General features: G+C 38.8%; 1 protein-coding gene across 2 annotated transcripts; it reads right to left on the reverse strand.

Annotated features, from left to right (window-relative positions):
- Positions 1-16,000: 16,000 nt before the first annotated feature.
- Positions 16,001-30,828, reverse strand: PLSCR5 (phospholipid scramblase family member 5). 2 transcript variants are annotated; one of them, XM_004598813.2, is made up of 8 exons: positions 30,816-30,828; positions 27,616-27,797; positions 23,068-23,110; positions 21,354-21,574; positions 19,402-19,563; positions 17,385-17,546; positions 16,192-16,274; positions 16,001-16,104 (listed from the first exon to the last, which is right to left on the reverse strand). In XM_004598813.2, the coding sequence occupies exons 1-7, from the start codon at positions 30,826-30,828 to the stop codon at positions 16,236-16,238; spliced, it is 822 nt and encodes a 273-aa protein (XP_004598870.1). In that variant the 3' UTR covers positions 16,001-16,104; positions 16,192-16,235. The 2 variants fall into 2 exon arrangements, with proteins under 2 accessions (XP_004598870.1, XP_058517144.1); XM_058661161.1 differs by lacking the exon at positions 16,001-16,104 and having other exon boundaries at positions 16,236-16,274; positions 27,652-27,797.
- Positions 30,829-72,089: the final 41,261 nt, after the last annotated feature.

Below are 72,089 nucleotides of genomic sequence, written 5' to 3' on the forward strand. Positions count from 1 at the left end.
ATGTTAAAACTGTAGCACAGTGTAATTATATGTCACACATTTACCATAATAATTTTTATACATATGATTAATGGAATAGCTGTGTAATTCATTATAACAGTTATCTGAAAATCGAAGTTAGGGAGAACATTAATGTCCCACAAGGTACATTTTTTTCTACTATATTTTGTAGGATTAGCATTTCCTTCAGAAATAGTAAAATTTATGTTCAAAAAAGCAACCAGTTTGTCAACTGTAGTATATTTTGATGATTCATGTGGATTAAACATTCACAACTTTTTTCATACTGCTATGAAATCAAAGACAAAAAATTTAAGATTTTAAATTTCCAGACGCAGCACAGTAGCCTAGCGGCTAAAGTCCTCGTCTTGAATGCACCGGGATCCCATATGGGCACCGGTTCTAATCCCGCCAGCTCCACTTCCCATCCAGCTCCCTTCCTGTGGCCTGGGAAAACAGTCAAGGATGGCCCGAAACCTTGAGATGCTGTACCCACATGGGAGACCTGGAAAAAGCTCCTGCCTTATGGCTTCGGATAGGCTCAACTCTGACTGTTGTGCTCACTTGGGGAGTGAATCTTCGGACGGAAGATCTTCCCCTCTGTCTCTCCTCCTATCTGTATATCTGACTTTCCAATAAAAATGAGTGAATCTGCCAAAAAAAATTTAATTTTCTTTCTAATGGACTCATCTGCTTCCAAACTCTTGGGCCCAAGTAAACAGCGGGTGCTGCAGTTAGTAAGCAGAGATAAGCCAATCAGCAACTGAGGGCGTATGTGGCTTATGTCTCACTTCTACACGTTTGCTCACATTCTTTGAGTGGTGATATCTTTATCCATGATATTTGCTTTTTTTTTTTTTAAGATTTATTTATTTTTTATTACAGTCAGATATACAGAGAGGAGGAGAGACAGAAAGGAAGACCTTCCGTCCGATGATTCACTCCCCAAGTGAGCCGCCACGGGCCGGTGCGCGCCGATCCGAAGCTGGAAACCTGGAACCTCTTCCCGGTTTCCCACGCGGGTGCAGGGTCCCAATGCATTGGGCCGTCCTCTCCTGCTTTCCCAGGCCACAAGCAGGGAGCTGGATGGGAAGTGGAGCTGCCGGGATTAGAACCGGCGCCCATATGGGATCCCGGGGCTTTCAAGGCGAGGACTTTAGCCGCTGAGCCACGCCGCCGGGCCCATGATATTTGCTTTTGAGAACTACAAGACTTAACATTTAAAAATCTCTAATGATTCTATTTCTTAGATTCACAAATAAAATATTTCCTGAGGCCTAAAGTTGAAAAATACAATTTTCTTAAGTTTACGAAATCGTGGTAGTTTGATGAACATAACGTTTGCTTCAAGAACCTGTTTTCCATTTATTATTGTGCTCATTTTCCAAATTCCTCCATATACAGTCATTTTTTAAAAATTAACTCTCCTGTTGCTTGGCTTATTTCTTTTTGTTTCCTCTTTGGTCTGTTAGTTTGGGTTCTAAGTCTTTACTGACTGCGATTCTGTTCATGCGTGTTTAAGAGTGGAAGGCTCGTGTCTGCTGTCGTCTTGTGTTGCTGTGTGTGTGCAGCTTTCTGTTAGCCCTCTTGCACCAATGGGGCAGGGCCGGGATGTCACACTGGAAAAAACTTGTCACCCCTAGGTTGAGCAGATGGGGCAAGCATTATGTGGAGAACAACATAGATAGAATTTTACTTTGTGGTTCATAAAGTACTGCGACTTCTTCAGAAACCTTAGCGCTCCCCAAGCAATGAATTAACGTTCTCTCAGCATCCCTATTAGCTATAGCCATGGCTACCAAGATGCATGTCCACCCATAAATTGGACTTATTAAAATATTTTCAAAATTGAAAACTACAGAGAGGAATTTACATCTCTGTCTGTACCTACTTTCTTTGATTCTTTCAACTGTTTCATTCATCATCTATCTATCAATCTATCGAATTTTCTATCAGGGCTTATGAAGTGGATTTTTGGTTCACAGTTTTAAAAAATACACTTTTTTTGAAGTGTCCAAAATAAGCAAAGTTTTGTAAATTAGCCCACACAGTTATTCCTGTTTCTACTTTAGAATAATCACCATTAAATTTTCAGTATGTAGTCTCTCAGATTTTTAAATTTAAGACTACAGTACTTACTGTAATTATCATTATTTTGTATCTAAAAAAATATAATTTGCTTTCCCTGAAAAATAGCTTAGTTTCCTTTACTATACTATTATAGATGTTTCCCATTCTTGATTTTCACCTCCTGCCTTTCGTCTATCTCACGACAAATCCAGCTCATTCTAAGACTGTAAAATTCTGGGGGCCTGGCCGGTGGCTCCACAAGTGCCAGCATCCCCTGAGGGACAAGCTCCAGCTCTGGCTGCTCCACTTCCGGTTGAGCTGTCTTCTTATGGACTGACAAAAAGGCAGAAGATGACCCAGGTCCTTGGACTGCTGCACCCACGGGAAAGACTCAGAAGAAGCTCCCATCTCCTGGCGTTGGGTCAGTTCAGCCCTTGACTGCTTTCCCAGGCCACAAGCAGGGAGCTGGATGGGAAGTGGAACTGCCGGGATTAGAACCGGCACCCATATGGGATCCCCGCATTTTCAAGGTGAGAACTTCAGCTGCTAGGCTACCACATTGGGCCCTGTTTTTATATTATATATGTATTACATTTTATTTGTATATTCCATATATGCATAAACATATGTATCTTTGTGCATCTTTGCTATTGTTTTGTTATTATTATTATTGTTCTATTGTAAGAATGAAGTTAATTCATTTAAATGATACCTGTTTTTCTTTTCTTTTTTTTTTTTTTAAAGATTTTATTATTATTGGAAAGCCGGATATACAGAGAGAAGGAGAGACAGAGAGAAAGATCTTCCATCTGATGATTCACTCCCCAAGTGAGCACAACGACCGGTGCTGAGCCGATCTGAAATCAGGAGCCAGGGGCTTCTTTCAGGTCTTCCATGCGGGTGCAGGGTCCCAAGGCTTTGGGCCGTCCTCAACTGCTTTCCCAGGCCACAAGCAGGGAGCTGCATGGGAAGTGGAGCTGCTGGGATTAGAACCGGTGCCCATATAGGATCCCCGGGGCGTTCAAGGGGAGGACTTGAGCAGCTAGGCCACGGCACTGGGCCCGATACATTGTTTTTCATCTGTCACAGTTCATGTCACGTTTAGTGTAAGAAAAATTAGAATCCTCTTCAAACTGAGAGCTTTATTTTTATACCTAAACATTTACTGAATTTGAATACATTTTTCCTAAATGATTTTAGTAGATAGAAATTTTGTCAGCTTTTTTTTTTTTAAGTTTACCAGCGGATTAGTAGTTTAAACAGTAAAACCATTTAGTGATCTTAGCTAATAGGTTTGGGTTTAGGCAATTCAGGACCTGTAGAGCGATGCTATAATGTCATCGGAGATGCACGTGTCTTATAGATTCTTCTGAGCTGCCCTCTTACCAAGGATTGACATGTGGACTCATTGTCAAGCGCCTGCCACTATTGTCACACGGTATTCTGAAGAGGAAGAAGTAGGTAAAATAAATAAATAAATAAATGAAATAAAAAGATTCAGCTGCTGCTTTCCCAAGTTTCTTTCTTTTAGTAAAAGCCAGAACACAGTTAAGATTACGTATTGTTAACAGAGGCTCACTTCCATGGGCTCCCCTATGGACAACGAACCTCAAGTGGTAAGTTTAGCGTAGACTCAGACCTGTTGAGTAGACGTATGTCCTGATTTTTACAACTGTACTTAGGGGTGAGCCTGTGGCACAGTGGCTAAGATACAGTTTGGGGCCCTGCGCCCCATCGGCGTGCCTCGGTTGAAGTCCCGGCTGTACCCCCGATACCCACCTCTTACTACCGTGAACACAGGGAGGAAGCGTATCCCATAGTTGGCCCTGTGCTATATTTGCAGGGGATCTGGACTGAGTTTCCAACTTTCAGCTTCAGTCTGATATAGTCCTGACTGTTCCGGAAATTTGGGGAGTGAATCAGAGGATGAGAGCTCTCCCTCCATCTTTCCCTGCCTTTACAATAAAGAAGCGAAGGAAAAATTTAAAAAGTGAAACTTTAAAATCCATATCAAAAGACACGGCACTTCATCATAAGCAAAGGCTGAGAAGTGATTCAAAAGATATTAAATGCCACGTTTGGATGCCTGCATAGCAAGCTTCTCCTTGAAGGATGGAGAATGCAACCTTGTCATGTTAATTTCCCTCTTTTATTCTGCTACTCACAGGGACCACATATTTAACCTATGTGGCTGATATTGGCACAAGGGGTTTGAAAGAAATTCATTAGCTAACCAAAAGCGTCTACATACTGACTATATTAACAAAGCATTTTGCATACTATTTCACTGCAGTTCTAGAATCGTGTTACTGAGAATCATGAAGAAACAAGGTCCTACTAGTGATTGCATGTCTCCTTTTCAGACTGAGTTTTGTTTACTGGACTCTCAGAAGCTAGAACAGGGCATCATCCCTCCTTAGCTCCATCTAACGAGCTATAGCTCCAGGAGGACAGGTGATAAAAATGTGTCTTGTTTTAATATTCAGCACACTCACAGCTTCCTCAGAGAAACATCTAAGTTTCACATTTTCCTCTAATTTTGAAATCCCACAGTAAATTAGTACATACTTCACAATGCGTGAGCTACAAACTGCACATCTATTACAGCAAGTAGGCTTAAATGCTAAGTGTTACTCTTTTCTTTTTTAAGATTTATTTATTTTTATTACAAAGTCAGATATACAGAGAGGAGGAGAGACAGAGAGAAAGATCTTTCCGTCTGATGATTCACTCCCCAAGTGAGCCGCAACGGCCCGTGCTGCGCTTATCCGAAGCCGGGAACCAGGAACCTCTTCCGGGTCTCCCATGCGGGTGCAGGGTCCCAATACATTGGGCCGTCCTCGACTGCTTTCCCAGGCCACAAGCAGGGAGCTGCATGGGAAGTGGAGCTGCCGGGATTAGAACTGGCGCCCATATGGGATCCCAGCGCATTCAAGGCGAGGACCTTACCGCTAGGCCACGCCGCCGGACCCATAAGTGCTACTCTTTTATCTATACGTGCACTGGTATTTGGTTGTTATGATCACTTTTTAATTTAATATTTGATAAGCCACTACTACTCAATTTGTCTTGAGAAAAGAGGGTTGTACGTATTTACGAAATGAATTGAGATCATGTCTATTGAAAATAGTAATTGGTAAGCTTAGCGTGTGTGCTTGATGTATCGATAAATATTTAAAAATAATTTGTTTCTTGGTTTGTGTGAAAAGCCAGAGCAAAATGTACTCTCCCACACAGAAAATCAGCATGTTTCCTTTCTCAGATTACAGAAACAACAAAGTGAATACTTGATACAAGTTTCTGTTTGGCCGTTTCTTCCAGGGCAGTGAAGCAATGTGCTCAATCCGCGTGTTGCTACTGCCACCTGCAGCACGAAAGGTTTATTAAGGTACAGTTTGTTGCATGCGTATAACTTTTTTTAAAAAATATATTTTTGTTTTGAATTTTGAATTATGTGGTACAATTTCGTATAGGCTGGGATTCCTCTCCCCGCAAACTCCCACCCCCTGACAGATTTTCCCCTTTTTACTTCAAAGGTATAGTCCTTCATAAGGAATCATCAACTAACTTATCTAGCAAAGTAAGGGTTGCTTCATTTGTTAGTCATTGTATGAATTTTGTATCGATGGCCCGCAGCTACTTAATATCTGGTATATTTTACAACACTAAAAATTATTTCAGAATAGCATATAGGCACCAATGAATATCGATATTATATTTATTGCTTATTTGATAATACAATAATTACGTTTAAAGAGTCATGAAATATTTAAGCTTTCCAATTTATCAGCATCATGAAATGATTTCTTTTTTTTTTTTTTTTAAGATTTATTCGTTTTATTACAGCCAGATATACACAGAGGAGGAGAGACATAGAGGAAGATCTTCCGTCTGATGATTCACCCCCCAAGTGAGCTGCAACGGGCCGATGTGCGCCGATCCGAAGCTGGGAACCTGGAACATCTTCCAGGTCTCTTACGCAGGTGCAGTGTCCCAATGCATTGGGCCATCCTCAACTGCTTTCCCAGGCCACAAGCAGGGAGCTGGATGAGAAGTGGAGTTGCCGGGATTAGAACCGGCGCCCATATGGGATCCCGGGGCGTTCAAAGGTGAGGACTTCAGCCGCTAGGCCACGCCGCCGGGCCATGAAATGATTTCTAAGTATTTTATTTGACAAAGCTTTCAGAGAGAATGAAAATTTTGTCTTTGCAAAAACTGATGGACATGGGACCACCACTGAGGCATACTGGGTTAAGCTGCCGGCTAGAATGACAGCATCTCATGAGCGCATCTGCTTGGAGAACCTGCTGCTCCACTTCCTATCCAGCTCGCTGAAAATGCGCTAATGAAAGGGGCAGAGGATAGCCCAAGTGTTCAAACCCCTGCTTTCTCATGGGAGACCCGGAGGAAACGCCTGGCTCCTGACTTTGTCCTGGTTGGCCCACGCTGTTGAGGCCATCTGGGAAGTGAAGTAACAGATGGAAGCTCTCTCTCTCTCTCTCTCTCTCTAACTCTGTCCTTCAAATAAATGAGATAAATATTTAAAAAACAAGACCCTCATGCAGAGGAAAGGTAGGAAGAGAACATGAGGAGGAAGAATAGGGCAGTGTGTTTGTCTTTTTGAGATTGTATCGATGAAGGCTTGAACTTTGCTCGCTTCATATTAATCTATTTAAAATAATATAAAAATGGTAGCAATAATTGCTCTATTTATAAAAGATGTTTATGCAGCGAACAACCCTCATAAATAAGGGGAAAAAAGAAATGAAAGAATTTGGACACAGCTTGTGAATGAAGTCCTTATAATTCTAGAGTCTAATGTGACTTTGTATAATTTACTTACACTTCCCTGGTTTTAGTTTGCAATCTGTAAAATAAATTAATATTTGTCACATATTTTCATGAAAATTATAAACGTTGTGGCATGGAATGCATGCTCTAAAATGTTTGCCAAGCAATTCGATGCGGGCCGTCCTTCGTGTACCCAGCAGAGCCTCAGGACACGGGAGACAGCAAGGGTTTCTGACTTCTAATTTAAGGCCAGTGTAGGGCAACTTAAGGGAAGAAAAGGCGAGGACTGACGATGTGGCACAGCAAAGAAAGCCACCACCTGGGACGTAGACATCTCTTATGGGCACTGGTTCGAGTCCCAGCCCTCCCTGTTCTTATTCAGCTCTCTGCTAAGATGCCTGGGACAGCAGTAGAGGGCAGTGCAAGCATTTGCACCTGCGTAGAAGACCTGAAACAGTCACTCACCTGGCTCTTGGTTTTGACCTGGCTTGACTCCAGATATCTTGGAAGTGAACCAGTGGGTCAAAGATCCCTCCGTCTCTCTCCCTTTGCCTTTAACCTTGCCTTTCAAACAGATAAATGCTTTTTTAAAAAACTAAACAAAACCGTACAATATGAAAGAAAACTCAGCAAGTAGAGCTATTTGTAAAACTTGCTAATTTTGTTATTCATTGAAATTGTTTTGCTTGTATCATAGATTTATTAATTCGTAGAATAGAAGGTGATATAATTTGGAATCTATTCATTAAAAATAGATGTTGTATGTTTTTGTCACTTAAAAAAAAGAAAAATGGGGCCCGGCAGCATGGCCTAGCGGCTAAAATCCTCGCCTTGAACGCGCCGGGATCTCATATGGGTGCTAGTTCTAATCCCGGCAACTCCACTTCCCATCCAGCTCTCTGCTTGTGGCCTGGGAAAGCAGTAAAGGACGGCCCAAAGCTTTGGGATCCTGCACCCGCGTGGGAGACCTGGAAGAGGTTCCAGGTTCCCGGCTTCGGATTGGCGCAGCACCGGCCGTTGTGCTCACTTGGGGAGTGAATCATTGGACAGAAGATTTTCCTCTCTGTCTCCCCTCCTCTCTGTATATCTGACTTTGTAATAAAAATAAATAAATCTTTTAAAAAAAGAAAAATGATATATATATATGCTTATAATATCTACATATAAAAGTAATAATGCCAAATGTTAAAATTGTTAAATATTAAAATTTAAGCAAGTATTTTTGATGTTATCAGGAATAATAAAAAGCAATTTATCTGTTTAAAATTTTTTTTAAAGTAATTTAAACACTTTCTCAAAGAGACTTTCTGATTTAACCATTGGTTGCTTCATCTACTGTATGATATAGAATCTCAGAGAGCCAAAAACTTGACTGCTAGTTACGTTATTTTCTGAATATTAGTGAGAATATTCTTCAAATCTGAAAGGGATGAGAATACCTCTCCCTAATTTTGGAATTTCTTTTCTGGTGCAAGTGTTTAAGTTATCAGTTAAGTAACCTGCTCATCACTCACACTGAGTGTCTGGAATCCATGCTTAGCTCTGGTGCTTGGCTGCAGTCTACCACCAATGCAGACCCTGGGAGGGAGCAGTAAGTGATTAAATAGTGGGGTTCTTGCAACCCATTTGGCAGAGCTGGATTGAAGTCCTGGCTCTCAGCTTTGGGCCAGCCCATCTGCTGTCTTCACAATGATTGGAGCCAGTCAATGCTGAAGGTAAGATCTGGGAACTCCATCCAGGTTCCCACATAGGTGACAGGGGACCAATGATAAGGAAAAGCTTTTATTTATTTTCTAGATGCATTAGCACGAGGCTGCATTGGAAGTGGGTCATCAAATTGCTTCCCACGTTGGTAGCTGGTATTGCAGGTGGCGTCTTAATACACAATCAGCCCCAAACATTTTCTCCCCCTCTGCCATCTTCTCATTCTAGAAAATACATTAAAAGCTCTGTAAAATCTTTCAAGTTACTTAACCTTTCTAAAAATTGATTTATTCATCCATTTTCCTCTGGTTTATTATAATAATCATCTTTTGTGCTGTATTCAGATTAAATGAGAAATATGTACAAGACACCTAAGTCAGTGCCTTATATTGCTATTCATACTGGGTTTTCTGTATTCATGAGTGCTTATATATTCATGAACATTTTATTATGTTTTAGCTTTGTTTCAGGCAAAATGTCAAATTTGATATCTCTTACAGTTTCACTGTTATTGACCTTTCACTAGATATTTATAAATAAATGATAAACACACAGAAGATGTGTTTCTTTTTGTAATTTGGGAAAGAGAAAGAGGCAAAGAGGCAAAGAGAGAGAATGCTCCCATGTGAGGGTTAGTCCACAGGCCTTCTGAGGCATGGGGTGGACCCTGCAAGGGGCCCTTCATCCTGCTTTCCCCTGGGGTGGTGAGGCTACAACCATGGGAGGAATTAGTTCCTGCCTCCCCAGGTGTGTATTAGCAAGACGCTGAAATTGGGAGCTAGAACTTGGACTCAAACCCAGGTACTATGATTTGGGCTACAGGAAACTTTCTTTGCCTGTTCAAATGTTCATCCCAGAAAATACATTTTTAAATGATTACAATAACCAGACTAAGTAGATACCCTTAAAATACTGTCAGCCAACAAAACATAGTATAGTTTTACATTTTCAATTTATTTTTTCTCTTTAAAATATTTGAAAGATCTGTACATAGTTCAAATTTCTTGTGCCTACATTTAATATGTGGGAAGTTAGAATAAACCGCGATGATTATCTCTGATATAAGGCAACCTTTATGAAAAATACAAGATCATTTCCCGTGCCCATTTCTTGAGTGGCTTGTTTGTTTTGGCATTTTGGTTGTTTTGTAGCTCTTTGTATATTCTGGAGATTAGCCCTCTATCACCTATGTAGTGAGCAAAGATCTTCTCCCATTCTGTGGGTTGCTTTTTTACTTTGTTGATTGTTTCCCTTGCTGTACAGAAGCTTCTTAACTTGATGAAGTCCCATTTGTTTATTCTGGTCTTGATTGCTATTGCCTTTGGTGTCCTTTTTAGGAAGTTGGGACCTTCCTCTAGATCTTGCAGAGTATTTCCAACATTTTCTTCCAAAAGTTTGAAGGTTTCTGGATGTAGGTTTAGATCTTTTATCCATTTAGATTTGATCTTAGTGTATGGTGAGAGATGTGGGTCTATCCTTTGTTCACAAAGGAACAATCCCAAATGGCAAATAAACATATGAAAAAATGCTCAAGTTCCCTGGCAATAAGGGAAATCCAAATTAAAACATCAATGAGGTACCACCTAACGCCAGTAAGACTGGCCCACATGAGTAAAAGCACCAACAACACTTGTTGGCGAGGTTGCGGGGAAAAGGGAACCCTACTCCACTGCTGGTGGGGCTGCAGGTTGGTACAGCCTCTATGGAAATCAGTATGGAGAACATTCAAACAACTCAATTTCAACATACCGTATGATCCAGCAATAGCACTCCTAGGAATATACCCAAAACACCTGTTTCATGAGAAACCAACATGCACTCCTATGTTCATAGCAGCACAATCAGTAATTGCAAAAACATGGAAGCAGCCAAAATGCCCATCAACAGAGGATTGGATAAGAAAGCTATGGTTCATCTACTCCATGGAATACTACTCGGCTATTAAAAAAACAAAATGCAGTTCTTTGTGGCCAAATGGGCCAAACTGGAAACCATAATGCTAAGGGAAATGAGCCAATCCCAAAAGGTTAGATATCACATGTTTGCCTTAATTTAAGATGATATGATGTTATGTATAACATGTTATGTTATGTATGTTATATGTTGTGTATAAACTAAAACTGAAATGTCAATGAGGTGGTCACAGAAGGTGGTTAAGAACTCGCATTTATTTTTAACATGTTGGTTACTCATTACTATGTCAATTAACTCCATAATGATGTAAATTTTTGCTGATGGAATGTTGGAGCTTTTAGTTGATCGGGATGATACTCTGCTGGCTCTGTCTTCAAACCAGAGAGGGTATACATAAGAAGCCGTTGAACTTGACTGGACAATAAGATGCTGGACTCTATGTTTGGTATATGCTTACAATGAGGGAATCTCAACTGAACTTGAGCTGCGGTTATGCAACAAGGTGGAGGAATCCACCATGGTGGGAGGGTTTGGGGAGGGGTGGGGAGAATCCCAGTACCTATGAAACTGTGTCACATAATACAATGTAATTAATGAATAAATTTAAAAAAAACAAATAAAAAAAGAAAAATACAAGATGAATAGATATAAATATAGGTAAACGTGTTATACAAACATTCATCTAGAGGAACTGTATAAGGGAGAAGAGCACACCGAGCAGCAAAGATACTCCCAATGAAACTGCTGAATGCATTTTGATAACAGGATGCTGGGCTTTTTACTATTGCCTATACCTACAATGCCATGATATGCTTAAATAGCAAAACGATGGACTTGTGCTTGCTGCTGAAGGATTATACTATTGCAATGACACAAGGGAAAACAGTGGGGTCAGGGAGCGAGGAAATAGGAGGGTGGAGGGAAATATCCCTGAGCCTGTGGAACTGTATCATAAAAAATAAAAATTACAGAAAGAATAATATAAAATGTATGGCTTACTCCAAATTTCTTCTGTCTAAATGCAATGCTTGGAAAGTAAGCATAAACCCCAATGATTATCAAAATGTTGACTTCCCACCGGATTCTAATTTTAAAAACAAGTAATGCCATAAGAAAATAGAGAACATTTATTTACATTTATTTGAAGGATTTTAGTAAAAATGGATATTCTTTTTATAATAAGATGTATTTCAAAACAAAATGTAAGAAAATAAATAAAAATCAAAATATAAACATACAGTGGAATGCTTGAGAAGTCAACATGTTATAATTTCATTTCATATGGATTTTAACTATCAAAAAACGAAAAACGTAAGAGTCAATTTTAAAGAATTGAAAGTTCACTTAATTTGTCTTGTTTGCTCTCTCATTTGTTTTTTTTACTTTCATGTAATTATATATAGCAAAACTGGAATATCTAAGTGTTTCCAGATGAAATCAGACTTTTGACAGGCTGATGTAGGTTCTACATAAACCAATTCTTTAAATCTTCTCTCTTTCACAGTGGAATATGAGTGACTTTTGATCTAGTTTTCGTTTCCTTCCTCCAGAATATTATGGAAGGCTGATTTATACAAGTCATACACCAGAACCTCTTGATTTAGTTGTAGTTCATATGTTTCTCTGGTCCATTACAGTTGAAACACCTGAACTTAAGAGAATTACCTATCACTTGAAACACGCTGTAGTTCTATTACTTGGAGAATATTTCAAACACATGTGAATAGTAATGTATGGCTTCTTTGCACAAGAACATTATCTGAACTGAATTAGGGGCATGTTGATCTCTTGTGGCCTCTTGATTTTTGGTTTCACTGAGATGCCTGTATGTGACTGCTTTCTTTCCTTGGAAGGTTTTCCCAGCTGTATCCTTCCTGGTTTTGATCCCATGTGGTCTGGAGGACAGACTTGCTACTTTGGGGTAGCTAACTATTCATTATCCATTCCAATGCACCACTCTGAATGGCAAATAACACTGTTTATTCCATGCCTTTGTTTTTGTGTGCGCCACACTGAATTTCATGTGTTTTGTTGAATGGCATGGAGATCTGGTCAGCTATTTTACAGAGATTGGAGACTGACAACACTGGGGCTTTACCTTAATGCCTCTTATATCATGGGTTCAATCACATAGTGGCTTTTGTCAATTCCTCTCACCTTGCGCTGTAGGATCTAGCCTGTGTCTACTGTGCCCACTGCAGCTTACAATCACTCCTTGTTGCTCATTGTGCTGCAACCATATGACTTTCCTTTATTCTCAGATTTTCCCAGCATGCCCTTAACTCAAAATCATTACTTTTGCATTTCCATCTGCTTGGAACTCTCTTTTTCCAAATGATTTTTATGTCTTGCTGCCTTTTTTTCTGGTCTATGTTCAAGTATACCCAAGCTCCATTTGTCTCTCTGTGGAATTACTTTTCTTCATGAACTTAGAAATATACAATTCTAAGCCTTTGAGAGAAGCATGATTATCCACTCATTTTAATAATGAGTCACAATCAAAAATAGTTTTAAATAAGTTTAATCAACCAATGATTGATTATAACAGCACACACAGTTGCGAAAGACAATCCATAACAGCTTTGTTATCAAATTTTTCAAAATTAGCTTTAGTCCTAGAAACAAATTTTTAAGAGTTAACTGATCAGAAACAGGCTTATTCTGGTCAACACATTCCACAAATTCAACATTTTAAAATGTTGCACATTCCCACAACATTATATCCACTGTCTTCTTAGCCCATTGAGTATCTTAGCAGCCCAGTTCTGCCTTGCCTGGGGAAGAAGTCAATGGAACTGATTGATTTAGATACAGAATGGTGGGCGATCTGTATTTCCAGTCATCTGTGAATACCTTGGACTGTTGCTAACTGCTGCTTTCTGTTGCCTTTGGTAGATGTAGGCTCCAAAAAAAAAAAAAAAGTAGTTACCTTGTTACTTTTGTTTACTGCTACAGCTTCATGCCTTCATTGGCATCTGGCACACTGTAGCCATGACAAAACTATTTGTTGAAAAAAGGTTTATAACAAGAACAATGTGCCAGTGAACATCATAACCTGAATGGCTAATGCAGAAACTGCTCTGTATAGGTGATTCCATAAAATACTAGTTAAATCAGTGAATAAGAAATAAGTTAAGAAATCTATACATTAATAAATGAGATGTTTATTTATTACATATAATATACTGACTATAATTAGAGCAAGAAATGATTTTCTTGCAAAAATGGGTATGTGAGGTAATGCATTTGTTAACTAGCTCAAATTCATCATTCCATGACAAATATATTTTAAAATATTACGTTGCATATGATAAACAACATTTAAATTAAAATTCCAACATTTCAATTAAATTATAAAAGAAAGGGAAGATTAGTTCATAGTCTGTATTTTTTAAAAATATTTTTTCAAAACATTCTTGAAGTAAGCTGGAGGTTCTTCAGTCCTCTGTTGGTTCCATACTTCATATCCCCAGCTGCCTATAGTCATATGCTTACAAAGGATTTAAATACACAACAAAATTCATGTGTCTAAAACATGATTTTTCTACAATACCAGACCCTCTTCTAAAGTTCCCTCTGTCGACAATGGGCAGAGCTAGGCAGAAATTGTCCAGTGCTTCTCCATGTTTAACCCAGCATCAAGTATTTCTGACTTTACTTTCCAAATCATTCTTGTATCTTCTCACTCTTCCCTCTTTTCATGACTATTAAATTAACCCAAGCTCCCATTGGCAAAATCTAACATTTGGCAGTAACTTAATAACTGATCCATGGGCATTGTGCGCAGTTCTCTCAGCAATATTGTCTCTAATTGGTCACTTCAGTTCTTATGAGCTTTGATCAGATACTTTGCTAATAGGAAAGTATAAAGTGGCCCCCCTCCATGTAGGCTCCACTTCAGTGTCTAAATGCGAGTTACTGGTATCTTTCTTTGAATTATAAGTCTTCTTCTGCATCGCATAATTTTTACAAAATACTAGTGTCTGTGCCTAAGTCGTTCTTGCATGGACTGCTGCTTATTTCTTAGCTGATATATATCCATCACCATTTCTTGAGTCCCTGATCAGTCCAAATAACTGAGCCTTTTTTCCCCCCATAAGATCTATTTATTTATTTGAATGGCAGAGTCACAGAGAGAGGGAGGGAGAAATAGAGAGGTCTTCCATGCACTCATTCACTTTCTAGCTGGTTGCAGTGGTGAGAGGTAGGCCAGCAGGAAACCAGGTGCCAGGAGCTTGTCCTGAGATGGTTTGTGGGTGCAGAGAGCGAAGCAATGGAGCCATCTTCTTCTGCTCTCCTATTAGCAAGGATCTGGTTTCAGATGATTGGTTCCTAATTTCAAATGACTGACTTAGTAACAGATGCTTGGAATGTATAGTTTGACACTTGTATGTGTGTGCAAATACGGGTGGGGTTTGTTCTATTCCAAATCAGAGCCTAAACTGACATGCCTTTCTTATGGATTGCTTCGGACCCTGTTTCTTACAGAAAAGCCTGTGCAGCAGATGGTTACCCCAGCCCTTGGACTGGCGTTGTCTACTTGCAAAGCCAAATGGAATCCTTGACCGCATCCTATTACCTGGTCTGGCATGACCTAAACCTAACTGCTGTGTTCATCTAGAGTTCAGACAATAATTGGAAGATCTCTCCTTTCTCTGCTTTTCCTCTGTTTCTCAGCCTTTCAAATAAATGAATCCTTTTAAAAAAAAAGTCATGAAAAGGGGAACTATTATTTTTCACAACAAGGAAACTTAGCCCTATTGTATGTTCCGAAAATGTATTTATTGCCAGGATAGAGTAATTGGGAGGACTCCAAAATCATTAAAGAAAAAGATGTCAATAAGTTGAATTTACTGTAATCTCCCATTTCTGTATCTGCCTCATGGAATAAGACTTCATTTGGTTTGTTTGTATGTTGTTAAGTCTTGGAGTTGCCTATTTTTTTAAGCTTCCCTTCTTTAATCTATTAAATTTTGCTGAAAATAGATAATATTTTTGCTAAATAGTCAAGCTTTTGGGGACTTGAGAGTCTATTTATATGCTTATTTAAATCTCTAGGAAGAATCAGTGTGGAAAGCTTGCTTTGTTTGGTAAGTGTTAGCTTTATGTAGAGCATAACTCTGCCTCTTGCCCCTAAAATGACTTGATGTCATCTAACATTTGTCCTCATCTCCAGATAGTTTATTTGCCAAACTTTTAGCTCTTCCCTGTAAAGTAAAAATAAATCTCAGTACAATAGGAAAGTTAATAAATAAAGTAAAAAAGGCATCTTTTGAAAAATATATTTCAGAAATTCAGTCCTTTTGATTAGCAACCAGACTTAGTACCAGCAAAACTTCAAAGAGTTCTCTAAACATTGAATTTTCATCAGTGATGCTCCCAGCCTCGGTTCTCATCTTTCATGCTTATCATTGCAATAACTTCAAAAGGATGAAAAGAAAGAATGGTAATCTCTCAAAGCAACCTTATGCTCAGGCCAGTAATCATGTATTTAGCTGTCACACATTCATGACTAGATAATTGCCTCATTAAATCATATTTTAATAAATATAACAATTAACATTTTGTTACCAAAAAGCAAATACTCAAACCATTCAAAAACGAAATTCAGTACCCAAAGGATTTCTAGGAGAAAATGAAAAAGAATTAGATAGCGTCAAATATAGACATCTTCAAAGGGAAAGAGATCAGTTAAGCTTGCCTTTTACTTACTAGGATATGTTCTGCATATTTTATTGTTTTCGTCATCTTGCTTGTTATAATCCAGCCAGTGAATGTTCAAAGAACATAAAATCCTACAAAAGAATAAACTGAATATGAGTGAATTTACAAAAAGCCAACAATTAAGATCAAGAGTCTGACATGTAAGCTTTGATGATGTAAAGCAATTATATTTCCCATCAGTGTCCCAGCAACATAGGATTTATCAGTAGGGAAAAAATCAGAAAGTTTTAAGTTTCGTGATGTTCATATGTTGAATTTTCAGAGTTTGAATCACTACGGTTGACGAGTGGAAATGCAGGGCTGAGGAACATTTTGCAGCGTGGGATCACAGGTCACAGTTCATTGCAGAAAGTTGCAACAGACACTGAACTGTGAGTAAGAATTAGACACATCATCACAGACGCTCTGGCTGGCAGGTAGGTAGTCATCTGAGTAAGCGTTATAAAACCACACCGGAGGAAATGTGCACCCTGAGCTTTGTGGAAGCTGGGCGTTGTGAAAAGGCCATTTGGAATCCAGAGACCAGAGATGAGGTTACATTTGTTAACAGTGTTCGTTTCAGAGAATTTTCACAACAGGAGCTTTCTGAGGCTGATTTATCGTAAAGCGATAAAACATGGACATCATTTAAAAATTAAACGCCGGGGGTTGGACAATGCACTCTGCACTACCATTTGTTAAGTCAACATCCCATTTCAGAGCTCAAGTTCTATTCTTCTGAGTTTCTGATTCAGCATCCTGATGATGACTTTGGAAGGCAGTAGACAACAGCCAAGGGGATCGGATTGGCGCGTACCGGCCCGTTGCGGCTCACTTGGGGAGTGAAACATCGGATGGAAGATCTTCCTCTCTGTCTCTCCTCCTCTCTGTATATCCGGCTTTCCAATAATAATAAAATCTTTAAAAAAAAATAAGAGAACAGGTCAAAAAAAATCTTAGTTGAAAATGAAGGAAAACTCAACTTTTGGTAAATGCCTATTAGGATGTGCTGGAGTGTCATTCCCCTGGGAGAAAAAGGCTGGGGGGGGGAGGGGCGCCTGGAGAAGGCTTCTAAGTTGTAATTTCTGAAAAACACTGATGATACTACCAGTCTCTTAGGCGTCCCACGGTGGGAGCTGGAACTGACTTTACGGTGAGAAGGAGGAAAGCGAGCAGCCCAGACTCCCCGTGACCGTACTCACAAACAGAAAGCAAGCGCCAATCATCGCCGCTTTGACCCTCACGTCCAGATCTGCAGGAACATGGATCCCAAAGTTGTTCGCGTTTGTGAAGACGTCATTTACAAATCCTGACCAGTATTTGGAAATCTTCCCAATTGTCAGTTTCTCATTAATGGTTTTAATCTTTGAAAGGAAAATATCAAGCGTTAAGTAACATGGAAGCGAAGAGCTGGCTTCCTGCTGCTCAGCACTTTCTGGTCATGAGTATGCATTATGTTAGTTGTCATCTCTGGATGAATAATTCACATGATTCAGCCCTTTAGATAGAAGCAGATTCAAGCAGAAGCTTTTTCGTTGACATCTCCTTTTTCAGGAACTTGGATTTTCTGTTTTTCTCTGAGCTATCATAATTTTTGTTTTCGTATGCAAATAGTATATATGATTGCAATAAATAATTTAAAGGCAGACTACCACAAGATGGCAGCAGGTACATAGTTCAAGTATATGTTCTAAGCATGGAGGTCATTTCTTTACCTAAATGAGGTTGTGATTACAATTCTGCACTAAAAAATGAATTATCCACTAAATATATATATATACATATATATACATACAAATATGAAGAGATGTTTTTGATGTTGACTTTTTCAAAAATTAAATTAATTCATAGGTGCAATTTATAAACTGTAGAATTGTGTTCATGAGATCTGACAATTATTAACACATATAAATATTATCAGCTCTTATGAAATCAGTTTTATATTATATTCAGGCATTCATCATGCCGTTCTTTCTAGCTCATCTGGTATTCAGTTTTCACTTTGAAAAACCCTCTTGACTAACATGCCACACAGGCAGATTAAATCAATCTAACATTGCAGGCTGATCTTTCTCAGCTACAAACCTACCACACAACTGTATTAACTCTCCATTTACTTACCCCCTTTGCCATTCTGATGTCAAAAGTGATTTTAGTATAGATATTGCTTTCCATACGGTGCTAGAGGATATAAAATGGAGAGTTTCTTAGGACATCTCTGCACCTTGTATGAAGAAACTTCTGTGCTGTAGTTCATCTCCGTCATATTACTCTTAAGAAAATCATGCCTCAGGGCAGCTGACTTTGCACAATGTGTGTCGTAGACAATGTGGACTTTGTTCCCTAAAGCCCAGAGACTGAATGTCCTGGGTGCAGCTTATATGAATGAATGAAAAATAAACACACACTTTGAATTAGGTCACCTCCACTGCCAAAGACACACGTAGTAGCGACTCTGTTCAGATAATTCATGATCCTAGAGAAAGAATGTTGTTTTGCAACAAATTGCTCCAACCCTATTAACATAGATTTAAAATTTATGGTATTTATTGAAATGCCTTTCTGAAGGCAAATGTGACCTGGGATATGTGGATACCAGGAATAAAGAAACAGAAACATAATTTAGGCGATTCTAAACTGTATATATCTGCTTTTCATAGTTCATGTGCTATGACTCCACATAAATCAAACAAATCAAAATTGGATGCACTGCTATATTTTAATCGCAGAAATATTGATTAATGTGAAAAGAGAAAACTAAACAGTCATAATTTTTGGTGTCAAAGATTTGGCTGCATTTAAAATGACGAGACATTTACTATTTTAGGCAATACAATACACTGATATAGTGGTGCCAACAAAACACACAAAATTCTATTTAGTTAATATATTTTCAACAAAAGCTTCATTTGATAATCATTGCTATAGTTTATAAAAATATATTTGAATAACAATATTTGGATAATGCTTGTGCTGATTGAAGACAAGATATGACTAATGTGGAACTTTTTTTGCAGCATTTAAAAAATTATTAGACAATATTTTAGGAATCATAGATTATTAATGGCACTTACAATATAGATTTATTGTAATATTTCACAAATATATCATTTTCTATTTTATTTCAATATTATTTCATGAGTTGAACATTTTAAAAATTGAATTATGTTGCAAAAAATCAGGACCAAAATAAATCTTTCTCCATTCTGTCCGTCATACCTCAAAATCCACATCGCCAAAACAGCCACATGTTGTGCAAGGACCAACAATGTTCAAAATATCTTCTCTGTTTGCATTTTGAATTGTGAATTTAGGCAGAAAAGGGTCCCACTTCTGTGCAACATAACCAACTACAGTACCAGGAGGGGCTTGAATTTCTAACTGTAAGAAGAGATAATAATACAGTATGACTTCTCTAAGGTCATTATATTTTACCTTTAGTATAACGTCCATTTATCTCCAAAGAGTATACTATTATCCCTTTTAAATATCGACTATAAAGTATACAAAGCTGAGCCTCACCTGTTCTGCAATTCACTGCATTATTGACTTTCTGTTGCTGGACTCCAGGTTCAACAGCTGAGAAGCACCAACGCTCTTCCTTATGTGGGAGTGCTCACCTGTCCGGGCTTAACTGGCAGCCACAACGTAAAGCTCCCTCAGGCTTCCTCTAAGGAAGTATAGTGCATCTGAGGCTTTATCCTTTAGATTGGGAACTTCTAATTTTTTTTTCTGAGTTTAATTACAAATGCTTCTTGCTGAGTGATAGTTATCAAATGCCAAATTGATTATTTTGATTGCTGGCTCACGTCTTCCACAGTGCTGAAGACAAGCAGCTGCATTCTTTCTGTTTTATTTTCTTTTCCTTGTCCTTTTTTAAAGTTTTAGGCATTATGTTAGTGTTTGATCACATTTTTCTTACATATGCGTGCAAGGCAAACCCGACCCTTCTGTGAGCTAAATTAGGGATGGTATAAATTTAAAAACCGTTTGTTTTTGGAGGAAGGATCATCTAGCAGCTAAGCTGTCCCTTGAGAGCCCTAGACCACGTATCGGACTGCCTGGTTTTGAATCCTGCCTCTGCTTCTGACTCCAGCTTCTCACCACCACACACTGCGGAGCACCGATGATGGCTCACGCGGCTTGGACTCTGCCACTCCTGGTCAACTGGACTGTTTTGGGCTCCTTTTTCAATCTGACCCAGACTCAGGGCACTGCAAATATTTGGGAGAGAATCAGTGAATTGGAGTACCCACTTCCATCTTGATCTCTTTTTTCTCTGTTTTTCAAATAAACACGTAAAAATTTTGAAATTGTTTGCTTGTAATTCAAGCCACCTCTTCATTGTTGGATCTGTGTTAAGTTCACGTTCTTATTCATATGCAGATGAATAGTGCTTTTGGATCAACATGGTTTCAATTAGATTAAATCTAATTATATCTAGATTATTACATAGATCACTGCAAAAATTTGTTTCATTTTACTAAACAAATAAACTTCTGCCAAATACAAATGAAATCTACTCTTTCCCGCTCTTGCATGATGCCATGGTACTGGGGCCAGTAAAGAAGGCAAAAATTCTGTGTTCATACAATTGCATAGTGCCAATTATATATATATATATATATATATAATGCAATTATTACAGGTTCATTAAATAATGATGAAATTCTATTTTATAGTAACATAAAATAATTGAATTATTCCCTCTGGGACATTGACATTTTCTTTGCCAAACCTTGGGTAAATGGAATGTGAGATTGTGTTCTAAACGGTAACTTTCAACTACAAGAACATCTTAGGGAAATTTCACATCAGTAAGTACTTCTTGGCATTGGGTACAGTTAGAGAAGTCCAAAAGCACTTCACACAATGGTGGAATGTGTAGATGCTCCAATCACATGGCTCACGTGCAAACTCAGGAGGATGCATCTTAATTACATGAAGCATGAGTTCAACAATTCACATCAGAGAAGCCATCAAGCTTTCTGATTCCAAAAGAAAAAACACAGTGAATTACAAAATGCTCAAGCTGTTCTGATCACCAGGGAGAAACACAGTCATCAAAACAACTGAAAGATTAAGGGTCCCATATCGCCTTGAAATCCATTGAAAGAGGTGATTTCTGGTTGTACAAAGAAAACAAAAGGCACTCCGAAGCAGGGACTCACCTCTTGCAGGTAGCATGGGCACCAACAGCTGTTACACCTCAGGGGTCTGTTCACTGTGATCACCTCTTGACCCGAGTTATCTGTGATCCTCAGGGTGCAGGATCGCAGTGTGGAGCAGAAACTACGGTTGAAGCAGATGCTTTCCTCCACTGCGAAGTAAATTCTTTGTCCCAAGCCATTTTTAATTTCGTATTTGTTAGCGGTCTCAGTGCCTAGAATCACTATTGCAGCAAATACAATTTTTGTTTCATACAATATCGCTTTGCTCAGTATCAAAAACGTTGAATGCAGTAAAAGCACAGTGATGATTTATTTAGCATTTAATATCTTCACAAATATCCACTTTCATGCTATAAATTTTGGGGACTTAATCATGGAAAGCAAAGGAAATCCTGATTGAGGTTTATAATTTTGACTACTGATATATGACTTACTTTCAAACTAGTAGTACCAACAGTCTTCCACTAAAGAAGCCACATTATAAGGGATGATCTTTGGATTCTGGAGGCTAGTGTTGAGGCACAGGGATCAGGCTGTGACCTGTGATCTCAGCATCTCAGATGGTGCCGATCCATGTCCTGGCTGCTCCAATTCTAATTCAACTCCTTGCTAATGCACTTGGGAAAGCTGCCAGAGATGGCTTAAGTTTATGGGACCCTCAAGCCCATTTGGGAGGCCCAACCCTGGCCCTTAAAGTCATTTAGGAACTGAGCCAGTGGGAAGATCTTTCACTCTCTCTGCCCCTCTCTGCCTTTAAGAGAAATGAATGGATATTGAAGAGTGACAATAACAATGATTATGCACTTATGATTTAAATTATTGAAATGACTTGCTGTGATAATGGGAACATTTGTTTTTCTAAAATCTTCTGATAAAATATGTAAGGTTGCAAGGTATTTGAAATCGGTGAACTTCAGTTTTGAATACGATAGAATGTTAACAAGAAATACTCAACTGAGTTGAATTCAGTTAGTTTATACTCATTAATTTGTGTACTAGCAAACAATCTTGCTGTTTGGTGAGACAGTGGTAAAACAATAAAATAGTACCCCTTTGAGGCATTTTTGGTTATCTCAATCTTTTTTTCTAAGATATATTTATTTTTATTGGAAAGGCGGATTTACAGAGAGAAAAGAGAGAGAAAGAGAAAGTTCCTCCATCTGCTGGTTCACTCCCCAAGTGCCAATACAAAACCAGGATCCAGGAACTTCTCCTGGGTCTCCCACATGGGTGCAGGATCTCAAGGCTTTGGGCCATCCTCTATTGCTTTCCCAGGCCACAAGCAGGGAGCTGGATGGGAAGCTGGGAAGCTGGGAAGCTGGGCCATGAACTGGTGCCCATATGGGATCCCGGCACATGAAAAGCAAGGATTTAGCCAGTGAGCCATCATCTCAGTCTTGATTTTTCATTTCTATGATAGTAAGAAGTATAAATAGATATCATCCACATAAAATAACAAAAGCCATTTTTCCTCTAAGACTAAAAATAATTTTAGACTTTTAATGACCATAACACAGAATATTTGAGCAATTTATGCTTTAGTATTATCAAAATCAGACAAAACATTTTACCTTCAGCTTTTCTTTTAAAAATAACTGCTCTTCTTCGTCTATTCTCCACATTTGATTTTAATGAAATATTTACATATTGCACAACAATTGAAAAGGAAAATATGTTCATCAATTTTAGTAAACACGCAGTGAAATGTACTTACTTCCCAGAAGCTCCACCTGCTGGTGTATAATGATCAGGTCCAGCTGTTACAGGATGCCAGAAGGAAGTAAGAGGCATTACAACAGAATCAATACAAAATGCTGGAAGATTTGATTGTGAAGATTGAATATGCTATGTCGCAGTATGTGGCTTTTCCATATCCTCTATTAGGAAAACCGTTGGAAATAGATCACACTTGATGATGCAAAAGAAAGTGACATGGTTTTTTATCCAAGTAAAGACGCATAAAAAGCCTAAAATACCAAGGTAGGCTTGCCAATGATAACAGTAGGAATAGTGGTTCACTCTGTTATCTTTCAGTAGTGAAAAGAACTAAGGGTAGCTCTCCTGAAGAGTAACTGGAGCCTTCTGAAAAATGTCCAAATAAGGATAAGGATACGTCTGAGGCAGGGATGGACCCTGTTGTGTCACAGCAAGTCAAGTTACTGCTTGTGATATTGGCATTGTACACAGGCACGTTTCTATGCCGGCTGTCCGGACTCCCCATCCAGCTCCCTGTTGATGGCCTCAGAAAGGCAATGGGAAATGGCTCATGCCTCCGGTGTGTGAGTGTACGTAGGGTGCCGGGCCCTCGTTGCTGAGTCCTGATTTCCACCTTGCCCTGCTCCGGTTATTGTGGCCCTCAAGGAAGTGAACCAATTGATGAGAGATATTTCTCTACTACTCCCATCTTTCTATAACTCTGACTTTCACAATGAATAAATCAATGCTTTAAAAAAGCATGGCAGGAGTTTGGATGGCTTATCTCCCAAGGGTTGGCAGCTTGTCAGGTGTAATGTGTACTGATGTTAGGATGTGGTCAGGCCTTTAAGAGATGGGTCCTTCAGCAAGGCCATTATGTATCCACTGAGAGTAGGTTAAGGTCGTTTTCAGGAGCTCTTGAGTTTTTTTTTCTTGTCAATGAAATTTATTATAAAATAAATTTTGACCCCCTCAATCACTTTCTGGCTCCATGTTTCTTGATATGATCTTTTGTTTCTTTGTCAGCTTCCACAGTTGGACTTCCGCGCCCCTGTGAAGCCCTCCCCAGAGGCTTGCTAATCATGGAAACATACCTGTGATTCTCCAAAACTGTGGCTTAAATTAATCTTGGCTTTTTTTATATATATAAAGTTAGCCTGCTCCAGGCATTTCGTTACAACAGCAGAAATAGACATGGTTTAAAATGCTGTAATTTTTTTGTTTAAGAAGTGAAACAACATGATCATGACTTAAGGGCCTAGTCCTTGGATCCTTGGCACCTGTGTGGGAGAGCAGCTGGATTCCAGCTCACAGCTGAGAGCTGGCCCTGCCCAACGGCTGTGAGGATTTGGGGAGCACATACTGGATGAGCAATTCTCTCTCTCTCTCTCTCTCTCTCTCTCTCTCTCTCATTCTCCCTCTGCCTCTCTCTTTGGGGTTCTCCAAACCCCAGCCTATTCTCTATTTGTCAAGTAAATATAACAATCTTTAACAAATAAATAGTGAATTTCTGGCCCGGCCTCACACATTTGATTTCTTTCTACACCTATTTTTGCTTCAATCCATTCCTTCTGGTGAAGAACTATTTTTGTTAAATCTGAAAATGTTATTCTATGGATTTCTCATCCTCACTCTCTTTTGGACTACAAACAAAGCAAGACAAAACTATAAATACCATTAATGCCAACAAAGTATCAACTTAAGCAGAATAATGGTTATGCCACTAACGTGTGACAAAAAAATCAACTTTTTGTAATTTAAAATGAGGTTAACCTAAATAAAACATCTGGAGATGGGGGCAAACAACTATATTGAAAAATATGCAATGCTAGTTCCTTTTCTAAGGAAAATGTCATGGATGCATCATGAATTTTATTCGTGATTTTTAAGTGAGAGAGAGTGTGAGAGAGTTCTTCCGTTTATTGGCTCATTTCCCAAATGACTTGAGCAGCCAGGCCTAGGCCAGGTGGGGGCCGGGAGCCAAGAGCTGCATCTGTGTCTTCCCCATGCGTGGCAAGGGCGTAAGCACTTGGGCTGTCTTCCACTGCCTTCGCAGGCACACAGAGGAAGCTGCATCAGAGAGCGGGTGGCTGGAGCACAGAGCGGCACTCATTACCGGAAGCCGTGGGGTAACTTGCTATATGACAACGCCAGCTCCTAATATCATTTCCTTTATTTATAAGATTTTTATTGATAAAAGAATATAACTGACCTCTTTTCAAAGGTTCACAATTTATTGCTGAAAAAGCCTTTATTTGTGATTTGAGATATTCTAAGCAAGAATGAAATCTTAGGATAGACTTATTGGGTGGCGGATCTGTGTAGAATTTTAGCCTTGGGCACCTATGACACTGAGCCTTGAAGACATTTGACTGTTGTTGGGGATAAAGTTTTAGTCTTGAGGGTTAAAAACCATCCACTGTGGAGTGTATCTCCACAGTGACATGCAAAGTCTGTGCTTAATACCCAGTAACAGTTGTTTGTCTAATGGCTACCAGCCAGAAGAGTCTCCATGATAGATGTTTTGAGAGTTCCTGCTTTTACTTTCACAAAAACCATTAATTTGACATGTGAGCAAATAGTCTCAGAGAGATCGTCATTTGCATAGGATTATAGAGTTTATTACTGGTCAATGATTTTCTACCCTATTATTTTCTGACATTACTAAACGAACAATTGAGAAATTAACTCTCAAACACTGTGGAGTTTAGCAGTGATTTCTTTCCCCACTTTTACACTTGCTCTGTTAGTAACTTTTGATTTCTTCTGTGAGCAAAATTCTTGGATTTCAGGGACTTGCTTTTGGTTTACTTATACTTCGTGTCAGTCATCCTAAATCATTTACAAAGCATGGTCCAACTGGCCATCTACTCAGTTTTATTTGGGAATATTAAGCAGACTGAATTATATATTCATGTGTCAAGGCTATTAAAGCGCTCCTTAAATATGAATGTGAAGAGGTGAAAACACAGTGATAACCCACGGTACACAGCTTAAGATTCACATTCTTAAACCGGCTTTACAAAGCTCAGTGATTCATAGAATCATATATATCAAAACTAATACATTTGCATATGTCTTATGGGCTTTAATTCACTGCTTTCAGATTTAGGTGACAAAGTAATCATCCTTTGAGAGCATGAGGTAAAATGTTATTGACTATTAGGAGCAGGTACTTATTAATTTTAATTTCTATTTAAACTTGTGTTGAACTATGTATACAGTGATACTTCAGATATTTTAATAGGAGATGGGATTAAAAGATGAACTGCTTTTGGTATGGAATTTTAAAAAAAATAATGCATAATTTTTTCATGATAGGAATTTCTCCAAAATTGTTTTTACGTAGTGTGAGTAGATTGCATTTTTTTTGCATGAAAACAATGTATCTTTTCATTCCATTTTCCACAAACTTTTGAAGTGACTTCACATGTTTGTTTTCAAACTGTTCGTGGAAATGAGTTTCATAATGTAGGCACGCCAAGCATCTGGCTGTGGGTTGTGTCATCACTCATGGATGGAAGAAGAATATGCGATGACCATATGTGATCATCCAACCCCAGGCCTCCGGCACTGGTGTATCACATCTATACTTGGCAAAGCCTTGTCTGACAACATTCCCAAACAGCTTGCAGCAGTTAATCAACTCTAGTCAGCCATTACAGCTGATCCTTTCTGCAGATGGGAAATGGTAGGTTAGCTTCCCCAGCTCTTTTACATACCTCCCTAAGCTCTCTAGTCTCTAAAGTGCATTTGTCTGCCAGTGGGTTTCTGGAGCAGGCATCTGCAATTATAAACATTTTCCCAGGAACATATGCTACATGCAGCTTCAACCCTATCAGGCATAACAGAAATCTCTTGTACCTTCAGGGAATTAACACAGAGATTTGATTTTGATAAAGGAGATAGACTGTATAGTTTGAAAGAATGCCAAACAAGCTGAAAATTGCAGTGGGTGTGTTGATGTCTCAATATTAGTGTATTTTGAATCTTTTATGGGATACATGTAAAGGTAACAATAAAAGTAAATAGCGATTTCTATCCAGTGCCATGTAATTCAGATATTTGTTGATTAATTTGTTACAAGACTTCCCTCACTGATCACCCTACAATGTGTTGAACAGTCACTATATCCGTAGGGATGTGACACTGCTAGCAGAGTGACTGAGAGGTGCCACAGAATTAGAAGGTGATAGTGCTAACTTTACAGCTAGACCTGGAGGAGGTTCCTGATTCCTGCCTTTGGATTGGCTGTTGTGGTCACTTGGGGAGTGAACCAGAGGATGGAATATCTTTCTGTCTCTCCTTCTCTCTGTGGATTTGCCTTTCCCATTAAAAAATAAAATAAATGTTAAAAAAGTGAGGAAAATAGAAGTAGTAATGAAGAAAAACTTTTTCTTAATAAAATAAATAACACCAATATTTTATAGTTTCATAATCAATAACTCTCATAATCAATAACTCTCAAATTTGCAGTCTCTCAAATTCAGTTGAAAAGCAAGAGATGATGTTTGCAGTAACTTTAGGTAGGAAAGATTGTATTATGGATTTAAAGAGATAAAAACACCTGGCTTAAATAATCTAGACCAGGAGGCAAACTGACGGTTGGCAGGAAACCATTTGGTGGCGGATCCCCCGGCTGCCATCCTAGGGACGCTGGGTTGGATGATGAGGCATGCTGGCTCTGGTGTGGGTCTGGAGCTCCTGGAAGGAAGCCACGCAGGGCTGCGTTTCTTTGGTGGTGTGCATCTGCAAGAGAAAAACAGATCCATCCTTAGGTAAATTCAGTCTAGTCATTCAATTTAGTCTTCAAAGATTTCTAACTTTCCTTAAGGCAAATGGCACGTTACCTCCAGCTTTGTCTCCTTTCAGTGCCTTTCCTTCATTCCCTACTACGCACTGCATCACTATTTGGCTCCTAAATAAGACAAAAAAAATAATGTGGGAGACGACTGGTAGAATTGGCACCAAAAACTGAATTATGTGTCCAAAACAAATCACTTTAGGATTTATTTATTTGTCTAAAGGCAAAGTTTACAGAGTGGGAGAAGAAGGAGAAAACCATTCATCTACTGGTTCATTGTCCATGTGGCTGCAATGACCAAGATGGTATCCCACTGGAGCTAAGGGTTTAACCAAAGTCACCCATGCAAATTCAGGGGCCAAATATGGGTTCATCTTCGACTTCTTTCCCGGGTGCATTAACCAGGAGGTGCTGGATCAGAAGTGGTGCAGACCATACTCTAACTGGTGCTCAAACACTGGAAAGAGGAATTGCAATTGTAGTCTTAACCTGCCATGCCACAATGCTAGCTCAAGGTAGCTCATGTTTTGACAGCAGTTTAATATTTAAAAAAGTATAAATTCATAATTCTGTAACGGTTTTGTTTTTATAAAAATCAATCTGTTTACTATTGGCAGATAACTTTTTCACAATTTCACTCATCTCACAGGTGAAAACTTGTAGATGTTCCAATGCAACAAGTTATTGAGTATCTGGCAAGTGGTCAACATTCCTGACCTTCGTCTTCAGACAGTTGGATCTCACAGGGATCTGGAGTACTTTGATCTAGAAGAGATCTAGAAGAGCCCCAGAAGAGATCATAGAAAAATGATTTTTTTTGGGGGGGATAGACAACAGGTGAGTCTCCATCTGAGATTGCGCAAAGAAGTTATAATTCTATGATGAGTTGATCACATTTTCTGGGCTATCCATTCCCATTGGTGTAATCTTTGATATAGTTCTTGTTTGCTTTAGGCTGTGGAAAAACACCTGTTTTTCTAAAACTTCCAGGTCAACCTGTTTTTAATTTGTGTTTACTTATATTAATCCAGGAGGCTCAAAAATACTAAAACATTTCCTTGGTTCTAACGGCTTCAGGAACCAGGCTATTCTTTGGTGTCTTCATGCTGATGGATTTGCTTACATCATTTGTAAAATTTCTAATCAGTCTAAATTCCCTGGAACATACAATTGGCAGTACAGTTATAAGGGCTGGAGGAAATACTATAACAGGCATCTTTAAAAGATATGCCATGAAAAGCTGTGCACAAAAATGTTTTCTGAACATAATGATTATTCCATGAGTTACCTGCTTGAACAAAATTTCTGATTCAAATGGAAGTGATGACGTGTGTTTTAATGAGTAAACAGGATACGGAGCCACGTGCTCGTTCCATTCTGTGTGTTAACTAGTTTTGAATAGGTTGCCGGAGGAGTATTAGTTTTGTGCCTGAAGTTGTGTTTAGTCTGAAGTCCTTATTGCTAAACAGCATTGCTCTTTTGGAAGAATAATCATATTTTGATCTTAATATCGCTCTCTAGTCACACGTTTCTTCAAAGGCTCCGACCACCAGATGAAGAAGGGACTCCTTTGAATTTCCATCTGGCTTTGAATTTCTATCTACTCTTTTAAAAATGTATAACTAGCTTTTAAATATTTCATACACTCTGGAACTCTTTACCTTAAAGGCCACAGTGTTGCTGTAACTCTTATAAAGTGGTGAAGTGTTTCAAACTAAATGCAGTGTCAGTCTTAAATGAAAAAAAAAAAATACTTGTCAAGATTTTTTGGTTCTGTTTTTTAATTTGTCCTCAAATATATACATATATATATATGCCCACATATGTTTGAAATTCTTGATTTCGCTAATTCATGCACTTATTTTATATATAGTTTAAGTTCACCAGTGATTCTTCGGGAATTATCTCCATGAAATGCTGATGAAAAGTGAAAAGATGACCTCATTTCTCTTAAAATATTAGTATTTGAAAGTGTGTTTTCATTTATGATGCCAAAAAGCATGAACTAAATTGACCATTAATTTTAGCTAAAGACAGTATAAATGTTCAACTCTACTAACATGTCTGTAACAGATTAAAAGGTTTCCACCAATCACTCCGTAATTCTTATACTAAAACGTTTCCTTATAGCCCAGTGTAAATGGCTTATTATGATAAGGAAAGCATATTATAATTTGATTTTCATGCAAGTTTCACGTTTGAGTGACTTCGCAACTCTTGTAAATATTGCAATCACATGCATCTCTTGAATTTGAGGACATTTTAAAAGTATGACAAAAACAATGGTATTTTTAGGAACTTGAACTAAAATTATCAGCCTCCTCTCCCCAGAAATCCTGAATGTGTTTGATTAAACTAGTTACATTTTTTTCAATTCCTGTTTTTTTTTTTTTTTTGGCTCCTTAAATTGGACGTTTTATGCTTGTTAACTTACTATTGAAGAAATGTTAAAAGATTTTTTTGTTTGTCAAATCAGAAATGTTTATTTCTAGTTCATCAAATTTTAAAATTAGCACTAATGTGTGCTGTATTTTTAAAAATAATAAATGGCTTTATCACAGTTTGAATAAATGGTAAATTAAACATTGTTGAGTTATAACTTCACCTATGGAAAGTTTCCTTCAATTCCTTAAAACTTGAAAAAGCATCCTGTCCTTGTATCTGGCATTAAGCATCTCCATTCTGGCTTTGCTTTGTGGCTTTTCTTATTAATTCACTATGATTGTACTCATGATAACTGAAACATTGCTTACATCTGGATTTCTACATTCTATCAGCTAGAGTGTTCTTTTTTTCAATTTAATGTAATATGCTCTTGGGAATTAAAATATAAAAATTCTGGTGTCAAAAAGTAATACATGATAGCTTCTAAACTATCAATCTCACTGATTCTAACACCTCCCCAAATGTACACCTTTAGTCATATAAGGAAGAAATGACTAGCTGGCTGTATTTATTCTTACCTTTAGAGGCCATGAGGATGTCTGAGCCACTTCTTCAAAGGCAGCCAGTTTAAAAGAAAAGGCTTCTCTCGTAGCCAGGAGAGAAAGCCGCACACATAAAACTTCAGAAGTTGCCTGTCTACCTCGTGTCGGCTTCAGTTTACAAATAGCAGAGGAAGGCAGTGCCTGGCTCTATCTACAGGTCTGGGTTATTTTACTTTGGACAGCAGGGTGAGATGAAGCTATCGATTACCAAAGATAAACACTGTTAGGAAATGGTCCCTCGCTTGGTGACTGAAGCAGCAATGTAAAAACAAGGACAGCTAGACAGGAAACTACACAACATTCATTTTAAAAGTACTTTCATTTTATTGCCTTTAATTTCTTGGACTATGCACTTTCTCTTCCATTCTTACTTCAGAAATATTCCATTGGTATTTGTGTGTGTGTGTGTGTGTGTGTGAAGTTTATTTTTGTTGCAAAAGGCAGCATTTTGAAAATGTATTCAGTGGATAAATATGTATTTCTTCATCAACTTCTTGCTTTAATAACTGAGTTTTGGAATAGGGGTGGTAAAGCTCCCACCTGAGATGCTGACATTTCATTTCAGCACCCGTTTTCTCTACTCTTGTGCCAGCTCCCTGCATGGGTTTGAGAACTGAACCCATGTTCATGTGGGAGACCCAGAATAATCTCCTGGCCTCTGACTTCAGCACAAACCTTAAAAGAAACAGCAGAAACCCCGTCACTACAAATTAAGTATTTTATATTTGGACTTTATACTGCAGAGTTTTTCCTGAGAACTGAACCACCTCAGCTGCTTCTTCTATGTTTTTTTCTCTCTCTCTTTTTTCTTTTATTGGGGATTTATTTATTTTCATTGAAAAGGCAGATTTTTACAAGAGAAGCAGAAATTGAGAGAAAGATCTATCTTTTGACTCACTCCCTGAATGGCCACAACAGCTGGAGCTGAGCCAATCCAAAGCCAGGAGCTAGTAGCTTCTTCTGGGTCTCCCCAACAGGTGCATGGTCCCAAGGACTTGAGCCATTCTCATTGCTTTTTGAGGTCACAAGCAGGAACTGGATGGAAAGTAGAGCTTCTGGGACAGGAGTAAGGGTTCCTATGGAATGCTAACACATAGAGGTGGGGGATTAGCTAGCTAAGTCATTGTGCCTGCCTCCAGCTGCTATTTTTCTAATTCCTCCAAGGGTCTTGTTCCAGAATCTTCATTAAACACCCTATCGTGTATAGGAGTTCACAGTTCTAAAAACAACTACTTAAATGTTGAATATATTTTAATAAGATTTTTGTTCCCAAGGTATTTCTTTCCACTTTCTATTTACCTGTTGTTTACCTACATAAGTACGTCTTTATTTTTGTTGTAAAATTGAAAGCGAGTAATTGAAGGCATTTGGAAATACAAAACTTCGGCAACCTTACAAAGCTAACAAAAAATATATATATAGGTGATGTTTTATTACATTGCTTACTAAGAAAAGCACCGTAGCTTTGACTAGACAGTTAATATTTCTTTCTAATTACGTTTGGCTAGGTAACCAGAGAGATTTGTCTAACCAAGTCAGTTGCCTTTGTTGACATGTTTTGTAGAAATTGAATGTGAAGGTCTTATTACATTATTACATTTCTAAGAATAGTTAAATGACCTCAGAAAGCATATGGAGTGGGTAGAAAATTGGAAATTAGCTTGCTAAGTTGTAGATCACTGAAAGTTTGGTTACTATTTGGCAAGAATCATTTTAAAAACTTGGTGGAAGGTTGAAAAACTTGAAAAACTTATTATTCAATTTTTCAGAAAAAATGTATAAACATGATTATCACTTTAAATTGAATTATACATTTACTAAATATCTTAAAGGTTGTCACAGGCATCAAAAAAACTAACACAGAGAAATGATAGTATTGACACTACCAAGTAAGATAGTTTTAATTGTTGGTCATAATTGATGCATTAATTTGTTCTACAAAGCACTGATTTTGAAATACAAATATAATTCTTCCTCACCATCTTGTTTAAAGTCTCCCTTTGTATGCAGATTTTTCATTCACTGTTTTATTCCATAGACACATATTGATTAAATGTGCATTGCATTGGGAATACACTGAGGGAGAAATGTGCCCTCCGCGCTGGAAGGGGCGCACCCTTGGGAAGTATTACACTACACTGACATAGACAGGGTACTTCATATTTTAACAAAACTTTGAATGAGCTCCTAATTGCCTCTTGGAAATGAAGTAATACAATTTTTCCTTTTTTTGGAAAGAACAACTAATTAGAATAAATAAGGTGCAAGGGGACTTCAAAAGTACATGGAAAATGAAACTCATGTGAGCAATTTATGAAAGATTTGCATCGGCTTTGTATGATGTGGAGTTTTCATGAAAAATTTGAAGATCCTTTTTATACGTGGATTTCAAATTGTTTTGAATCAAAATAAACATCGTTTTAATTTAAAAAATAAGCATCTTTTAATTTTCTTTTCTGTAAGGATTTTGAAATACCCTCGTATCATTCAAATAAGGAATTAACTATTTCACACATGTTAAATATCTCTTTCCTCTAGTTGTTTCATCAGCAAAGTAGTTAACTTTAAAATATATTTTTCTTTTTTTTAAAAGGTTTATTTTTTATCGGAAAGGCAGATATACAGAGAGGAAGAGAGACAGAGAGGAAGATCTTCCATCCACTGATTCACTCCCCAAGTGACCGCAGTGGCCCGGGCTGTGCTGATCTGAAGCCAGGAACCAGGAGTTTCTTCAGGGTCTCCCAGATGGGTGCAGGGTCCCAAGGCTCTGGACCGTCCTCAGCTGTTTCACAGGTCAGACACAGGGACTGGATGTGAAGTGGGGTGGCTGGGATTAGAACTGGTACCCACAGGGGATCTTTAAAAAAAATCTTTAAAAAAATCAAATCTCTATTCCATAATAAGACAATTACTAAAAACAATAAAACTATCATGTGGCTCCAATGGAGTATAAACACAGGAGAATTCCCATGCTAGAATACGTCTGAAACTAACAAGAAGTTGGTAATCACTCATACTCACCACAGGACATTGGAAAGACACTTAATTTGAATCACTGCATACACTTCATGGCCCAAAGCTTATTTTACTATCAGTAAGTTGTACATTTCAAGGCAGGAACAAAACTTTAGTTTTTGTGTAGAGATTCTTTTAAAATTTTAGTTGCTTCACTTTTCTTTGGGTAAGACTAAGTTTAATTGAATAGTTGTGTGTTTATGGTGCTTTGTCTTCTCAAATTTGCAGGATCTCTTATGCAATGTATAGGTGTTTAAAGGTTGGTAAAGATATTGTCCTGTAAGGCACCTAAAGAGACAATATTCTGAAATATTTTGGCTCTCATAACCTCTGTGGCTATATACAACAGGAAAAGAAATGTAAAGAACAAACAGAACATAATGTTCAGCATTCAAGACATATGACGTAACAACATTATGCAGATAGATTTCGCAATGTCTGTTTAGGTATGGACAGAGAGACGACGGTCAAGAGGCAGAAATGGGAGGAAGGATGTAGAGTGAAGAGAGAAAGAGAAGGAAAGAGGGAGAGAAGGAAAGAGGGAGAGAAGGAGAGAGAGAAAGAGCTTGGAGGAAAAGGTAGATTTCTGAAGGCATCAACAAGCTTCACGATCAATGCTCGCTATCAACAGCTGTCTTACTCAGAAGTTTGGATGCATCTCTAAGAAGTGAAGTTGACATTATGCTTTGTAAATGACAAATTAGAAGCCCCTTTGGAATATTTCAACAAAGTGAGAAGTTAGAAAAACAACAACTCTTTGTGTTTGCCATTATCTACACTGTACTCAACTCGTAACTTGATTCTCCCGCTTTGCTCAGCTATGACTTTGTTCTTCACACCTCTGTCTGCATCTGCAGATCCTGCTGCACATCCTGCGAGGAGTAGCTGAGCAGCCAGCAGTCCAGCAGCGCCCTGCCTACAGCTGCTTCATGGACAGCGCCCAGGGCAACCGCCGATCCCGGCCAGCTGGAGGATGCCGTTTGTTCTCTGTAGCAGATTTTCTTCACATGTTCAGCACTGGAAATAAGCTTCCCTGAGATTGGATCATGAAGACCAAAGAAATCGTGATAGTTTTTATAATAAATACGCACTAAATATATTGGCAGACTACATTAACTTTCACTTAATAGTGCACATTTAGTGTTTACTTTCACTTTTAGGCGGCATCATTGAGGAGACATCAACACTTTTCTAAGCCTGCCTTGGCAGGTGGTGGCTAAAGGTTTCCGGTGTCCTTTAACCATGCTGAGTGTTGCTGCATTGAAGTGGAGGTTAAACTTTTGTGGGGAAGGGAGGTCTGTGTCTCCTTCCATGTCCATTTATTACGTACCTTCCTTTGCTTGATTGTGAGATGCTATTGATGCGGGTTCTGATCAAGCATCCTCTTTCTTGAAAGATTTACTGGAAGAATGATGAAATGATGTCACCGAAAGCCTGTTGGACACCTGACACTTCCTACGTTAATTATTTGCTTACAATAAAATACACAAACTGTGAAAAACCGATGAGAACTATAATCATATTCCAAACTTCAAGTTTCATTCAATCATGATACAAACATGATATACACAAAATATACTACTACGTTCTTGACATGAATAGAAAAATAGAGCACTTTAACTGTTTTTAAGAGTACAGATTGCTAGGGCTGGCACAGTGGAGCAGCAAACTCCTCTTCCTCCTGTGGAGTTAGCATCCCATATGGGTGCTGGTTCTTTCCTCTGCTGCTCTTTGAATCCGGCTCTCTGCCTGGCCTAGGAAAGCGGCAGCCCAAAGCCTTGGGACCTTGCACCCCTTTAATAGACATGAAGGAAGCTCTTGGTTCAAGCTCAGCTCTGGCTGTCGTGGCCATTGCGAGGTGTACTAGTGGATGGAAGACCTCTCTCAGTCCTTTTTCTCTCTGAAATCTGACTTTCAAAGAAAAAAAAATCTTACAAAAATAATATAAATCATTTAAGTGTTCCTAGAAGAAATAAAAAATGATACGTGGGAATGGCAAAAAATTTAGTCTGATTTTTACCTGTGATTTTTGATTTGTTTTCTACTCTACCGATTGACATGCAGAATTCAGAGATTTTTGTGTAGTTTCACCAGACTGCATTCTGACAGAGGTAACATTGTTTGGAGGAATTATGTAGTTAGTGATTGAGCTAATTGCAAAAACCTGTAGTTAAAACATTCGTGAAAGGGCACATGGAAGCAGCTATGGAATTTTTTAACTGGCGAGTTGTTTCAGCATGAGTTTGTCCAGAGAAGCATATCAGATTGGATTAATGAAAGCGGAAGATACTGAAAAACCATTGGAGGACTCTGCCGCATTTTTTTTCTCTCTGGATTGTGAAAGAATAAAAATAACAAACACTGCTCAACAGTTTTTATTTGTGGGATAATCACAGCTAGACATATGAGAGGAAAGGTACAGAAGACATTTTAAGAGGTAAGGACTTGCTTGAGAAGCTTATTTTATTATGACAAAAGTTGAGTTAAAACTTGAACAGTTAAGTAGCCTTACTACAGACAGGACTCCAGACATGATCAGCTTGCAAAAAGGATTATAGGCGTTTGGCCAGAAAGAACTCAATAGTCTCAATCCAGATCCAAGTGAGTAACTGTATGGTCCTACATCAAATACCAAGAAAGTTCCTCTACACAAGTCATTGCTACTCAATAACATGATGTCAGCCACTGTGCCATGCATACCTCTCGTCAAATCAGACACTTCAACAGCTGCTGGCTTAGGAAGTTACTGAACGATCTTGATTCAGAGTATGAAGTGCATTGGCTGAGTCATGGAAACATGCATAGGAGGTTTTGCAAGCTGTAGTACAACGTCAAGCAATTCAGCAAGAAGGGAATCCTGCCAGGAAACTCAAGGACAATAAGTGGCAGAAACTACCAAGTGCTTGTCAGAGCTGAATGGCAAGTAGCAGGGTCCCAACCAGCTCCTCATTTTCTTGCTTTGAAATCTGAAAGTACAACTCGGAAGAAATAACATGGTGCATTTCTCTACTCTGGGAGCACAAAAATCTTCTATGACATTTAAACATGCTGATGAGTGTGGGGGAAATAATTGAGGCATTTAATGAAGAGTCAAGGATGTGGAAAACAAAGAAATTGAACATTTTGCTACACTGTGCAAAGGGTAAGAAGCTGATGTGCCTGATGGCCTACAACACCAAATCATTCAGCTGCAAAAGAATGATGGGCTGAAAGTTAGGGACAAGGATCTGCCACTGTTTGACTTCTGTAACTGTTACAGAAGCAATGATGGACTTCTCACTTTGAGGATATGCACATGAAAATAAGCATCTGCATTTGGAACAACTTAACTGCTGCAAGCCGTCCCTTTTCCAACTTACGATCTTGAATAGTCCGCTGCACTCTAGGTTGACACAAACATGGAGAAGCAGCTGTGAGCGGCACAGCATTACCACCACTTAATATCACAAACCTCACCAAAGAGACGCAGCAGTTCCAGCCATCACATTAATGGTGAGTTAATTAAATCTTTGACCAAATGTAGCAGACTGTTTTTTAAGTTGATAACTTTATATGTCCCACAAATAACATTATTAAATATTCAAATGATCCCTGGTAGAAAAATGTTTTCCCACTGCTGAAAATAACTATTTCATAACTCGATTCTCAATTTATTGTTACTGATTGAAAATATATAAAATGATACTAACTTATGCATAACTTAAAATCTACCACATAAAACAACCCTAACATTTTTAAAGACATGCACAAATCAAAAACTAGGTGTAGTACCTTCAGCCAGCAGGATCCTTGGTCTGGTGGCCTTGGAACCAATGGTACTGAGTGAAGCCCTCGGGTCACCTGGCTGCATGCTCTAGGGACTTGGGGGTGAGAGCCTATGGCGTAAGCAGTGATCTGAGTTTTCATATCCAGGTGTGGAATAACTGCTGAGGGACTTCCATGGACAGGGCCACTGTACTTACAGGAGAGGGAGCTGAGACTGAGTGGTGTGGAGCTGGGCACAGGACTGATGTCCCAGCACATCCTGGAGGTCTGATGTGGGGCAGTTAGCATTGACCATCCCTGAACACCACTCTCAGGCACACGCTAAAGCTTGGACTGGGGGCCTACCTGGCAACTCTAGTCTACAGTACATAACGGTGAGAGTTAGAACAGGGAATGGGTAATGTGAGTCTGGGCAACAACACTAACTAGCACATGAGTGAACTAGATCTGGGGTCAGAATCTATGGGGCAGTATGTGTGCTCAATCCTGTGGAACAACAATCTCCATTTGCAAGGGGAAGATCTGTGGCTGGGAATTGGTCTGATTGGGGAGCTATGGGGATGACCTGGCTGGGTTCCTACTGGTGAGCACAAGAGCCAAAATGGGGGCAGTGGGCTGGGCTGAACATGCTGCAGCCTCCCCTGGCATGGGTGTGGACTGTGTCTGGGGAATGCCAGATTAGGCTAGACTCTAACACCCGTTGGTACTCGTGAGAGCCAGTATAGGTGCAGAACAGGCTGGGCTAGATCTTGGCTCCCACTCAATCATGTGAGAGCTGTGTTTGTGCATGGACCAGGTGTGGCTGTGCTGCAACACCCATCAGTAAGAATTGGAATTGGTGTGGTCTCCGGTTGGGCAAGGACACTGTTCCGGCCAGGACAAGAAGTAGACAAAGTCAACCTGGGCCAAGGACCCACTGGTGTGCATGACATCAGCCACTGATAGGAGACCTAATAGAGAAGTTTGGGGGATCCCTTTGTCAGAATACAGTCCCTGTAGGTAAGCTCAAGAACCAAGGCAGGAAGCAGCCCAAACCAGACCAGGTTACAATACCTGCCAGCAAACATGTGGGTCAGGTCCTGGACACAATGGGCTGAGCTTGTTTATTATATCTACTGGCAGATCTGAGAAGCAAGACAGGGTGCAGGAGGGGTTGGGTTGGACTGTAATACCAGTTACTTCACATTAGAGCTGGGCCTGGGAGCTAGCTGAGCCTGGCCAGCAGCAGCACTCAGTAGTAGGAGCTGGAACTGGGGGGCAGGCTGGACTGAAGCAGACTGCAGTACCCACTGATCAATGCTGAGGTGAGGTAAGCCATGCTAGTCTGGCCCACAGCTCCCACCAGCACATGTAAGATCCGGGTCTGTGAGCCCCAGGAGAGGTGGGTCCAGCAGGACTGAGGTCAGCTGGTCCCGGTTCTTGGGCCAGCCTGTGTGGTGGGTGATGGATCCCCTAATCCCCTAGGGTGGGGAGGTTTTCATGGCAACATCTCCTGTCCTGTGTCCTTGGGCCCACATGAAAGAGTTGGTCCTTCTCAGTGAAAAGACGGAGTAATAGACTGCTGGCCCAGTTCCACGTAGAGGAAATGCATTCTACTGGGGCCTGCAGAGGACATTTGGTACCATAGCAGAGGAAGGAGAAGAGAACAACCTGGAAAACTAGCCCAGCCAAATGATGATAGCAAATATCTGGGGGAATGGAGACTCTATGTTGAATGTGTCAGCCAATAAACATTGAAAGGGTTCCCTCATCCTCGAAAAGCTAGATTGACAACATTTTAGAACTATTACAACCACCTGAGCAGAATCCTCAAAGCATGTAGCACTTCAGCACCCTGGGTTGATATCAGGTGGCCACTCCATCCTGTATACTGGGGCAATTGGGTGGCTGAGTATGACTTTTCCCCTTAGGTCATTCCCTCCCTCCAGATATAGGAAGAAGAAATAGAAAATTTGGAAGCAATGTTCACACCCACTATTCCCTAAACCCTTGTTCCTTCCCACCCTGATCAACTATGTAAACATCGTCTAAAAACAAAACAAAACAACCAAAACAAAACAACCAAAACAAAACAAAAAAACAAAATTAGGTATGATTGAAATATGGTTGAAATATGACTTTGATTACAGTAAATTAAGAATGTGATTGAATCTATATCTAGAACAATAGTCTAAAACATAAAAAACCTGACTTTCTTGAATAATCATAGCAACTGCATTTTAATAAATTTATCTTTATTAATTTTAAGTTCTGATTTACTTTAGCCCTTCTTTTTTTTTTAAAGATTTATTCATTTTTATTACAGCCAGATATACACAGAGGAGGAGAGACAGAGAGGAAGATCTTCTGTCCGATGATTCACTCCCCAAGTGAGCCGCAACGGGCTGATGCGCACCGATCCGAAGCTGGGAACCTGGAACCTCTTCCGGGTCTCCAACGCGGGTGCAGGGTCCCAATGCATTGGGCTGTCCTCAACTGCTTTCCCAGGCCACAAGCAGGGAGCTGGATGGGAAGCGGAGCTGCCGGGATTAGAACTGGCGCCCATATGGGATCCCGGGGCTTTCAAGGCGAGGACTTTAGCTGCTAGGCCACATCGCCAGGCCCTACTTTAGCCTTTCTTATGCTTTTATTTTATGTCACATTTTTTCCTTCTTTTTTACAAGTTAGTTTTGTCAGATAATAGATTTATAAAATATCCATTTTTTTGTTCTCATTTTTTTCGTACTTCATTTGGAAATTGTAGATTTTATTTTCGTTTTTATAGAGCCTAATTTCTTTCTTTTTTAAAAAAGATATATTTAATTTTATTGCAAAGTCAGATATATATAGAGGAGGAGAGACAGAGAAATACCTTCCATCTGATGATTGACTCACCAAGTGACTTCAATGGACGGTGCTGTGCTGATCTGAAGTCAGGGGCCAGGAACTTCTTCTGGGTCTCCCACGTGGGTGCAGGGTCCCAAGGCTTTGGGCTGTCCTCGACTGCTTTCCCAGGGAACAAGCAGGGAGCTGGATGAGAAGTGGAGCTGCCAGGATTAGAACCGGCGTCCATGTGGGATCCTGGCTTGTTAAAGGCAAGGGCTTTAGTTGCTAGGCCACCGCCCTGGGCCTGTGTGCGTATCTTCTAATTCTTCTGATGAAGTTTGAGTAAATTCATCATTATATATATTTGTTTTACTGCTGATTTATTTAAATAAAAGAACAACGAGGGGGGGCAGGAAAGGGGAGAGATTTAATTCAACGATTCACTCTCTGTCTGTAACAGTTGATTCTGGAGCAAGTTGGAGCCAGGAATTTCATCTGTTTTTCTCCATGTGTGGCAGCAGTCCCTTAGGCCATGTTTGCTGACCTTCCCAGGTGCATTAACAGGAAGCAACACAGGAGGTAGAGCAGGTTGGTCTTGAACAGGTGTCCCTATGGGGATGGCAAGTGATGCCAGTGGCGGCTTAACCTGCCATGTTGCAATGCTGGCCTCCAGCGCTGTTTTATTTTGTTATCTTTCATTCTTCAATTTAGTTTAAAAGTCGTAGAGCTCTACTTCAACATCTTGGCATTTCACAATTAGATTTTCTTTTTTAGTCTGTGATCTTGCTGCTCAAAAGGACAGTGAACTTGCTTTGTGGTACCTGCTTTAGATGATTTGGTCTCTGTTCTTTTTTCCAACTGGTGTGTGACTTTGCATGAATTTTTCTTGTCTTTACTGGTGTTGTGGCTTGTCTTGCTATTTTATGGTGTCTATGTATCCACGAAGAAGTGGACAGAGTTCTTGATTCTGAGATGGTCAGTCTGTTACTTCTCCTGTCATTTCTTCTGGCGTCCATTCCTATACTCTCCCCTGATACTGGAATCGAAAACAAGTGGATTTTTTTATAACCACAGAATTTTCTTTTTTTTTTTTAAAGATTTATTTTATTTTTATTAGGAAGTCAGATATACAGAGAGGAGAGACAGAGAAGAAGATCACTTCTCCCCAAGTGACCACAACAGCTGGAGCCGAGCCAATCCGAAGCCAGAAGCCTCTTCCAAGTCTCCCAAGTGGGTGCAGGGTTCAAAGGCTTTGGCCCATCTTTGACTACTTTCCCAGGCAACAGGCAGGGCGCTGGATGGGTTGCGGGGTGCGGGGCTGCGAGGATTAGATCTGGCACCTGTATGGGAACTCGGCACGTTCAAGACGAGGATCTTAGCCACCAGGCGACTGCACCAGGCCCTTGGGCTTTGTTTTGTTTCACATCTTTAACTCCACAGACATATGGAAGTGTAGAAAATATTTTAGTTTTTTGGTTCATTGATAATTGAAATCAACTAATAGATTATAAGCCATACATTTTAAAAAGTGCGTGTATGTATTTCAAAGAATTATTTATTTGTTTGAAAGGCAGAATAACAGAGTTAGAGGGAAAACAAATTGGATCCGTTAATTCACTTTCAAAATAACTACCAATGAAGTCAAGAGCTAGAAATTCTATATGGTTCTTTCACATAAGTGTCAAGACCTAAGCACTGAAGTGTGTTAACATCAAACTCAAACAGAAGTAGAGCAACTGGAACTCAAACCAGCGCTCCCATATTGAACGCCCGTGTCAAAATGGACAGGTTTAACCTGATGCACCATAACACTGGCCACAGGGCATACCATTTAGAAGTCCAGTATACTTTGCTAGACAATCGGTAGCAGACATGTTGCTTTGTGGGTTCATGCTGTCATCAGTTCAGAGAGTCTGTGCACTTTTCCATGTGATAGCTCAGGGAGATTTCATTCAGTTTCAAAGGACTGTCTTTCATCAAGCTATCAGTGTGCTATTATTACACTTAATGTCTCATGCCTCACCAGAGGTGTCTTTTTCTTTAAATCCCTTGTCATTTTCCAGGTCATCAATTTTCAGAATCTACCAATCAAAGGAAATTGTTATTCTTTGAGCCTCTAGTTGTACTCTTCATAACCATGGAAACCAAGCCAAACTGTTACCAAGGTTACTTTCCTGAAACCATGATTTCATTCTCATTGCAAGTTTTTCCTAGGATTAACAAATTTATCGAGAGTTTATGATAAAGAAAGCTATTTCTGCATATTAGTAGATAAGCATATAATTATTTTTAATATTCTTCCATTAAAAATTATATGTAACTACATTATGGTTCACAGTATGCACCTATGACATTACTTTGAGCAATTGATTGTCTGGAAAAATTAATTAGATCATGGTGCCATGAAAATTTTCCCTTGAGTGTCCCACATTTATTACCTTATGTTACTGGTATTTTAAAAATTGTTTTACTCAAAATTGTGCTGTAGTACCGTATTTCACGTTATTGCAAATGATACTATTGTTTTTTAGGCTTTATAATCAACATATACATAAAGAACAGAATATTTGGTTACAGATAAATAGCAGTTAGAAGCCTCAAAAGCAAGGAATCATTTTTTTAAAATATATTAGTGTGGTAAAAATATATATGTGAGTTCATAGAATTGTTTATTCACTATTCTTGAGGGTTAAAAAGTACCATTTAAAATAACCCAGCTGTATGAAGAATATTTCCTAATAATCTTTAAAATATGTTCATGTATGTATTACATATGCATATGTGCATATATATACTTGAATATTCTAATAATATTTGAGGCTATATTTAGATACCCAACTAAAGTGCAGAAAGCAGATTACTAAAACTGATAGTGGAGCTGCTTGTTGGAGGTTGGGATACTGATCCATCTTCTTGTTCATTTTTCTGGGGAAGCAGTGGAAGACTGCCAAGAGCTTGAGCTCCTGCGCTTGAGTGGGGGACCAGAATGAAGCGTTTGGCTTCCGGATTCAGATTGGTCCAGCTATGGCTATTGCAACAATTTGGGGAGTGAACCAGAGGATGGGAATCTCTTTATCTGTCCCCACAGCCTCTTTGTAACTTTCAAATAATATTTGACATATGTAATATCTATTGTATTTTATATTATATATTACATATTGTATCAGACCTATCAGGAACCAAGCCTTAAAGCTGTGGAGCTCTAGGGGACAAATTATATTTAAATATATAATATATAACAAATATTGTAATTTCTCTACACATTGCCAGCCCCTATAGGATGCCAGACTGATACGGCCAACAAATCTTTGTGAAACCCAAATCTGTAAGCTAAATGGACTGGCTTTCCTCCTAAGTTGATTATATCACCTTTAATTGAAGTGATGAAAAATGGACTAATGCAGTACTGTAGGAACAAACTGGAAATTTAGATGTTGTTACATAGTTTCATGTTTGATTTTTATTTCTGTATACATTATATTCTTACTATGTATAACAAAGTGCTTAAAGGTAGTGCTTTATAAATAAAAGAAGATTTCATGAGTTTTTGGTGAGGGCTTATTGAAGGGTAAAATCATGTAGCAGAAGCATGTGTGATAGTTTTGAAAGGGCACTTCTGGAATAGTAATCAAGAGAACACTCTGAAAGTCAAACCTGCTCTGTGTCTTTTGCAGTAACTGATCAAGCCATGAGAGAGAGAACCCGCTCCAGTAAGCCCAGTGATAATTCCTTCCTTGGGTGTGACAGCTGTGACTTAATCAGCTTCCATTCTAACCTGCACAATCCCAGCGTTTAAACTTTCCACTACTCTCAAAATCATTATATGGGCCTATCAGGGACCAAACCTTAAAACTCTGAAGCTCCAGCGGACAAACTATATTTAAAACGTACATTTATAGAGGAATTATTTGTAAATTGGTGTAGGTGGAGCCCAGGATGAATACCAAAGAGATAATTATGTCAAACGAGGACCGAAGAGTGGATGCCTAATGATGTCAGATGAAAACTCAAAAAATTACTTTCAATTGATGACGACGAAAGCGTTCAGGAATGTTATCATAGTGGTAAAGAATTCTATGATGTTTCCCTGGTTGATTTTTGGTGCTTTAGCCTTGATGAACATCACAAAACATTGGCCTAATTAGAAGATTTTCTTTTTTTGGGCACTAAATATTGTCAGCCAATAAGATGGCCTGACCCTCCCAAACTATCGCCATGCCGTTTACTCATGACTGGCTGGCTTTTTCCTGACTACAGCACATCTGGCTCTTCAAAATCCTATTGGTAAAGCTAGGTTTCATTTGCTGCTGTCCAGTTCTTCAAAGAAATACTATATAAAGTTTCCATTGAAATTTCTACTTTTGTCTGTAACTGACCTGGAGCAACAGTTTTGGTGCTCAATGAGCCAGAATTTTTTTCGGCTTTAACTTTTTTTTTTTTTTAAGTCAGAATTGTGTCAGAGGAACCAACTGAAATTCTTCATGATATTGACTACTCCTGATTTTAATCATCAGTCCTGTGCACGTAGGGCATGGAGAAGATTTTTTTTTGCAAGTATAATTTTCATCTTTGTCCCATCCCTTCTTAAAATGAATTATCTGTTTTCAAATTGATGCTTTCTGTGAAGGCATTATCCTTACTACACTTGATCTTAGACAAAAGGCCGAGAAACGATTGAAAGCATTATCTTTACAAACTTTACGTAAAGCAACAATAATATTGCCATGCTTCCTGCCAACATTTTCTCTAAGTTTGCTGTTTATTTGCTTTCGTTTGAACAGAATCCCTTTTGCTCAGATGGGGATTCTTTTCTACTTGATGACTTTTCCTTCCTTCTGCTTCAAACTTGTCTCTGTGCAGACATACAACACCCACTTAGCCGGAGTGTATTCTGGCACCTCCAAAAATTTGAAATTTGTACATTTCTCATTTTACTTATTTTTTTGTTATCATGTTATGATACAGTTCCATAGGCCCTTGGATTTCCCTTGTCCCCTCCCCAACTCACTCTCCCCCTCACTGAGTTCCCCTATATGATTACTATAGTATAGTTCTTCATACAGTCATGTGTCCATCATTGCGGGCATGGACAATGGCAGAGAGCCCAGCATTCTATGCCAAGATATAGTTAACAGTTTCATTGTAAGTCTTTCTTTGTCTGGAAGTAGAGATGCATACTATCCTCACATCTGGATATGATAGCCTCCATTACACAGTTACTATACATTCCCTTAAATTAAAAGCCACAAAGCAAAATCAACAACAAGAAAAAAGAAATTAACAATACCATGAAGTTAAATAACATGCTACTGAATGACTAATATATCATTGAAGAAATAAAAAAGAAAATCAAGAACCTTCTTGAAGAAAATGATGCTACTATATGATCAATGAGTCATTGAAGAATTCAATCAAAAGAATGTGTTTTGAAGATATGAAACTAACAAAAAAAATCAAAATCCATGAGATACAGTTTTCGCTGATGTTTGCTGGTGAAATGTGTTTCCTGTAGGCAACAAATAGCTGAGTTTTGTTTTTTAATCCAGTCTACTAATCTATGATGTTTGATTGATGAGTTTAAGCTGTTCACATTCAGGGTCCTTTGGTTCTGTCATTTTAGCAATGGGTTGTTAATTGATTTAGGCTTCTGTTGTTGTTTTACTCGGATGTTCTTCAAATTCGCCTTTGGTTTTGGTGGCTGCTCTTCCTCTTCTTGGTAAAGAGAACATCTTTAGTATCATTTGTCAGGTTTAGAAGAGGAATATTTTTAAACGTTTCTTTACTGTGGAAGAATTTTATTTCATTTTCAAAGACAAAGGAAAGTTTTGCTGGGTACATTATCCTAGGCCAACAATTTTGCTTTTAGAATCTAGAATATGTTGCTCCATTCTCTTCTGACCTGTAGAGTTTCCTGTGAGAGGTCTCCTGTGAGTTTAATTGGCATTCTTTTATATGTCAGTTGATTTTTTTTCACGTGCACATTTAAGGATCTTTTCCTTTTGTTCGATTGAAGAGAGTTTGCTTATCATGCGTCTTGTTGAAAATCACTTTTGGTCAAGCCTGTTGGGAGTTCTGTGCCCCTGTTGGATCTTGTTTCCCAATTCTTTCTCTAGAGTAGGGAGAGACACAGAGTGATATCTGCCGTTTTTTGGCTATTCCTCTGATGGTTGCAACAGCCCGAGTCGGTCAGGTAAAACCCATGAGCCAGGAGATTCATGTAAATTTCCCACTTAAGTACAGGGGCCCACGCACTTGGCCCATCCTCTGCTGCTTTCCCTGCTGCGTTAGCAAAGAACCAGCATCCAGGTGGCAGCTTAGCTTGCTGAGCCACAGCACCAACATCTATCAAATAATTCTTACTGTGTATTTTTGTTGGGCCTGGTATTGTATCGATAAATGTGTTCATTGATATTAGTCTAGACATCACAGCAAAAATATCACATTTCTAAGATTTTTTGCTTGTGACAGGGTAAGGGGCATTTTGTAAAATCACTGAAATATTTATGAATATTGGCATATATGTATAAGCTAATTTTATTGGGGATGCTCTGTGTCTTCTATCAGATTCTCTGAAGGCTGTGTTTTCCTCAAACTATGAAGACATAATGGCAACAGTCTTTTCTTTTTGTAAGTATTACAATTACTTTTGATAAAGAATAATGTCAAATGAATGTCTCAAGCCCCCCCACCCCTATAAAAATTTTGTTTTTGAAATTTACACTACACAGAAATTCAAGCTGTCTCAATGCTGACCCAACAAGGGCATGCCTATTTGTATCTGAATAGCCTCATTTCTAAATTTGGAGGGAAGCCCATGGTGCATTATCATGCAGCCCACAACATGCTTGAGATTTCTAATTAGGGTGCAAATTGTGGTGATATTTCTGGTGACCTGGACATGTGTTCAATAGAAACAGAAATGAGCCTCTCAACTCATTTCACATAGGCCGGAAAACATCTGCCAGATGGTTATAGCTTTCGTTAACTACTAAACAGCATAGTATTTGAACAAATGACTTAGATATATGGTATTTGAAAGCTTACACTGAAATTTCTAACATATCCATGGAGATTAGACTTAATGAAAAACTGTATTAATCCATCTCATGCATTGTGATTAGCTTAAAATAGAGAATTCCTCTCATTTTCACCAATGTCAAGCTAAAATGCCTTTATCCACTCTCATACAATGCTGACAACACATCTGTGAGATTTATTGATATAAGGCTGCCTATTAGGACATCAAAATTAATTTCAGTTCCCTGAGGTGTCTTATTTTAATTAACAAATTCATGATTCTGTTCTATTAATTAGCATGCTGAAGTAGTATGTTTGAGATGAATTTAAATCTAGCACAGCATTATCTGCTAACATAACAAAAAAGACTTAACAGTATCAATCTCTGTATACGTTCAGTAGCAGTCTTGAAATTCCATAAAAAGCCTAACGTAACCAAAATTCATTATCTTTAGTTTAAAGCTTTATTTCATATGTGCGATTCCTAAAACTTCTTGTTCTAACATTGTATCTTCTAAAGATTATTAATGTAAGCACACATTTTTCTTATATCAAATTTTTAAGCTTTATGTTCTGTTGATAAATTTTTTTTATTTCGTATTACTTATGCATTTATTTCAATCCCAGCTTGGTAAGCAGAATCCAGAAATCGCTTTCTTCTTTGGTCAAATACATAATTTATGCAAAGCCACATGTTTTACTTGATATTTCTGTTTTTGGTCTGTCTTTGTATTTAAAGCTTTTTCTTTAATATAGCTAACATACTTTGGGCAGCAAAAATATTAATAGGTTGATTAATAGTTATCTATATCTTATTGAAAATACAATATATCTGCAAATGCTAATTTTAAAAATTTGGTATTATGTCAAATCTGAAATGATGGCTTCAGGTGATATAATATAAAAGAAGTCAGATTTAAAAGCCAAATAGCATTATTCTGAAATTCTTCAAAGAACTTCTCCTCTCACATGTCTGCTTTTTAGCCACCATGTTTGTATTTGTTAGATTAGAAGAACAGAATGTACTCAGATAGTACTCTATTGATCTATAAAATTATAAAAGAAGATTTTTTTAAGGGCTTTCTTTTTGAATCTACCATGCTAATTATTTAATTCGTATGCTATTATAGAAATGGTCACAAAGTTGACATTTTAGACATTATGGGTCAACTGGCAAAATTGTGAATATTATGGAGGTCATCACACTAAAATGACAAAACGGTTTTCCACAAAACGTATTGCTATAACTTAGAAGCATAATAATAACTAAAGATAAGTTTTGATAATGAAGGTGTAGTAATTAGAATGATGCTATTCTTTTTATAGCCAAGTGAATTAAATAAAAATATGAAAGAATTATCTTTCACCTATATTTACAGCAGCTCAATTCACAATATATAAGACGTGGTATCAACTCAGGTGCCCGTTTACCAGCGCCTCGATGAAGGAAATGTGGTCTGTATGCATGATGGGAAACTATTCCACAACGAAAATCATGAAATCCTATCTTTTCCAACATTGATACCACCAGAGACCTTAATGCTTAGGGAAATAAGCCAAACCCCAAAAGACAAATATTGTATGGATAGCACCTGCACACACACACACACACACGCTGTGAGGTATATGAGCAAAGCTGACAACTTGTGATTCTCATTGCTTATCTCCTTTGTCTATATTTCTATGGAACAATGATTTTTGTATTTTCCAGTTATAGAATTGTTTATTTAAATGGACAGGAAACCCATGATTTTTTTTTAAAGATTTATTTATTTTTATTACAAAGTCAGATACACAGAGAGGAGGAGAGACAGAGAGGAAGATCTTCCGTCCGATGATTCACTCCCCAAGTGAACGCAATGGCCGGTGCTGTGCCAATCCAAAGCTGGGAACCAGGAACCTCTTCCGGGTCTCCCATGCGGGTGCAGGGTCCCAAGGCTTTGGGCTACCCTCCACTGCTTTCCCAGGCCACAAGCAGGGAGCTGGATGGGAAGTGGAGCAGCCGGGATTAGAACCAGTGACTATATGGGATCCCAGTGTGTTCAAGGCGAGGATGTTAGCCGCTAGGCCATGCCGCTGGGCCCAAGCCTATGATTTTAAAGCAAATTAAAAGTATGTTGTAATTTAAAAACAGAAGAAGAAAATAGGAAGGAACAGAGACAGAGGGGCAGAGAGAGGAGGAAGGTAGAGGGGGTCCTTACATTACTCTAGTGTGTCTATGAAATATGTGAATTCTGTTTTCTTTATAGTAAAAAAGTACAAATATATAAAAACATAGCCAGATACCTATGTAAATTTAAAAATAAAGTACATATACTTATTGACTCTTCAAATTAATGAAGAGATAAGTTTCTTCAGCAGTTTTGTTTACATTTACCTTTTTGTTGAATGCCTTTTTTCAGAATAAATTTAGTAGAAATTATGATTTCCATTTTTAATCAAAAACCATGGATTACTTTTATTACAAAGAAAAACTAGTATAAGTAAACCATTACAATTTTACTACTGAAGGAGTATTTCTCTGAAAGTCTCAAAATTAGTGTCTCCTATAGCCAAAAGTAATTTGAAGTGTTCGTCTGCCAGTGACAATTTGTATTGAGTTTTTATGTATTTCATCTTTGAAAATGCCTTTTCACAGAGTTACCACTGAATTCTAATACTAATTCATGAACACATAAAAGATGCTTTTAAAATTCTCTTAGATTTGTCTGTAGATATTTGCCTTTAAGTATGTTATTACATTTCAGATTGTTTTTTCCAATTGAAGGCTTGTTGGATGCTCCTTGATTTTACAGAAAAGTGGATTTTGAAGTGTGAAAAGTTCCTTTGAACTTGGATCTTTTGGAAATGTAGTTAGAGCTCAAAAAACATTTCTCCTGAATAAAAAAGTGAGAGAATGAAGATATTTCGTTTATTATCTTAACTCTTGGTAGTTTAGAAACTACATAAATCAGTTTGACAATCCTAGTGATTGAAACAATTTTAATTGTCATCCAAACTAACTTTGCTTATCAATGACTTTTTGATTGTAATTTTAGCTCAGATCAATTAAAAAGTGAAGTTATTTGCAGCACCACTCTGTTCCCAAAATGGTGGTGGCTGAGGACAATTTTGATTTAAACAAAATTCAATATTAGCTCTGACCTCGAAAAAAAATCACAGGAGGAATGGATATTTGGTACAGTAGTTATGGCTACTTTAGATGCTCACAAACAGTATCAGTCTGGGCTCATATGTCAGTTCTGCTTCTGATTCTACAGTCCTGCCAGTACGCATTCTGACCCATAGCAGATGGTGACTAAACACTTGGATTCTTGCCACTCACATAGGAGACTCTTACTGAGTGAGGGGTTCTGTGTTCAGTGTGCTCCCAGCCCTGGCTGCTGTGGGCATTTGTTGAATGAACTACCAAATGGAGGACTCACTCTCTCTCTCTCTTTCTCTCTCTCCTTTTTCCCTCTCCTCTCTCAGTTTCTTCTGTCCTGGTGTTCTTCATCTCTGCCTTTCAACAAATGTTCAAATGCACTAATTATAGTCAAACTTTGAAATTATAAGCTATGGAATTGAAACACGGTAGAACAAGTCATGGTACCATTGTGTGTCGCAAATTCACAGGTAGTGATTGCACCCACAGAGCCAATGAAGACCAGCCTTAGCACTTTTGGAAGAGTGACTGACGTAGTATGAAGTCTTTTCTTTTTGTTTCACTTACTGAAATAAGCCCCTGGGTGAGGTAGAGTTCTGTAACAGACAGATACTAAGGTACTAAGATGGAGTAAAACGTGTAAACCATGACTTTGAGCAAATATCTGCAAGAGACAAATGAGAAAAAGCTGGAAGAGATGGAGTTGAGCTTTCAGATTACAAAGCAGTTCCGATGTATGTGAGGATAGAAGGAAGGAGTGTATTATAGCAGGTTGAAGACACTTTCAGACACTTTCAGACAAGTTTTGGGGGGATCTTTGAGACAAAACTACCCATCAAAAGAGTCCAAGTTACATTCAAATGTGGTCGCAGCATATCCACGGCAACTTTGAATGTAACAGATACAGCAGTTAACAAAAATAGCCAGATATCTGACAAGGCACTGTGACGGCAGGTTCAGTCCTCCACTTGTTCCAAGCATGTCTAGTTTTCTAGGATATAATTGTGATTTCCCCTTTATTATGTATCCTGTGCTGGTCCTGGTGTTGCTGTTGATGTCATTCATTAACGCCAACAATTTATTTTGTCCAGTTTGTTTCCTGTCTTTTTTTTTCACGAGGCATACATTTTGTGGATCATTAATCTTTATTATATATTCCCAAATAAGAGACTCCTCTTCAGGTATTTTTGCTTTTTTTTCTTTCAATTTTTCCCCTTCTGATGCTTGAAATATGAGATCTGGACATTAGCTACTGATTAGGTAGCAGTGCGTGTTTTCATTTTGGGACTGGTTCCATACACAGTAGATCATCGGGTGTATTGCTTGCAGTTCAGCCATTGGGAAAATTTTCTTTCTGTAAAGTCTAGCAAAGCCATCCATGAATATGAATGCAATATAGTCTTTACCTATTTTCAATTCACACCAACACACTGAGCTAATCCTTTTTTAAAGATTCATTTATTTTTATTACAAAGTCAGATATACAGAGAGAAGGAGAGACAGAGGGGAAGATCTTCCATCAGATGATTCACTCCCCAAGTGAGCGCAATGGCCGGTGCTGCGCCAATCCGAAGCCAGGAGCCAGGAGCCAGGAAACTCTTCCGGGTCTCCCACACAGGTGCAGAGTCCCAAAGCATTGGGCCATCCTCCACTGCTTTCCCAGTCCACAAGCAGAGAGTTGGATGGGAAGTGAGGCCACTGGGATTAGAACCAGCGACTATATGGGATCCCGGTGCGTTAAAGGGAGGACTTTAGCCACTAGGCCACGCTCCCCCCCCCCTTTTTTTTTATAAAAATTCTCTTTCTTGCCCCCTTAATCAGTGGGTTAAATGGGGCCTCTCTGTGAAGTCATGGTACATTTATGGAGATAGGAATAGGTGTGATGGGCAATGAAGTAGCAATGACTCTTTCAGTATTCATGATATATTCAACCGGAAGAACTGCTTGTCTTACATTGATTTTCAGTTCCAAATGTGCATTTAGTTATTGCCATTATTGTGTTGTATTCAAAGGAGGAATGGATGGAAGCAAAGGCAGCATGATGAGTCATAAGGGGGCACTGATGTTTGAGTATGAGCCTCAAATGGAGATGCAGAGAGGGACATGACTGAATCTAAGAGAGTCGCAATTCCCACTGGGTGAGCACAAGCAAAGGGGTCCCCGGCTTCAGCGTTGCCAAGAGCAGTGGAAACAATTCGGGGCACATTTGCCAGCTTAGGGTATATCACTACAACTGCTTATGGCCTCAGGAAACGTAGCTTGACTTTTTCACTCTTCTGAAAGAGAAGGTGGAAATAAATTTTAACACAACAATCTCAGTTTTAAAGATTGGAAATTGGTCTAGTTTTAATTATACGTTATGGAACAAATGAGATTATACTCATACCATAATGCCACAAACGATTAGTGAATAAGTTCCTCTTGCAGATTAGACAAACCTAGGTCTTCATGTTGATTTTTTGCTGTCTGATTCTAAGGTAAGTTTCTTTTTTTAAACTTTGCTCAAAAAGTGAAGAGATCACAGGTAAATGTGGGGCATATCTGTGTGTGGAGTGGGTTGGAAGGAGAAAGGTTTGGAAAGAGGGATCTGGGTCTGCCTTCTATTCTATTTCCACAAAAATCCAGACCACGCCTCCATTTTGACAGATCTTGGAAAGCAAAGTGGTTTCATGATTCTGTCCTGGTTCTTCAGTGTACGTGTCCTGGGGGAGGGGCCAGTTGATTGATAGTTAGCAAGTGGGATTTACAAAGAGCTGGGCTTAAGGTGGCTAGCAACCACCTGTCCTATTTCACTCCCCCTCAGAGATTTTGATTCTTAATTTAAGGGTTGCTGAAGGATGAGGCTACTTTACATCTTCTGTAGCTGCTTCCTGCTGACTAGGCATCCGGAGCTTGCCTTTCCAGGATTCTCAACTTTCTTTGCACCTCACCTAATGGATCTCTGTCATAAGCTGGAAACTTCCCAATCAGTGATAATGACTGTGTTCCATCCGTATTCATCATTGCTTAGAGATGTTCTTGACTTCTTTGCACTGGAGGAAGCAATGTGGGCGATTTGATTATGTAACGTGTTTGCCAAGGCCAGGGCACACACCCATGGTTTCTGCTTCCTGATTTCTGAGCTCCTGATGTATCTGAGACCATCGCCCATCGAAGGGACTTGCTGCTTACTGATACCAAATACCATGGGTGAATCCCCCCACATACAAGGTGCTGTGGCCTGACTTAGGAAACCCTAACATGTGGACTCTATAGGTTCCCTATGTGGCTCACTCCTGCACTGATGCGTGTCCCAGAAGAATCCATGGCTACACCTCCGCCCATAGCAAAAGACCTCGGTGTCCTCCCAACCCCAGGCCAAGGATCCAGGCACGCAGGTGGCAGATGTCCATGGCTCCATCTCCCTGTAGAGTTATCATTAAATCACAGGGAACTAATGTTCGTGTACTGGTATAGTTAACATAGAATTAACATGAACCAGGCACAGAATGCCGGCCTGATATTAGCTGTTTTCTCCCAACAGAGTAATACTTGCCTAGGTAAAGGCAATAGACAGCTGTAAGTAGCTGGGTATGTGAGTTCCTTAATCTGTTCAAAACCTTTGTTTCAGTACATTGAAAATATTAGCATTGATAGATTCCCCCACCTAGCTGCTTTAACGATCAAATATGATTACGTAAACTTTTACTACAATGGCTCAATGTAGTCTCTGTACATAGAAAGGGCATACATTTCTTCTTGTTATATCACAGATCCCAATTAGATTATTAGTTGTAGCAATGCTGGAAAATGTAACTGTTTCAGCTTTTAGGGGAGCAAATATTTCCACAATTTTCACAAAGCAAGAAAAGAAAAATAACAAGTAAAGAATAAAGGCAAAGTTATTATTATTTCAAATAATACCATTAATAAGAAAGCCTGGGTCCCTGCCTAGAAACACCATGCTTTCTTTGAAAGTAACTTAGCATGTTCATGACATTCTGTTTTCTTAGTTGATTATAAATATGGCATCTACTAAGATGGAGGGTGTGCATATTGAAAATCTTACCTTGGGTGCTAAAATGTGAATCTAGATGATTGCACAATGATGATGGTTCTATGAGTCTACAAAGATGACTTTTGGAAAAAAGCAGTATCACTGTTTAACTGTTCAAGCCATAATTTGCATTATTATCTCTAATGTGTAGTAGAATTACACATTAGGTAAACTAATGACGTGGTTTTGAAAACGCTTTGTGGATTCTGAAAAAATAAATGCCTTTCCAGACTAGTCTTGACCTGCAAATGGTTTTGGATTTCCGCTTTGTATACATATGGAAATTACTCAGCATTTTCCTTAAATAGTTTATGACTTACATGTGACTTTTGATACACTTGCTTTCAGTATGTTAAATAAGTATGTGCAATTGGACAAGGCAATATAATATCAAATCTATTTTCAGCTATTCTTGGAAGCCCATTTTGAGGTATTTTGCAAACTCTAGCTTGCTCTATCCTTCTTTCCTAGTGAATTACTTCAAATTTTAGGCTTCAGGGTAAGCAAAGGACATTGTTCATAAATAGAAATGATCTTTCCAAATTGCTTTGCAATTCATGCAATTGCCACCTTCCTGGGGCTTTTTTCCTTCAATTCGTGAAGTCCTACACAAAACTAAAATTAAATCATGCAAGTCTTCTGCCCATTATTCTTTAATGACTAATAGATGTACTTAACACAAAGTACTCACTGCTATGGTCTTCAAAGCCTTCAAGGCTTTAATTCTGCCTAGCTCCGGGGTTCATCTCTTCCTTTGTCTGGGACTCTCTCTAATGTCTAGCCATTATTTGTGGTTGCAGAAAACTGGAAGTAACCGAATGTCTATTAACAGGAATTGGTTGAATAAATTATGCTGCATCTGTGCAATGAAACTCTAAGGGCATTGCACAACTTCCTCTGTGTATATATGCAAATATACATGAACATGTGTTATATATCTACATCATTTAAATTGCATGTGACACTTGTGTAATACTCACCTAGGGTGAAGAGAAAGCACTGGAGGGGGAGGATGCAGGGGCAGAATGAAATCACAAATTATCAAATCCACAGTTATGTGGATTGGACTTTTCAGACAGTTATTTATTTTGGATATATATATAGTTATATATAGTTATATATATATATAGTTATATAGTTAACTTCAGTGTTAATAATTGGCTCCCTAAAAACTGAACTCAAAATACAGTAAATGAATCTAACTATTCTTATTGATGGCAAATCCACACAAAGAATAAAATGGTTGTGCTATCCCTGATGAGTTCCTCCCATTTGTCTTCTATATCATAGCTCAAGCATTTTTCTTCAATACTTTTTCCTTCTTTTACTTTTCAAAGTGATAAGGAGACAGAGAAATTTCTTCCATTGCCTAGTTTACTTCACAATTATCTATAATAGCTTTGGCTGGGCCAGAGCAAAGCCAGGAATAAGGGACTCAATCTAACTCTTGTAAATAAAGGCAAGAACTAAACGCTGTGATCATCATCTTTGGGGTGCTTATTAGAAGGAAAGCTCAATGGGAAATAGAGGAGCTGGATCTCAAACCCAGGCACTCAGTGGGAGAGGCAAGCGGATTTTTAAAATTTTCACTTTTATAAAGATTTATTTATTTTTATTCGAAAGGCAAATTTGACAGAGAGGAGGAGAGACAGAGAGAGACAGATTTTCCATCCATTGGTTTACTCCCCAAGTGAGCACAACGGCCAGAGCTGAGCTTGTCTGAAGCAAGAGCCAGGAACTTCCACGTCTCCCACACAGGTGCAGGGTCCCAAGGCTTTGGGCCGTCCTCGACTGCTTTCCCAGGCCACAAGCAGGGAGCTGGATGGGAAGTGGAGCAGCTGGGACTTGAACCAGCGCCTAGAGAGGATCCCAGCAGCTCTTACAATTGGAGCAATTGGACATTAGGTTATCTATCATGTTGGGCCCCCAACTGCTTTTTCAATCACTGTGTTGTAACTATTCCTCTGTAAGATTTTTTTTTAATTACCATTTACTACTTAGAGATTTCCTATGGCCTAAATGTTTCCTATTGACACATTGCCTTTAGAATCGTTCATAGCGCAGGTGCCAAATGATAGATGTTTAACTTTCAAGTATTTTCAGTGGAGATTCAGGCACTGATTCTAGTACTCCATGACGTTCAGAAATCCCTGGTCAAGTTCTCGAAGTGTTAATTTGAGGAAATTCCAGTTACTATAATTACTATTACTATTATTATTATCATTGTTATTTATCTGAAAGTTGGAAAGCAAGAGAGAGAGAGGAATCTTTTATCTGCTGATTCATTCCTGTTATGGCTACAACGGCTAAGGCAGCTCCAAACAAAAGCCCAGGATTCGAGAGTCTGGGTCATTCACGTGGGTGTAGATGCCCAAACACTTTTCCCAGGTTGTGGGAAATCACCCCTGGATCTCTGCCTGCTTGGCCTGGGTGCGAGCCCATAGGCACATGGCATACCATGTCCCTGGCGAAGTCCCCAGACAATGGTCTTGGCTCATTGAGACGTCAACCAGACCTGATTCCTGGCTATCCAGGCAAGAGAGCAGTGGGCTGCACCCTACTATCTCTTCTCTGTCCTTAGGTGAACCGGCAACTCTGAGAAGTCAAATATGACTTTTGGCCTCCCTGCCTGTGAGCTGAGGTATACCTTCCAGCCTGTGTATTGTACACGACTTGATTGAAAGGTCCACAGACATAGAGACATGCCTTCTAGCCAATTACATTGTTGTTGCCGGGTCGGGGGGGCATGTCGGAAAATGCCCTTCTGCCTGCCCCTTTCCCAGTCTAAAGAAGTTTGTGCTTGCATTACAATAATTGTACATACTGTATCGGACTGTTTCCAGTGGTTGTCGTGGATGAACAACACCATCACCTCACCCCTCAGTGGTTTCGGGGAACTGTTGCCAGGAAGAACCCGTGAAAATAGTTTATTATCAGGTGACTAAATTTGAAGCATGGAATCCAGGTCATGAAACAACACCCACATGGGAAATCAGCTTTGTAGGTGGTGGCTTCACCTCCAGCGTCGTGCACATATTTTCATTCCCTATAGGCCTGAAAGACATGTGATTCTTTCATAATTTTCTTCAAAAGCCAGTTAAGTATACGTGAAACTTCGAAAGATATTGGAATAGGCAAAAAACTTCCCAGAAGAACACTTAATGAAAGCCATAGTCGGCAATTGGCTTTCTGAGAGGCTTCTCACTGCAAAGGAAGCACTCAACAAAGTGACTAAAAAACTGACTGAACGGGAAACAACATGCAAAGCACGCAAACTGGTCAGGAGTAAATGTACAGACTCCATAAGGCTCTCAAAAACTAACAACAATGGAACAATGCAGTTCAGAAATGGGCAACAGACATGAACAAGCATTTTTCAAAGGATTAAAGACAAGTGGCTAAATACACAAAGAATTCTCAAGATCACAGGCCGTCAGGCAAATGCAAAGAAAAATCACCATGAGATTTTACCTTTTCTTAGTTAACAATGGTTGTTTTTCATGAATATGTGGGGGAAAAGATAACCCATTGCACTGTTGATAGTAACGCAAACTAGTACAACCATTTTGAAAGATAACATGGAGTCTTTTTCAGAAATACAAAAATAGATTTATCATGTGATTTAGACATTCCTCTCCTGGAAATTTGTTCATTCAAAATGAAATTATCATATGAAAGAGGTAGCTGTACCTCTATAGTTATTCTTATTATTATAATATTAATTCACAATAGCTCGGACATGGAATCCATCTAGTTGGTCATCAACTCATGAGCAGATAAAGAAAACATGGTATATATACACTATGAAATACTATTCAGCTTTAAAAAGATGCAATCCTGTCTTTTGCAACAAAACATATGCAACTGGAAGTCATTATGCTTATTGCAGTAAATCCTGTCAAAAAGAAAAAAGAATACCAGGTTTTCTCTGAATAGTGAAGTAATAGTTAACACAGAATACAAACAATTGTATAGAAGTGAAATGGACATATTGTGATTTGATTATTGTTCTTAGCCTTGCTCAGATTTGTGGCACAAATCGTGATTTGTTGAAAATTATGGCTTTTGGCTCATTAAGCCTGTGAAAATAGAATAGACTAAAATTAAGTTTTTGAGTCAAAGAGTAAAAGAGGAAGGAAGGATATTGAAGAAGGAAAAATGGAAAGGCTGGGTTGATATGGTGTTTGAATTGCACCTGCAGAGTACATGAAGTCCATTCTCCTCACACTATTAAAAATTTATTAAAAGAAAAACCAACAGGTCATCATTTAATTTCTCTTCTCCCTGGCTAGTAAGGCTTTATTGCATGAGTCATAGGCTGAAGTATCTGACAGAAATGGGTTCAGGCTTAACAAGCACAGCACAGCATTGTCTAATCTGTGTTTTAAAGATGCAAAGGGTTATATTTTACTGTTCTCAGATTTCAAACTCAGCTAAAAGTAAAAGTAGCTTAAGGTTGAATGATTTTGGACAAACTTTTGTAAGTGGCCCAGGAGAGTGGACCAAACACTACGTCATGTTGGATGCCAACAAAATCATGTTCTGCTGTGAAGGGCCACGTAGGGTGAGCATAGATTAAGCACAATAACATGCAGATCTCCTTAACGCATGTGGAATACACATTTCAGAGTTAAGAGAATGACAGACAGAAAAGGCCTGATCCTCAGTTTAACTATTGTGGAAAACAGACAACACTTGTAACTTTACAGGAAAAAAAATGAAATGAAAGTATGTAAGTTAAGCATACTAAGTAAACCATCAAAAATTAAAAGGTGGGCCCGGTGCGATAGCGTAGTGATTAAAATCCTTGCCTTACACGCGCCAGGATCCCATATGGACACTGGTTCTAATCCTGGCAGCTCCACTTCCCATCCAGCTCCCTGCTTGTGGCCTGGGAAAGCAGTCGAGGACGTCCCAAAGCCTTGGGATCCTGCCACCCATGTGGGAGACCTGTGTGGGAGGAGGTTCCTGGCTCCTGGCTTCAGATGGGCCATTGCAGTCACTTGGGGAGTGAATAATCAGACGGAAGATCTTTCTGTCTGTCTCTCCTCCTCTCTGCATATTTGACTTTGCAATAAAAATAAACAAATCTTTAAAAAAAACCCTAAAAGGTAAAAATGGAAAATGATTTTTACTGGAGATGAGAAAATTGGAGTTGTTTCCTAATATGGCAAAGGAAGCAAGTAACTTAATTTGTAGAATAAGTTTTTCCTGTTTTTGAATAGTGTATAGGTTTTTCTTTTTCTTTTTGCAATACTGTTAACATCTTCATTTTGAATGCACCCAATAAACCTAAAACGAGGGGAAACACAACATTAGTCTATTACTCAGTTCCAACTGTAGTGACGATTTTGTAGTAAGTAACAATTTGGTTTAAAACATGCGGTTAGCTATTTTGAACAAACAGCAAGTAAAAAAAGTGATAGAAGCCGTGGAGGAATATCATACAATCTTTAAAAAATATCCAGGGCTCATTACATGCCATGATCATTTGGGCAGCAAATGTTTGACTGATGCAGGCTGTTTATTGTCTCTACATATTTGTAAATGACTGACCTCAGTAGACACTGCTTAGGGGGACAAAAGAGAATATATAACTACTAAAGATAATAGATTTTATAAAACAAATGATTGCGAAATGCTATTTATACATAAAAGCATAACATATATGTAGAGTAGAATTAAACGTAGAATTAAACATTCCTCTCTGCATGTTAGCTACTTGGAAAGTGAAATAGTCTTGGTATGTCCATTTGTCAAATGGGACGCGTGTTTTGCCTATTTGTGTGTCACAAAAAGGGCATATGCAGAAGTTGAAGATAAACTGTTGTTGCAAAGAAAATGCTTCAGGCCCCTGTACGGTAGTTTCAGGGCTTGCATAGGCTGGGACCCCATATGTGTGTGCTGGTTCGTGTACCAGTTGCCCCACCTCCCATCCAGCTTCCTGCTTGTGTCTTGGGAAAGCAGTCGAGGACGGCCCAAAACGTTGGCATGCTGTACCTGTGTAGGAGACCTGGAAGAAGCTCCTGGCTCCTGGCTTTGGATCAGCTCAGCTCCAGCCACTGTAGGAGAATGAACCAGTGGATGGAAAATCTTTCTGTCTCTCTTCTTTGTAAATATGCCTTACCACTAAAAATAAGTAAATCTTTAAAAAAATTTAAAAAATGCTTCAAAGTGAAATATTTTCTGAAAAAAGACATTAAAATACACTGATTTTATATTTGTTTCATATTTTATATTTACATAGATTTTTATCATTCAGTGGCAAGTTTGAATGCTATGTAATGTAGATTAGATTTGTATATTTAGTGGGAAAATTGTGGTTTTGGCTGACTTTCCAGTATCTGCATTTGTCACCCACATGCAGCTTCCAGAAAATTCACCAAATTTCTCTAAATCCTCGAGATGCAGCATTAGCAGACCAAGTTAGTCATAAAGATCCAGCCTGTCTTGCCATTGACCAGGAACTTGTACATAAGCTTTTCAATGCTTGCATTCCCCGGTGACTATATTTGGGCATTTAACCCGAATTATTCAAATAGAGAGTAAATTTGTTTTGTTGTTAGAAAGTGATTTTTTTTAAATTTATTTATTATTCTTGCAAAGTAAAATATACAGAGAGGAGGAGAGAGACAGAGAGGAAGATCTTCCATCAGATGATTCACTCTGCAAGTAGCCGCAATGGCCAGAGCTGAGCCAGTAAGAACACAGGTGCCCAGAGCCTCTTCCGGGTCTCCCACACAGGTGCAGGGTCCCAAAGCTTTGGGCTGTCCTCGACTGTTTTCCTAAGCCACAAGCAAGGAGCCGGATGGGAGGTGGAGCTGCCGGGATTAGAACCGGAGCCCATATGGGATCCTGGTGTGTTCAAGGTTTGGACTTTTAGCTGCTAGGCCACCACACCGGGCCCTAGAAAGTGATTTCTTTCTTTTGCGTTGTTATGAACAAGGAAACAAATGGTTTTGGTAAATATTGATGCCTGTCTTTAAGGCATGAGGTCAGAGTTGTCTTAAATTGAAGCTATATGTGTACAATGAGGATGTCAAAAAGTCAGGCATTAGCAACACAGAACAGAAAATTATTAAATTTTTTTAAAGATCTCTTTGTTTTTTATTGGAATGGCAGATGTACAAAGGACATACAGGAGGATCTTCCATCCAACGATTCACTCCCCAAATGCTGTAACAGTCAGAGCTGAACTGATCTGAAGCCAGGAGACTAGAGAAACCCAGGGGTCTTCCAGGTGGATGCAGAGTCCCCGGGACTTGGACCACTCCACTGCTTTCTCAGACCACAGTCAGGAAGCTGGTTGGGGAATGAAGCACTCGAGACACCGACCAGTGCCCATATCGGATGCTGCTGGTTCTTGCAGGTGGAGGATTTAGCTAATTGAGCCATTGTTCCAGCTCCAAATGATTTAATCATAACTTGTGAAAATTAGGTGTCCAAATCTCTTTATAACTTGTGAAAATTAGGTGTCCAAATCTCTTTTGAGTTTAGACACTTTGTATTGACTTCCACATCAAATGAGGCTTTTTAAATAAATGCTGCTTCATTGTTTGTATTTGAGATTTACAGCAAGAGAAGATGTGATATATACATGTTAAAGTACTTACCCAGTGAGGCAGATTATTGACGGGATTGGTTCCCTGAAAGTGAGCTTGTTGCCAAGCATACTTCGCTCATAGTGATAGCACAAAACCAGAAATTTGAATTTTTTATTTAATAACTTAACTTTGCTTTCTACATGACACATTAAAAAGACAAAATAAATATAAGTTTAATAAATACTACTTATAAAAATCAAAGAACTTATAAATATTGTTAATTTTAAGTTTGAGGGAAGAAACTTTCATTATAGAGCCCCCTAGTGGGGAAGAAGAATGTGCTACATAAAGTTTATCATTATATGTTTTGATATTCCAGAATTTCATAGAATAATATTTCAACTACAAGTGATAATTAAATAAATAATACTACAAATTACGTTAAGGCATACAAAAGAAATTTATAAACTTACCTATACATTTTCTTAAACATTTAATGTTTCATAGTTCTGTGTTACATAAAAAAATATACAATTATTTGGATAACACTGGTGCAAATGTGTATGGTTTTTTTTTTAAACTGTTAAAAGATAAACTTTTCCCTACAAAGCTCCTTTTAAAATTCTATCTTCTCTTGTTCTCTACAGCTTCAGATCAGAAGCAGAAATGCATAATCCCGTCCATGTCTCAGTTGCTCTGCACGTAAACTAAGAAGTCTGATATTTCAAAAGGTCCTTAATTAGTGGCCAGCCATGGTCTGCTATCCTAAAATTCTTGCCTCGATCTAGATTAAAAGACAATTGCTGACATAGAATTTCCTTATGAAAAATTTTTTTCTCTAGGGATATTCTGGCATTAGTGGAATGAGAAAACATTTTTATTTTACAAATGCACCTAAATGCATGAGAACCTATTGTATTGGACTCCCTGTGGCGTATTTGCCCTGTTCTTTTGAGAATCCAGGTTTGGGGATGTAAGCACAATTAGTATCAGAGTACAGAGCAACTTATGAATATTTCAATATGTTTGCTCCTCTTTTCACTGTGTAATTTCAATGATATTTATATTATATATATGCACACGGATATCATTTTGATGTTCAAAGAAACCTAAGTTGTTTATTGGGGCTAATAGTAAATACTGCATGTATAATTGAATTTTTTTGCAATGTATATTACGGTTATTCTTGATCCATTACTAACTTTTCATTAAATTTGTGATTTATTCCTAATTATACACATTTTTCTAAATATTGCTCATAAGTTGCTTTTTTTGAGTGGCGGAGCATATATGTTTTTTAAACTATAATTTTACTGTGGGTCAATTTTTGGGATGTTTGAACATTTCTTCCTGTGGCGCTTTCTGCTGTCTTACCTTGACAATAAAATACTGTTCCCTAATTTCTGAGAAAGTGTTGATGAATCGGACTATATGCTAATGAATTAAGATCACATTGTGAATCAGTGGACAAATGTCAAGCAAATGTATTAGGAAACTTGATCAAATGAATTGTTTAACCTGCACGTAAAGATGTGCCAAGACGATGTCATCACTGTCATTAATTGGTGCATCTTTTGGTTTATTTAAACTGTTGTAGATTGGAGCCATTCGTTTAGCTGTCAGTCACATCACAGATAATTGAATGATCTCTTAGAAAATCGCTTATGGTCCAGCTGTTGGGAGGACAGCAAGTCTTACTGCCTAACTCCAGGTAGTTCCACAATAGCATAATCAGAGTCCTTGTCCCCCGTGCCCCGCAAGGCTACTTCTAGTTGGAGTGTTGGGAACAACACCAAAAAGTGCTTGGTAAAATTCTCTCACTAGGAAAGAGTTCCAGAGAGTGGGTTCATGGGAGGAGTGCGTTTGGAACAGATCAGAGAGAGCACCGTTCTGCAGCCGAGTGTGTAGTAACATGGAACTATGCCAAGGTAGGGGACCAGCGAATCTCTTATGTGGTGAAGAAAAAAAATTTTTTTTAAAGATTATTGTATTTTTATTGGAAAGGCGGATATACGGAGAGGAGGAGAGACAGAGAGGAAGATCTTTCGTCCGATGATTCACTCCCCAAGCTGCCGCAATGAGTGGAGCTGAGCCGATTCGAAGCCAGGAGCCTCTTCCAGGTCGCCCACAGGGGTGCAGGGGCCCAAAGCTTTGGGCCGTCCTCGACTGCTTTCCCTGGCCACAAGCAGGGAGCTGGATGGGAAGCGGGACTGCCGGGGTTAGAACTGGAGCCCGTATGGAATCCTGGCGCGTGCAAGGCGAGGACCTTAACCACTACGCCATCGTACCGGGCCCTATGTGGTGAAATTTTAAATTTAACTGAATGTTTAAAACATCAAATAAAATATGCATTGCGTGTGAACTAGATGTTATCTAGAATTTTAAATAATTGACCACCAAATAAAGCTGCTAAGGGAAGTACATACAGTGACATGAAGATGCCTATTAGGGTGTTAGGCAATGCTTACTACAGAAAATGAGACTTTATTTCACGTATTAGGCACTCAAGGGGATTTCTACTGTCGAATGTTGGCTTATTTGCATCTAAGTGGTGAAATATTGCCATCATGTGGCCAGTCCTTCTATAACACTCTGTTTACCTTGGGGAATATATTCTATTTTTGGTCATTTCTATAGTGTTATAGTATTTGGGGGCAGGTATGTCACGTCTGGAGGTCAATATTTTAATGAAATAACAAATATTTAAGCATATTAACTCAAAGTAGCCATTAAAATAAGCTTACCATTATTGTAACATTTAGCTTGTAATATGTATTCTGGTGTTCTTTAAAATTCCCTTTATTTTAATAGGTGCATTAACCATGTTACAAATCTTATATTATTTGGACATAGTAAGAGTCAAGATTTTTCTTTTACTATATCTGACTGTCTGAGAGGTACAATTTACCAAACTGTTCATTTATTGTTCTGGAATTTGGGAACTATTTCAAGTGTATATCCCATTTTCAACAATAGGGGGCATTGCGATGTCACATTTTTAGTGTCTTTATGAGGGTGTTTTACTTCACAGTAAAAAACACCCTAGGCTTTGTTCTTGATAGGAATGTTTTAAATTCAAAGGAATATTTGCTTTATTTTGATGGCACTGATACAGTGTCAGTTTCATTGGGAATCTTTGGGCGATCTGCTTTCTTAACAGTAAAATATGTCAGTATCCCACTATTGCAATATAAGCACAGGCTTATAATTTCATATAAAATCTAAACACACTCTAACCTTATATTTTATCCAGATATAATAACTTTAAATTTTAACTTGCTTTGACTTCAAATAGTTTTGCACCAATAATGCCATCTTCCATGAAATTTTGAAGTACCATCACATACACATATGTATACAATTAGAGTGCTATGTTCCCTGTAGCATTTACAGAAAGTTAAAATATGAATATTCCAAAGACCACTCTTTGCTTTCCAGTGTCAGTTCCTTTTCTCAGATAATAATCATTGTGGATTTGTTGTACATGCTGAATTTTTAATTCCAACTACGATATATCATTTTATGTACTTCTGGTCCTCAGAGCCACTTTTAATACCATGAAATTAGTGACAATGGAATGTTGATGCCACAGGATTCTAAGTGACAAATCTTGGCTTTTCGCCTTTTTCTCTGAAGGATTTGTTGCTAGTATATCAGTGGGTATTTCACTCATGGGACCATACTATTGGCATGTTGATATGAAAAATATTTAGCATTTTTATCCCTATCTATTACATAATAGTAACAAATAGTAGTCACTGACTACAATGAAAATGGTAGACAGGTTACCAAAGGTTCTTAGAAGGATGCTATGGATTGAAAATGGCACCTGCTCCTCAGGGGATTGCTCAGCAATGTGACCATACAGTAATGACAGTCCATATGTTGTGTCACAAATGCTGGGAACAGTTAGATCACAAGATAAGTTAGGATCAATTAGTAATCCAAGTTACCAGACACATTATTTAACCTGCGGATCTCTTTCCTGATATTGCAAGAATTCAGAGACAAAAAAACTTAGAAGCTATTTCATGTATCCATTGTTTTGCTAAACTGTCTGGCTTATTTGTTGTCCAATAATATGATGCCTCAGTGCTCTACATGCTATGGAAGTGTGCTGTACAAATGATGGCCGGCTTGTGGAATTGTGCATGTGAAATGAAATGCTGAAAATTCAGGAACAGAATTTTAAATTTAATCATGATGTGCTGAAAGGATAGCATGCCACTGGGTTTTGCAAATTCTTCTGAAGTCAAAGAAGATGCAGAATATTTCACTATATCTAACAGAGTGAGATGAAAATGGTTTAGAGTTGAGTTACACAGACTACACTACACTTCACAGATTAATTTCACCTATGTCTATTATGCAAACATTAAAATTCTTTTTAGAGGGACAGAGATTGAGAAATGGACACCTAGCAGCTGAGTGTGCTGCTTTTTGCCCCACTCCCCCATGCCTGGAGAGCTGGAGTTTTGCCAGGACTACAGAGAGGACTGGACGTGCAGTCTAAGTCGCCCGCGTGAGTGGCGGGGGCTCAGGTTGTCTGAGCCCTCACTGCTGCTCTCCAGGGTCCACATTAGCAGGAAGGCTGGAGCCAGGAACCAAACCCGGATATTCAGATATGGGACACGAGCTGAATGCCCATCCCTTTCTTACTTTTTAAATATGGTCACTAAAACGTTTAAAAGTACGTAGGCCGCCATCACACTCCTCTCCGAGAGCGCTGTTCTGGAATCATCCATCTTCACTCCTAACCCAGGCAGTACTAATGTTCTTCATTCCGTTGCAACTCTGAAAAGTAAGTCATGATTCGGGCCTGGCCAACTGAAAGACTGTCTCACCATGTTTGGAAAGGTGACAGCCCGCGTCAACCAAGGATTTCAGCTCAGTCGCCAAGATGCAGAGAAATGGACTTTTAAAGCCAGATCGATCTGTGCGCTTTCGTGACCTTTTAGGCTTAACCCTACAAATGTGGAGATTTTCTGCTTTTTATAAAAAAAAAAAAAACCAAATCCTTCTGGGCACAGCAGCTACCCTGGTAATAAAGGCAAGAGGCATTAAGGGCCATAGCTTCCTGATGGCAGGGAGAACTGAGGAACTCCAAATCTGGGTCACACTGCAGTGTGCAAGGACTTGTGAGTAAAGATGGCAGCGAGTACAAGCTAGAAAAAAAATGACATGCTAAAAATTATATATATCCTTAATTATATACGTCCTTATATATTATATATATACATATATGTATCCTTAATTTTAATATATATATTTAAAAAGCACAAATGGATTAAACCAGGTTGCAGCAGGTTGATGGGCTATGAATGGATATTATTCAGTTCACAGCAGAAGGATGAAGCTCAGACATACTGATGGATACTTCATCTCAGCCTCTGATTAGTTACATGAGTTGAAAAAGTTACTTAGAATGTTTGAACTGAAGTGTTAATCTGAAAAATTGATATACAAACTATTTATATTATTTGTCGTGCAATTGATCACATAACGCTCACCAAGCAGTTGGCAGTACCGCTTCCCCACAACTCACAGTGGTTTTAACATCTTGGCAACATTAACAAACATCTTTTCTACTGACACTGATACCAAGTCTTAGAAGCTTTTACAAAGTCCTGAGTCCTAAATGATTCTTTGAAAAAAATAAAAGGGTACAGTCCAAGTATCTTATTCTGCCAGCTCTGCTTTCAGACAAGGGATGGTCTCCCCAAGAAACTGTTGAATACATCTGGACAATAAGATGCTGGACTCTGTGCATGGTACATGCTTGCAATGAAAGAATCGTGACTGGATTTGAACTGTAATACTGCAACAAGGTGGAGGAATCCACCATGGGGAAGGGGAGGGGTTGGAGGAATCCCAGAGCCTATGAAACAGTGTCATAAAATGAAATATAATTATTTAAAAAAGCTTTTAATCAAGGAGAATCATTTTAAATGGTGTTGTAGTACTGTTTTCATGACACCAAAATAGCTTAGATTTAAGTGGTTTTGAAATTAAAACAGCATTTTTAATGAAAAAATAAGTGATAGAATTAATCTCTCTTTTTTTAGATGTTTTATTTTTTTATTGCAAAGTCAGATTTTAAGAGAGGAGGAGAGGCAGAGAGGAAGATGTTCCATCCGTTGATTTGCTCCCCAGGTGACTGCCAAGGCCAGAGCTATGTTGACCCGAAGCCAAGAGCCAGGAACTTCCTCCAGGTCTCCCACGCGGGTGCAGAATTCTAAGGCTTTAGGTCGTCCTCGACTGCTTTCCCAGGCCACAAGCAGGGAGCTGGATGGGAAGTGGGGCAGCCAGGATTAGAACCGGCACCCATATGGGATCCCTGTGCGTTCAAGCTGAGGACTTTAGCCGCTATGCCACCGTGCCGGGTCCGGATTAACCTTTTGAAATGAAATAATTCTGGGACCCTGTACTGAGGTAGAAGATCCGGAAGAAGCTCCTGGCTTCTGACTTCAGATCAGCTCTGCTCAGATCCTTGCAGCCATTTGGGGAGTGATCCAGTGGATGGAAGATCTTTCTCTTTGTCTCTCCTCTCCATAAATCTGATCCACCTTCCAATAAAATTTAAAAATATGTAAAAGGGAGCAGTTCTTTTTAAAAATATTTGTGCACTCTTTGTAATTCTGTACATTCTTAGGAAATCTGGACAATGTAAATGATATTCCCTTAGTGATGTCATCTGATCATGAGCTGATGGTGTGGAGTGATCAAAACATGTCTCATTAGCATGTGACAGAGGCCTCGTTTTGAAATGTAGACTTTCTAGTGATATACTGAGTTCAGATCCTCAATAATCTCATTGCTAGCATTTCAAAGTGGTACGTCTTAATTTTCTGTGTAATATTATTAGCTGCTAGTGAATAGCTAGTAAATTTAGGTCTTTTTAAAATAGGATTTATTTATTTTTATTGGAAAGGCAGAAATGCAGAGAGAAGGAGAGAGAAAGATCTGTTGGATCACTCCCCAAGTGGCCGCAACAGCCAGAGCTGGGCTGATCCAAAGCCAGGAGCCAGGAGCTTCCTCTGGGTCTCCCACATGGGTGCAGGGACTCAAGGCTTTGGGCCGTCTTCTACCTCTTTCCCAGGCCACAAACAGGGAGCTGGATGGGAAAGTGGAGGATTCGGGATTAAAAATACCACCTATATGAGATCCCGGTGTATGCAAAGTGAGGACAAGCTACTAGGCTACAGTGCTTGGTGTGTATTTTAGATTTTCAACCAGAAATGTATTGATAACATTTGATGTCTATGCCAGTGTTATTGAAATATTCTTGTATAGCCACTTTTCCAACTCTAATCTTATTATAAAATTAAGCTATAAATTAATGAATTTGAGGTCTGGCGCAGTAGCCTAGCAGCTAAAGTCCTTGCCTTGCAAGCACCAGGATTTCATATGGGTGCCAGTTGTAATCACAGCAGCCTTGCTTCCCAGACTTTGGGCTCCTGGCTTTGGATCTGATCTGGTTCTGGCTGTCACAGCCCGCTTGGGGAGTCAATCAGTGGACAGAAGGTCATCTTCTCCCCTCTTCTCTGTATACCTGTCTTTCCAATAAAAAAATAAATCTTCAAAAAATTAATGAATTTGTCCTTATGTGTAACTATTGCTGACTGACCTGAGTCCAGTAGAAATATTCAGGTTTTTTTTTTTAATTTATGTTATTTCTGCTATGGGTAAGCTTTTATGAAGTATTATGGTTTTATTTTTGGTAAATTTTCTACTTTTTTTAATAAAAGGAATTTCAATTAAATTTCCTTTCCTCCATGGTCTTGAAAAATTTCAATTGTAAACCTTTACAAAAGCATTTTTTTTAGATTAGAAAAGGTGACAGTGAAAAATAATGACTTGACTTCTGCTCTCGGATCTGCTCATGATACTCAAAAGATTTTTCAAAATATTTAATCTTTTCTATCATCCCCCTTACAGGAGAGCAAAGAGGGTAGAGGCTCTTTAAAAAAAATAAGAATTAGGTAAAATAATACAGCATTTTTGTTATGATATAAATTTTTCATACAGCCAAAAAATAATGTTGAATAAACAAGTCCTCCTGTAATATACTGTTATATTCAACGCAGACACAGTGATTGAACAAGTAGACATAGTTCCGTGCTCTTGACACCAACGAAAACATTACCTCGTGGAATGAAGAAAGATAGGTCCTTCTAATTGTATAATAGTGGAAGGATCCTTGCATAATTACAGGGCTGGCGTGACAGCTGCGTACAATGTCCGCTACCACGCACTGCGGGCGGTAATTTACACATGTGCTTCGCATTCGAATGAATGGAGAACAGTAGGGGTAGCTCTTCTGAATCCTATGTAATTGCAGACATTTTAAGCAACTATCATTGAAAATTTCTCGTTTTCATATTGTGAAAAATACGGCATTTAAAAAAAAATAATGGACCTTTCTAACAGAGGTTTGAAGTAAAGTATTTCTCATCTTCCTTACCCTCTGCAACTGTTACATTATTATTTTCATGTTTTAAGGCTCATGTGAAGGGCACAAATGACAAAATATGACAAATATGATAATTACAGGGCTATGACAAAAATATTGAATAAAGTCTTATCATTGCATTAGCATTTATAGACGTATCAAGCACTGAGCTACTTAAAAAAACTAGACATGAGATATGTTTGGAGTTCAGGTGTATTTTCTAGAATTAATTTCAGTACACACTGTACTTGCCAGTAACTTCAAAATGTTTTTTTTTTTTTTGTATCCATTTGCATACAGGGCTGTTCCTGGCTTTCTGGACTCAGCCTGAGCGGAGACCTGAGCAGACAGAATAACACCTGCACACCAGAAACTGCTGACGTGGAAGGCACACGTTATCGTCAAGGGACGACTGTAGCTTTAGGTCAGCAGCTCTTTGCTCCTATTAGCACGCGGTTCTTCAGTGCAAATAAACAGCTTTGTTTCCTGGTCCTGAGGCAATTAAAAACATCAAAAAGACTAGGAGAAAAAAACGCTATTTTGTCATTTAACTACACACTTTTATTTCAACCATTTTCTAAGGGCAACTCAGGTGTCCGTGGAATGAGTGATGTCACCCTTTATTCTCCCCAAACATCGTTTTTAATGTGTGTATGTTTTAACATATGTATACATAACATATGTATGCAATAGATTCAGAAAGACAAAAATATTTTTAAAAATGTGAGATGCCTGGCGCGGTGTCCTAGTGGCTAACTTCCTCACCTTGAGAGCACAGGGATCCCATATGGGTGCCGGTTCTGATCCTGGCTGCCCCACTTCCCATCCAGCTCCCTGCTTGTGGCCTGGGGAAGCAGTGGAGGACGGCCTAAAGCCTTAGAACTCTGCACCCGCATGGGAGACCTGGAGGAAGTTTCTGGCTCCTGGCTCCGGATCAGCATAGCTCTGGCCTTCGCGGTCATCTGGGGACTGAATCAACGGATGGAAGATCTTCCTCTCTGTCTCTCCTCTTTGTATATCTTCATTTCTAATAAAAATAGATAAATCTTAAAAAAAAGTGTGTGTGTGTGAGAGAGACACAGAGAGAGAGAGAGAGAGACAGAGAAAGAGAGGGAGAGACACACAGAGAGAATATGCAGTCTCCTTTATTTCCCCAAATACCCAGATGCCAGGAATTACATTTGTGCCTCTCAACTTAAGCCATCACCTGCTTTCTATCGTGGTGAGCCTTGTTAGGAAGCTGGAATCAGGAGCCGAGCTGAGACTCCTACCCAAGTTCTTTTGAAATGGACATTCCAAGCAGCACAAAACCTGCTTCAAGTAACTTTTAATTATAAACGGACATCACTGTCAGCGATGATATATGAAATGTTAATAGCAGGTGCAAATGCTGATGAAATGGAAGAGCAAATCTTTGAGCTCTACTGCTCTGGACACAAATCATTCCGTTGCTGGATTCTGAATAATCTCA

This window comes from Ochotona princeps, chromosome 3, assembly GCF_030435755.1.
Source record: "Ochotona princeps isolate mOchPri1 chromosome 3, mOchPri1.hap1, whole genome shotgun sequence".
Classification (NCBI taxonomy): domain Eukaryota; kingdom Metazoa; phylum Chordata; class Mammalia; order Lagomorpha; family Ochotonidae; genus Ochotona; species Ochotona princeps.

What these genes read in the sequence shown, in the direction of transcription:
- PLSCR5 (XM_004598813.2), bottom strand. An exon ending in GTCTAGATTATTTAAGCCAG is followed by an intron (nt 23,111 to 27,615) that starts GTGTTTTTATCT and finishes ATCCTGTAACAG; the next exon opens with CTGGACCTGATCATTATACA. An exon ending in TTGGCGCTTGCTTTCTGTTT is followed by an intron (nt 16,275 to 17,384) that starts GTGAGTACGGTC and finishes ATTCTTTTGTAG; the next exon opens with GATTTTATGTTCTTTGAACA.